Below are 72,089 nucleotides of genomic sequence, written 5' to 3'. Positions count from 1 at the left end.
GACACTGGAGGACAGGGAAGCCCGGCAAGCTGCCATCCATGGGGGTCACAAAAGAGTCAGACATGAGGGAGTGCATGAACAACAGAGACTCTCCCTACCCACTGAGACTTACTGATCTGGAGAAGAGGACCTTGTTCAGTTTCTCTGACATCAGTTTGCAGTGGAGGCTCACCTTACCACGGATCACACTGACACTACCTGGTCACAGCACTTGAGGGAAGCTGCCTGCTTCTGCCGGAAGTGGAATAGAGATCAGTTTTCTGCTCAGCCTCACTGCCAGTGCCCCAGCAAAGGAACGGAAACACCTCCTGCTTCAGCTGGTTGAAGACGGAAGGTCAGCTGCCTCCTGACCTTGTCAGCACTCAGGATGACAATCAGAGCATCACTGGATTCTGTAAGGCAGGTGTGGGTTGAAGGATCAACCTCACCTTCTGCTTCTCTGAAACCATGAGGAAAGGGGCAGTTGTTATGTTGATGTTTGAGTATAGGATATATTACCAAAAACGTTTTCTCTGTCAGGCTACCCTTTTCTTGGAATGTTTTCCAAAAAAATCTGTACCCTTAGATGGCTCCAGGTTAGAGGATTTTGTGGCACCCTCAGCAGGATGTTAGGATGAAGCAATAAAGAAACCTAGGGAACTCACCCCCAAGGATTCTCTCAAGTCCTGAGTTTCCTAAGCAACCTGCCTTTTTCTTTCCTCCTTTGAGAAATTTCCTATGAGTCATTGTTGTAATGCATCCACAGACTTTTAGTAATAAGGGGGAAGACCTGGGAGGAATAGGGCTACTCTATCCTGGCAGAACTATAAGTCCTATTTTCTTTTTTAAAGAATAAAAGCATAACAAAATATCTGAATACTTTGTTATGTGGTAGACTGAATAGTAGTCTTCTTACCGATGATGTCCAATTACTGTGATGTCTAGACCCTGTGAATACGCTACCTTACATCAGCGATAGGAAACTAATACACTTACCATACTTCTTGTAGTACTGTACCCTTGTACTGGTTTCTTTTCTTACTTGAGCACATCTACAGGTGTTTTCCATATATGCCTCTGTATGTAAAACCTTCTGAGATATTGCATTCCAGAGAATACTATATCTTCACATTTGAATTTAATTTTATTATATCCTCAGATTTTAATTTAATAGAAAATTCTAAGTTATTTCCAAAACTTAAAAATATTACCTCTCTGAAATTTTGTACCCAGTGGTGCTACGGAAATGCCTAATGTTAATCTGAAACTCATTCTCTCCTAGGTCTTTTCATTCTCTCTGAAAATATTTTGAATTTTCCCTTTGACTTTGATATTCTTAGAATTCACTATACTAAGTATGAATTTTCCCCTCTGAATACTTGCAATCTCAAGTCTTTCATATATATTCTTTAACCTTGGAAAATTTTAGGTAAATTATTTCTTCAAATTTTTTTTTACTTTTATTTTCTTCTCTTTCTGAAACTTCTGTATGGATTTATATATTTCTATTTCTGGCTTCTCTCTTACCAATTCTCATATCTTTTCTATAACTTTATATGATCTTGCTGCATTTGGAGAGAGTTCCTTTTTTATGGATTTTATTTATTTAAAAATTTTTTGTATTAGTATATAGCCGATTAATGAACACTGTTGTGATAGTTTCAGGTGAACAGTGAAGGAATTCAGTCACACATATACATGTATCAATTCTCTCCCAAACTCTTGGGGCGAGTTTCTTAACTTGATCTCTCAACTCATTCCTTCACCAGCTACATCTATCCTACTACTAGTGTACAGGGATACATTTATCTTCTAGCTACCCTATCTCAGACCATGATCTTTCACCCTTGATACCCATTCCATTATTCCCATTTGCTCTCTTTAACTGTCTTGTCTTCAATGTAACTCACTCACATTAAGGGCATTCTTTTATTTTACGCCTTATTGTTCTATTGCTCTAATTCTTTATGCAACATTTTGTCTTGCTTTAATCCTTTACATGAAACATCCAGCTCTGCCAAGATATCTAAACTTCTCCTTGAACAACTGACACTTATGAAAATGTACCTGTCTATCCTTTCCTGTATAGCGTCTTTCTAGACAAAACTAATTGAAGGGTTATTATTAGCCAGATTTTCATGTCTTATCCATTCATAGATAGTCACTTATTGATACTGTAAGACAGAGAGTAGTTGGTTGTCCTATTCTCACACAAATTTAATTACCTGTGTACATTTTACTTATAGAAGGCTTTTACTTAAAAATGGCAGTAGGACAGGAAGCATGTGGCATTAAGAATCTTAAATATTTTCATCTATATTTTTAATTATTTTCAATAATGTTCTTAAAAACTTACTTGTCTTCCAAAGGCTTAATTACTGGTCCCTGATCCTTACTGCCATCTTTCCAAAAATGAAATCTTTTAGGTTTTATCCATTTCATTATGCTATAAAGTATATGCATCTAGACAATAACAGAAAATAAATATTGTTTCAATATTTATGTTAGTTATGGTAATACTCAGGAATTCATTTATGCTTTACTTAGGTTATTACCCTATAATTAAATATTCATATAATTTAAATTGCCTAAATAATAGCATATAGGCTAAATTTTGGCTCATAAAGTTTAGAACAAAGACTGTGCTTCCTTGTTTATTACAGTGGCATGTTTTCCAGGAAGTAACCCTTCATTTTGCTCTTGCAAAAGTTTTTCTAAGTGCAAATAACTTGCAAAAACTCAATACTGTTGACACTTCTATCTAAACATTTTTTCATTGTATTGCTTTGCTTTTAAAATCCTTGGAAGCAACCGTTGTGTGTTCCTGTGTGAATTACACAGGAACGTTTCTTTGATTCATCATTCTAAAATTTTTTTAGGTTTTATTTTTATGGAAACGAATTCTCAAATCCTTTGCCCTTGTTTTTCCCTGAACTTTTCCATTTCTCCTCTTTCACTCTAGCCCAAGTTTTCACATCTATATCTGTTTCTCCTTTCCAGTCAAGTGCTCCAACCAGTGGGCAAGGCTGCCAGTAAGCAAAGATTTACTCAGCGTGTGAAGACGTGGAAGAGTATTTGGCTGGTGTGTGCCCAGGCTAGCTTTCTCTGGCAGTGCTAACTGAAGGCTACTGTCAAACAGAATGTCATATTGACCAAAAGAGCTGGGGAAGAGCCATTAGAACCAGCAGAAATTATCTGTGGGTTGGTCTAATTTTTTTTTCCCCACTGTGGAGGAACATTTCTTCTTTTTTTTGTGGATTGTTATATTTCTTCAATTGCCATAAGAAAAATGTTTAAATGTTTTTTAAAAAATGACTCATATAAAGAAAAGACAGTAAATGCAATAAAGTTGATATTTAATAATACCTGTTGATAAAGAACACATTACAGATTTCCTAATTTATATTCTGATTTTTCAAATGTTTGTCAAGTTTCACACTGATTGTATTACATGTCAAATGCTATAATTTTAACATTTTTTCATCTGTGGTATTGTAAGGGAACAGAGTATGTGCAGATAAAAAGAAAAAATGCATACATAAGATATAAATTTATTGGTCTGGTCTTGCAATCATACATAAATTGTTTTTACTATGCACATACTATGTGTGTGTTCTTGTACAAAAACCAAAAATGTACATGTATTTATAAACTCTATGAATAAAAAATTAATGATTATAATATGTAAGTATTCAATGAATCCCTGATTTATAATGTAACAAGTCTCATTAAGGTTGAAATATGAATCATCAAAGTAGATACTACATAGCAATAAACTAATATCCTCTTAGATGATCTTAGGTGGGTCCACACCGGATCATATATATCACTACTTCTTTTATACACAAAACAATGAGAAAGTCAAGCATTTCGGTTAATACTATTATTTCAACAAGGAAAGGTATAGTGATAAATATTCCTGGAGTAATGTAGACAAGGTACACAGTAACACACTTATCTTTGTTGCACTGATCCTAAATAAGCTTTCAGGGCTGCTGAACCATACATTTTTCTTTGACACCACAGACAAATAAACCTGTCCAGACTATTATCCTTTTCTGCATTATCACTGTTTTTGTAGTTCAATTATGTTTATTTTACTTTATCAACTTTAGCTATTCCAGACACTGGCCTAATTCATCAACCACTTAATTTCCCAACACTTTTGATCTTCCAGATCTTGGGCTCCCCTTATGACCTGAAACAATGAAAGCTCTCCACTGTTAACTTGTCAGCAAAACTTGATAACTCATTACTTTTCAACCTAAGTGTCCACCCTATTTACCTGACTGCAGTAACCCTGTATTTCAATATGGCATCAATCAGATGAATGAAGGATTTTCTCCAAGCACTGATAGATATTTAAAATAGTCTCTAGTATATATCTGATAACTCTGTGAAAAATATATATATATAAATGCATGCAAAATTTCAGAATCACTGCCATAGGTTCTTAATAAATTTTTTAATAAACAAAATTAGTAGCAATTATATTTAAAACAGAAGTGTTTTATTTTACTTTCAAATCATTTTGGAGTTCAGTGAGTAGAGTTTTAATCTAAAATCATCTAAAAAAATCATTTAACATCTCTGTTTCTGCTCTTCTTATTTATAAAATGGAAATATAAACATCTATTTCATGGAGGTTTTGTCAGACTCAAATACTATATGGGAAAAGAGCCTGTAAGTTTTAAGACATTACTGGAACTTGAAGAATTATTATGCGGCATGTTCATAAGACTAACGATCAAATTAAGGTCATTTTCCTCTATAAAATATGTGAAAGAAAAATTAAATATTAAATGACCTTTTTGGTGTTTATCGCTTTCATAAAATATAGGTTGGAATCATAACTTAAAAGATGCGAGCTGCGAAGTTTTAGACTTTGTGCATATCCCAACACAATACGTATGAAGACATAATGAGAGCCTAACACTGGGTGAAAACATTCACTCAACAGTTCTCGATGTTGAAAGATACTTGGCCACCTTACTCTTCTCAGTGTTGATGACAACTTCTTGCCTATTTGTATCATGTACTCCTCTGTAACATGTTTTATACATTCATGTCATCTAAGTCCTACTTGGGGTTTCCCTTGTGGCTAAGCTGGTAAAGAATCCGCCTGCAATGTGGGAGACCTGCATTTGATCTCTGGCTCGGGAAGATCTGCTGGAGAAGGGAAAGGCTCCACTCCAGTATTCTGGCCTGGAGAATTCCATGGACTGTATGGTCCATGAGATCGCAAAGAGCCGGACACAACTGAGCGACTTTCACACTCAAGTCCTATTATAAGGGTCAGAGTTATCGTGTAACAAGGCAGAAAGAGAAAAGGATGATCTCTCCCAAAAGGATTCTGCTGGGCAATGAGGATGTGTACAGGGAGAGAAAGAAAGTCACCACATCATGAAATGCATATGACATATGACCTCCCATCATAGGCTCTGGGGATATTACTGATTCAGTTTAATAAAAAGTAGAAAATATGGCAAGCAGGAACTGTAATTGTAACCAAAAGCATAAAGTATCCAAAATTAAACCTGTTTCTCAAACTGGACTATTTAACTGGCAAAAAAGAAAAAATGATTTTACACTTCCTATGAAAATATTAACACGTGAGACTAGCTGGGAAGTTTTTTAAAAAACATGAGTAGTAAGCCACACCAAACATTAAAATATATTACAAAACAAATTAATAAAACAAGTTAGTACTGGCTGCTAGATAGCTAGATCAATAGATCAGAAGATACAGGCAATAATTATATTAAATATTTATGGAAATTTAGTTCAAATAAGGCAGCATTTTCAAATTTATGTGGGAAAGGTGAATTATTCAAACAACAGTGTTAGGAAAAATGGATAGCCATTTGGAAAAATATAGTTGGATTTCTCCTTCCTCAGTCCTTATACCAAAATAAATTTTAGATTGATCCAATATTTAAACATAATAAACAAAAACCTTAAAATGCTAGAAGAAAACATTGAATTTTTTTTTAAATATATGTTTGAAGTAAGAATTGCTCCTCTAAGCAGAATATCGGAAACCATTAAGGAAAAGATCTAAGAAATTTAACAACACACAAATCCAAGTTTAAAAGCGAAAAGAAAAATGATTGGCAAAAATGTTTCAAATTAATGAGGAAATATTAATTTCTTAGAGTAGCACAGTGGTTAAGAGTTCACATTGAATGTATGCACAAGTCCACAAATACAAACAAAGACATGCAGATCTATGATTGTTAAGCCATATGAGGCCTGGCTGAATTTATAAAGGGAAGTTGAGTGTCAAAGTAATGTACTTTTCATGATATAACTTTAGAAACTCTCATTTTCTTTTATTGTTGTCCTGGGTTACATTGCCTCTTCCAAATAAAATACAGCTTATAAAAAACAAACATTTGTAACTTTTTGGTTCCAGCCAGAGTAGAATAGCCTGTTTTGGACTAACCTTCCAGCACAGAATAACTATAAAAGTGGAAAAAGATCTATAAAACATGGATCTGAAAGTTTTGGAAAGCATCAAACTTAGACAGGGATTGAAGGGCTAAAATCTTTGGGAAAAGGGAAGTATGTAATGAAATAGCAGACCAGGGATACAGCAGAAGCCCAAAGTGCAAGTCTTACTATCCTGAGAGGACTGAGGCCAGATGCTGGTGCTACCATACTGGCTCAGATTTAGTGAACAACCACCGGGGGAGAAGAAAACCTCAGAGACAGGGCTCAAATATTAGTATACAAATCTCCCCTAAATCACTGGCTGACTTCTACCGTGCACTCACAGAGTAAGACTCAAAAAAAATTTTTTTTAACTTAGAAATAGCATCTGGGAGGTTAAAATGCTAAAGCAGAGATGGCAGTAGCCACATGATTTAGAGAGAAGAGTTGGAGTTCAAACCCTGCCAAGGTGGGGTGGCTCTGGTTACTACCCAGTGCTTTAATTTGAGATCCCAGGAAGGCTATGCTCTAATATTAAGGGCCACGGAGGATGAGATGGTTGGATGGCATCACCGACTCAATGGACATGGGTTTGGGTGGACTCTGGGAGTTGGTGATGGACAGTGAGGCCTGGCGTGCTGCAGTTCATGGGGTCGCAAAGAGTCGGACATGACTGAGCGACTGAACTGAACTGAACTGGAATAAAATAAAAAATAAAATAACTAGCCCTAACAAAGATAAACTCCAAGCCTCAATAGGACCAAGGTGATACGAGAGTGCTCTGGTTGTTTTCCAAAAGAAAATTTAGCCCACCTGGAGGAAGAGGACATCACTTAGGATTTTTACTATATTCCTCCAATCCAAATATATGAAGAAAGCAATAAAGAAAAGAAAGAAATGACCCCAGATCAAACAAAAATAGAGAAAGAGAAATCTACAGGTGATTTAGATATTTTAGTTACCAGTTAGTTATTAGTCTGATTGCCAAAAAATAAATATAAAGAGAAAATTTTAAGAGCAGCCACATTTTGCATTCAAAAGAACAAAAATAAAACTTAAAACTTAATGGACATCATCACTATGGAAGGCAGAAGACAATGGAGTATTTTAAAGTGATCAAAAAGAAGACAAGTTACCTAGAGATTTCTCTCTAGCAAAAATTTCCTCCAAAAGTGAAGATGAAGTAAAGACATGTCAGATAAATAAAAGTTGAGCAGATACACAAGCAGTCAGCCTATACTACAGGAAATTATATTTTTCATATTAAATAAATATAACCATATATTTCCACACAGAATTTCTGAAGTGAACACAAACACTGGAAAAAGTAAATACAAATAAATATTTTCTACTTCAGTGAATAACAATGATGTCCTGTAAGACAAATCACAAGTGCAGAAGTAAAATTTACGACAACATGAGCACACAAGGCAGGCCTGCTGTTTAAGGAAGTGAAACTCTTTGAAGGCACCTGCATTTAGAAGTGACAAATGTGCTAATTGAAGGTAGACAGTAATACAATAAAAAAATGCATATTAGAGTCCCTATACATTACCACTATGAAAAAGAGCTAAAAAGGTAATGGAAAAGGAAAAATGGAAAAATTAAATATACTCAGCTAATGCAAAAGAAGACAAGAAAGGAGCAATAAGGAATAAAAAACATGATCAAATGGAAAATATGTATCAAGTGTAGGGCATTTCAGAGCTAATCAAGGAACAATACCACAAGGTGGCAGAAGCACACACAAACCTTACTGGGCAGAGCATGGATAGGTTTGCATGGGGTGGGGGAGATGCTCACAACAAGAAGCTTTGGAGTGGCTGAAATATGGGGAAGAAAAACAGGAAACTTACTTGTCTAGGTGATGTCCCTCACAACCTGGTGAGCAGCTCGTTGGCCGGGTTATTGAAGCTTCCTCTACAGCAGATGACTTTGCAGGGCATCTGCTTATAACAAAAGTTATCTTCACACTTGGTATCCATTCTGAAAAGTGAAAGTGAAAGTGAAGTCACTCAATCCAGTCGTGTTCAACTCTTTGCAACCCAGTGGACTGTACCCTACCAGGCTCCTCTGTCCATGGCATTTTCCAGGAAAGAATACTGGAACGGGTTGCCATTTCCTTCTCTGGAAGATCTTCCTCACCCAGGGATTAAACCCGGGTCTCCCGCATTGCAGGCAGACGCTTTACCATCTGAGCTACCAGGGAAGTCCTCTGAAAAGTATATGTGCACAAAAAGATTAGGCTGTCTATACACCTCTTAAAAGATGCTGACTGAGGGAGAGAAATTAATAAGAGCACAGGATCTAGAGCCATATTTTACGAGTTCAGATCCTGGTTCCAATATTTATTTTCTGAGTGATTTTGAGGAAGTTACTGAACTCTTTATCAATCTATAAAATGACCACGATAATAATGGCCCTTTCCTCACTGGACTGTAATATGGATCCTGTGATTTACATACAAACTGTTTAGGAAAGCACATGGCACAAAATAAGCACTCTATAAAAATGGCTATTACTAGTACTATTCATAAGAGCACTTGCTAAGCCTCTTAGTATTTCACACAGCAGTATCAGTGGTCTGGCAGGTTTTTAATGTCTTAGAGTCTGAGTGTGTATGTTGTAATTTTTTTACTTTCTAAAAAATACATTCTGATGCAACAAATGAATATGCTTCTAAACTGACCCACTAAACTACCTAATTAGGTTTATTCATTATTAGTGTGGTGTTCACCCTTACAGGCAGAGTGCTTGTAATGTTAATATAATCACTGACTTGATACTTTGTCAAGTTTGTAAGGATGTATTCAAAGTATTTAGGCATTGGGACTCTTAATTGGGTCGGATGGCATCACCGACTCAATGGACATGGGTTTGGGTGGACTCTAGGAGTTGGTGATGGACAGGGAGGCCTGGCGTGCTGCAGTTCATGGGGTAGCAAAGAGTCAAGACACGACTGAGTGACTGAATTGATTGATTGAAACTGGGTCTGTGTGCTTATTCCTGGCTTTATCTCAGGGAAATAAAGAAAATGTGATTAGAAATCTTAAGATATTTAAAATCAGTCAAAGTTCTGTAAGACTTGGGCCAAAGCAATGCTATTCAGTTTTTCCACCTGAAAACTGAGAGGATGAATGGTAGTTAGAATACTAAGTTAGAATGGTAGTTAGAATACTAAGACATTCATCTAACACACTATCAATCTAGGAAAAATATAAATTTATACACACAGAAATTCATTCACAACAGACGCGGAGGTTATCCAGCTGTAATTCTCAAAGGAACCTAAGATTTGTTTTGCTTTGCTAATTAAAATGGTATCAAAGTTACAGAACAATTTCCAGCTTATCTGTTCTGGATAATATTATCATAATTACTTCCTTCCATTGAACATCTCAGTTGCACCAGAGTAACGAGCCAAGTAGGAGTAAAAACATCTTACTATTAGGCAGGAACAACAGTCCCCTAATTCTTTTCTTCTCTGATGTTTGATAACTGAAGTCCATTAAAAACTTGTGGTGGATTCTTTAAGTTAAAAGAGGAGCCTGGCAGGCTACAGTTCATGGGGCTCGCAAAGAGTCGGATATGACTTAGTGGCTAAACAACAACAAAGATTATTTGTATTTAATAGCTATAAGGGGACCACACCTCCGAGGTTAAATGCAAATACAGGATGTGGCCTATTTTGATGACCGTGGGGTTCAGCAGGCCAAGATCCAGCTTGCTGCCCAGGCGGATCTGGGCAGTGGCGGGAGAGGCTGGACTATAGGCTGGGGCTTCTGGGAAAAAACGCTGCCAAGATCCAGCCCACCTCAAAATAGAGATGCCTGTTTCCCCGAAATCTTACCTCAGGAGAGCGCCTCAGTCTTGCTGTCCAGGGACACGTGAGGAAGAGTCCTCCGTTGCTGAGAGACGCCTGGGAGCCCTGACTCCCAGAGGCCCTGGTGTACCTTCCCGGCACCAAGAACCTTCTCTTCTCCGTGTCAGGAGTGGAAGAGGGTAACTGCTGGCCCCAGGAAGATGGACTGGGGACTAGGCCGGCCCTCTCTGCACAGTCCTAGAGTTCAGGGATGCCTGAGAGTAGGTGAGGGGTGTGGAAGCTGAGGGCGCGCCTCAGTGTGGACTGAGGGAAGCGCGTGGGCCAGAAATGCCGAACTGCGCATGCGCCTCCTGCTGACTCAGCATCCTGGCCCCTCGGAAAAGAAAGGGGTCGCTCAGTTGCGTCTGACTCTTTGTGACCCTATGGACAGTAGCCCACCAGGCTCCTCTGTCCATGGGATTTTCCAAGCAAGAGTACCGGAGTGGGCTGCCATTTCCTTCTCCAGGGAATTTCTCTAACCCAGGGATCAAAGCCGGGTCTCCTGCATTGCAAGCAGATGCTTTACCCTCTGAACCATCAGGGAAGCCCCTCCATCACAAATCCACACCTCATGGGGATGGTTAGTATGGAGATCCAACCAGTCCATCCTAAAGTAGATCAGTCCTGAGTGTTCTTTGGAAGGACTGATGTTGAATCTGAAACTTCAATACTTGGGCCACCTGATGCAAAGAACTGACTCGTTTGAAGAGACCCTGGTGCTGGGAAAGATTGAAGGCGGGAGGAGAAGGGAACGACAGAGGATGAAATGGTTGGATGGCATCACCGACTCTATGGACATGAGTTTCGGTAAACTCCGGGAGTTGGTGATGGACAGCCTGGCATGCTGCAGTTCATGGGGTCGCAAAGAGTCTGACAAAACTGAGTGACTGAACTGAACTGAACTGAAGCGTGGACAGAGGAGCCTGGCTGGCTACAGTCCATGAGGTTGCAGAGTCGGAGACGACTGAGCACTTGTCAGCAGCAGCAGGTCATAGATAGGGACTTTTAGCCAGGTCTCTGGAGAATTCCTCTGGATCCCAGGCAGCACCAGGAAGTTGACCGATGAAAACTACCTGGGAAGCCTGACTCAAACAGGCTCTATGCGTGCCTTCATAGCTCCGAGTCTTGAGTCCGGCTGCAAAGACGTTCTTCTCTCCTCTTCTAGAGTGCAGTTGAGGGAACTGCTATCTACCTCAGGAAGATAACGGGATGGAAAGAGTTGGCCCAGGTTCACAAATTTTCATGGAACGCTCTGGAGTGTTTGCTTAATACTAGCCTGATTCAAAAAGAGCCATGAGAGAATAAATGAAACCATTTCCAGAGCTCCCCAGGACCCAGGAAACAAGCTCTGATCAACCAGAGGGGCTATTCCTTGCATATCAGTGGGAGCACTTAACAGAGACCCCAGAAAGATTAGACTTTAGTGACTAAACAGTCTCTGCATAGTGATAAACAGAAAAATCTTAAAAGGTACCAAAGGAAAAAGAACTGTTATGCAGAGAAACATAAAAGTAGAAGAAAATATGTTAAGCCAGAAGCAGTCAATGACATGATATCTTTAAAATGATAAAAGCAAGCAATTGTGAATGCAGAATTTTATATCCAGTGAAAATAGTTTTAAAAATTAAAGCAAAATAAGGACTTTTGGAGAACATCTGTAATAAAACACAAAAACCAAGAGTAAGTTGGACTCCCTCAAATTTATATTTTCTGCTTTCCACAAAACACCATTCAAAAAGTAAAATATATATGTATGGGTGTATGTATATATACACATACATATATATAGTTTAAGATATATATCCTTATATGTATATGACAAAAGCCTTGTATCCAGGATATATAAAAATCTTGCTATAATTCAGTCATAAAAAGATAATCAATCTAATTTTAAAATGGCAAAAGTTTTGAATAGACACTTCACTGAGTAGATATATAAATGGCACATGAAAAAAATCTCAATTCATCAGGTAAATGCAAAATAAAACCACAATAAATGAGAGAGAATTACATGTGTGTTGAACAGATAAAATTTGAAAGATTAAATATAATCAAGTTTGCCAAACAAGCAGAGCAACCAAGAGCTCTCCTACATTACTTGTGGGACTGTAAAATGGTACAACCACTCTGAAAAAATTTGGACAGAAATAATTGAAACACATATTTGTTGTATAACCCAGAAATTTTGCTACCTGTGTATCTAAGAGAAATTAAAATACGTATATAGACAAAGTCTTGTACTTGAGTGTTATTTGTTACCTAAAACATGAAACATTCATCTGCAGTAGATGAATTGATGAATGAATTGATGGATATTCATACAATAGAGTACTATTCAATGATTAAAAGTGAAAAACTACTGATAAATGTAACAACATGAATAAATCTTAAAAACATTATGAAGAACAAAAGGAGCCAGACGTGAGTAGTATATGCTACATAGATAATTATATGAAACCCTAGAGAAGTTAAATCTATTCTTGATAGAAAGCACAACAGTGATCACTGAATCTGGGGACATTTGGCAGATTGACTGGGAATAAGCACCACAAAATTGGGGCAGGGGGATATGGAAATGTTTTATATCTACTTATGATGGTAGTAAATGCAAGTGTATACATTTGTCAACACTCTTGTAGTTTAATTGTGTTCTCCAAAATTCACATTTAAATCTTAATCCCCAGTACTAGTAATGTGGTACCTTATTTGGAAATAGAGTCATTGCTGATGTCATCAGTTAAGACGAGGTCATTGTGGATGACTCCTGTACTCATAAAAAGGGAAATTTGGACACATGCACACACAAAGGAGATGTCATATGTGTATTGGGTTTATGCCACATGCCAAGGAAATGCACAAGAATGTCATCAAACCAACAGAAGATAGAAGCGAGACATGGAATAAGTCATTCCCTGGAGCATTCAGAGGGAGCATGGCCCTGCCAGAACCTTGATCTGGGACTTCTAGTCTCCAGAACTGTGACTAAGTTTCAGCAATAAATTTCTGTTGCTTTAACAACTCATTTTGTGGTACTTCATTACAGCAGGACTAGGAAACTAATACAACTCATCAAAGTATATAATAAATGAATGTTAAGTCGCAACAGTAGTGTCCAATTTTTTGTGGCCTCATGGACTGTAGCCCTCCAGGCTCCTGTCTCCGTGGCATTCTCTAGGCAAGAATACTGGAGTGGTTTTATTCCTAGTTTTTTAAGGAATCTGCATACCGTCTTCCATAGTGGCTGCATCAATTTACATTCCCACCAACAGTGCAAGAGTGTTCCCTTTTCTCCACACCCTCTCCAGCATTTATTGTTTGTAGGATTTTGATGATGGCCATTCTGACTGGTGTGAAGTGATATCTCATTGTGGTTTTGATTTGCATTTCTCTAATAATGAGCGATGTTGAGCATCTTTTCATGTGTTTGTTGGCCATCTGTATACCTTCTTTGGAGAAATGTCTGTTCAGTTCTTTTCCCCATTTTTTGATTGGGTTGTTTTCCTGGTATTGAGTTGTATGAACTGCTTGTATATTTTGGAAATTAATCCTTTGTCAGTTACATTTGCTATTATTTTCTCCCATCCTGAGGGTTGTCTTTTCACCTTGCTTATAGTTTACTTTGCTGTGCAAAAGCTTTTAAGTTTAATCAGGTCCCACATGTTTACTTTTGTTTTTATTTCCATTACTCTAGGAGGTGGGTCATAGAGGATCTTGCTTTGATTTACGTCATCAAGTGTTCTACCTATGTTTTCCTCTAAGAGTTTTACAGTTTCTGGTCTTACATTTAGGTCTTTGACCCATTTTTAATTTATCTTTGTGTATGGTGTTCGGAAGTGTTCTAATTTCATTATTTTACAAGTAGCTGTCCAGTTTTCCCAGCACCATTTATTGAAGAGGCTGTCTTTGCCTCATTGTATATTCTTGCCTCTTTTGTCAAAAATAAGGCACCCATAAGTGCATGGGTTTTTTCTGGGCTTTCTATCTTGTTCTGTGGGTCTATATTTCTGTCTTTGTGCCAGTACCATACTGTCTTGATGACTGCAGCTTTGTAGTATAATCTGAAGTCAGGAAGCTTGATCCCTCTGGCTCCATTCTTCTTTCTCAAGACTGCTTTGGCTATTTAGGACCTTTTGTGTTTCCACATGAATTGTGAAATTTTTTGTTCTAGTTCTGTGAAAAATTCTAGGAATAAAATCACCATTTGACCCAGAAACCCCACTCCTAGGTATATACCCTGAGGAAACCAGGGTTGAAAAAGACACATGTATCCCATTGTTCATTGCAGCACTATTTACAATAGCTAAAAGGTGGAAGCAACCTAGATGCCCATCAACAGATGAATGGATAAAGAAGTTGCAGTATATATACATGATGGAATATTACTCAGTCATAAAAAAGAAATACATTTGAGTCAGTTCTGATGAGGTGGATGAACCTAGAACTTATTATACAGAGTGAAGTGAGTCAGGAAGAGAAAGATAAATATTGTATTCTAACACACATATACAGAATCTAGAAAAATGGCACTGAAGAATTTACTTACAGGGTGGCAAGGTAGAAACAGACATAGAGAATAAAGTTATGGACATGTGGAGAGGGGAAGAGAGGGTGGGATATATGGAAAGAGTAACATGGAAACTTATATTACCATATGTAAAATAGAAAGCCAACGGGAATTTGCTGTATGGCTCAGGAAACCCAAACAGGGGCTCTGTATCAACCTAGAGGGGTGGGATTGGGAGGGAGATGGGAAGGAGGTTCAAAAGGGAGGGGATATATGTGTACCTATGGCTGACTCATATTGAGGTATGACAGAAAACAATAAAATTCCATAAAGCAATTTATCCTTCAATAAAAAAGATAAAAAGAAAATAAAAAGAAAAAAGAATACTGGAGTGTTTTGCTATTTCCTCCTCCTGGGGGATCTTCTTGACCCATGGATTGAGCCCGTGTCTCTTACATCTCTGCATTGGGAGGCAGGTTCTTTACCACTAGCACCACCTGGGAAGCTGTCAATAAGTGCAAACATTTTCTTAAATGTAAATTACACCTCAATAAATTTGATTTTAAAATGATTGACTCTAGTTCATTAGTATCTGAAATAAAGTCCTTATAACTTTGGAGAGTTCACATGGAGATAAGTTATATAATCTTTTAGAATCTGCATTCTAATACATAAATGTGGGAAAGTAATATTGCCTCGCAAGTTTGTTGTGAGAATCAAATAATATATATGAAATGTAAAGCAGTGTTTCTAACATACTATTGGAGCTCAATACATTTTATTCCTTCCTCTGGAATGAATGAAAGCTTCCCAGGGGCTGGGGGGGAGGGGTGCTATTTTTTGTTCTGTTTATTTATTTCTGTTTTTCATTGTATTGTTACTAACAAAGTTGTTCTCATATGACTTAAAAAAATATTAATTTGTTTTAGCATGTTACTGTAGCCATGAAATTATAAGATGTTTGCTACTTGGAAGAAAAGCTATGACAAACCTAGACAGCATATTAAAAAGCAGAGACATCACTTTGCTGGCAAAGGCCCATATTGTCAAAGCTATGATTTTTCCAGTAGTCATGTATGGATGTGAGAGTTGGACCATAAAGAAGGTTGAACGCTGAACAATTGATGCTTTCGAACTGTGGTGCTGGAGAAGACTCTTGACAGTCCCTTGGACAGCAAGATCAAACCAATCAATCCTAAAGGAAATTAACCCTGAATGGAAGGACTGATGCTGAAGCTGAATCTCCAATACTTTAGCCACCTGATGCGAAGAATTGACTCATTGGAAAAGACCCTGATGCTGGGAAAGATTGAAGGCTGGAGAAGGGGGTGGCAGAGGGTGTGATGATTAGATAGCATCACCAACTCAGTGGACATGAATTTGAGCAAGCTCTGGGAGATAGTGGAGGTCAGAGGAACCTGGCATGCTGCAGTCCATGGAGTTGCAACTCAACAACTGAACAACCACAAAAGACTTCAGTCAGGCTGGGACTTAACATTTTTAAAGTTATTTTACATCAACCCATACAACTTCAAATATTTATTCTTGATTTCTATTTTATCTTACATGCATTTATCTTTCTAAAAGTGAGCTTATCAGATGCAGTCTTGGAAAGGCCCTCTGTTTTCATCTTCATGGGTGTAGTCATAAATATAGTTGACAATTAGAGTTTCAATTAGAATATATTTTCAGCAATTGTTGAAAAATATTTTTCACAATTTAATGATCTAGTACAAAGATATTTGCTTATCAGCATTGTTTTACACTCTGATTATTTTGCAGACTATGGCAGGGGATGGAGAATAATAAGAAAAGAGAATATCTAACTGCTAAGCATAATAGTAGATTTCTAAAAAGTTTGTCTTTTAAAAATCTCAAGCATATAATTTAGCCTTTAATTCCAACGAATTAGTGGAGGTTCAGATAATTTCACTAAACTATTTCTTCAGCTCCTAAATATTATGGTGCAAGGGATGAAACACCACATCAGATAAGGGTTTTAAATCAACTTAAACAGTGTAATTCTGTGCACAATAAATTAGCTGAAACCCCAAATCAGAAGTTAGTATATTTGTAAAAATTATAGATGTGTTTCTTTGCTTAGTTCACCATGTTCTTCAAAAAACAAGTTTATACTTCTTCTAAGAACATTATAGAAATGCTAAAGTCAAGACTTCAAATTACAACAGTGAAACAGAAAAACATAAAAGATATAATTTATCAACATATTTAGGAGAGAAAAAAATTTTTGACTACTTTATTCCACTTGAAATGCATAAATGTTTTGTATTAGATGAAGATATTAAAGTAATAGTTAACATGTGGCCTGGTAAACTTTGAAAGCTAAAATAAAGATGTTAATACTACTGTCCAAGCATTATCTCTGTTTTAAGTCCACATTTAGAATATTTTATCAATAAGCTATTTTAATTAGCTTTAATATTTTATCTGCTGCTCAGCTAACATGCACAATGTCTACTTACATCATCAAGAATTAAATTTGGGATTGTTGGAATATTCATTCAATAATACTGACTGTTTATAGAGGATACATACTGTTTCTGGAGTAGAGAGACAGGTTAAGCATATCACCATTTTAAAGATTATCCTAAAATTTAAAGAATATAAGGCAAAATTTTAAAATTAATATGGTTAAATTAAAAAGGCCTATTAGAGAATATTATTTTATTCTTACCAAGACAGTTGCAGAAAAATTCCTGGATTTCACATTTAGTTAAGTGCTGAAGGATCAGTACTGTATTATGATAGATGCATAGTTTCCCCAAGCTAAATAACAACAAGTATTATTATAAAAATACTAGTGATAAAAACTAATGTATTGTTAACATGTTAGTCAAATAACATATTGACCACATATTGTTTAATGTTCTTTTAAGTAGGTTATACATGATATCTCAATTAATTCTTAGAGCAATCCCAATGAGGTATTATTTGCCCCATTTCTCAAGTGAGGTAATTGAGGCATGAAAGTGAAGTGAAAGTCAGGCAGTCATGTGTGATTCTTTGCGACCCCATGGACTATACAGTCCACGGAATTCTCTAGGCAAGAATACTGGAGTGGGTAGCCTATCCCTTCTCCAGCAGATCTTCCCGACCCAGGAATTGAACCAGGATCTCCTGCATTGCAGGTGGATTCTTCACCAACTGAGCTATCAGGGAAGCTGATATTGAAGCATAAAAAGGGGTATAACTTACTCCAGGCCACACTCTGAAGAAGAGCACAGATAGGGAGCAAGACTTGAGGGGGATTAAATGCTTTTATAGATGATTTGGTTTTCTTAAATAATGGAGTCTATGGAAGAGAAATTACAGTAAAAAATTAATGATGTACTGAAACAGAATGGAGAGGAACCAAATGAAAAGGGTCCTCGTGGAAACACTGCAGTGGTACAGAAAGCTGATGATGAGTAGCTAAGTAGCTAAACAGAGTCAAATACAACAACGGACAGAATTGATGGAGTGCCCCTGCCTGGGGGGAGAAGTGAGGAACAGAAGCTGAATCTGACTAAAGCTTACATTTTAATCACAGTATTTAAGAAGTCTTTCAGATAAAAGATGATCTTATAAAATTTGCTTTAAAATTCTTAATAAATGGATACTTTTTGATTACCTATATTTTGAACCAATTCGCAGCCAATATTTGATAACTGATCATGATGTTAGTTTCTTCATCATTCGCTCTTCAGCAGCTATTTATATGAGCCCTTCTTTTCTTTCCATTTTTGGTATTATTCAGCTATCTTGCTTTCTCTGATCCCTGCATGTAATTTATCTCTCTTCTGTTACTAAAAGCCTACTCATTTCCTTTCTAAAAATATTTGAAGTACTTGTTGTCAATTTTTTGTAAATACTTTGTATCTTTCAGATTCTTTCCTTCTGACTTATAACCCTTTTTTTCCCAAAATTTTCCTGTGATATAATGCTTCTAAATATATGAAATATGATCATCTGTCTTCTCTTTCACAAATACCTAAATAATCACAGTGACTTTGACGACAGCTGGTATGAGGGGTGTTGTTTAGATTAATGTTGATAACCCAAATTTAAAAGACTCATAATTTTGCTAACTGAAAATAATTTCTAAATCAAAATAAGGATACAAAATGGACTAAAGAAAATACTTTGAGACATGATTAATTTTAATATGTTTACAGGGAAGGAGTAAATTCACCAGCAGAAAAACAATTACCAAAATTAACATTTTACAGTTTTTTAGTCTTAAAGCACAATACATTTTCCATACAAACAAATATATCACCATTACAGATATAATAATATGGCAACATTTATACACAAGGCCATTTGCCAGTAAGAAAATCAGTGGCAATGGTGATACAATACATTAGTTCATCTTTGTTAAATTTTTTGCTATTATACTTCCTGGCCTGCAGGAGTATTTGCCAGGATAACACTATAAATGTGTGACCTCAGTTTGAACAATACATAGAAGGCTCTGGTTGCCCATGCTTAATCCTAATCTATTATAGGATCACTAGAAATGATTTCGTACCACTACTCTGACATAATTCCATTTATTATTACGGTCATTCCCAAGGAATCAAACATTTTAACAGATTCACTTGGATATTAAGAAATTATTTTATACAAAATAAGTGCAATATCAGGATTTAATATTCTATATACCTAAACTTAATAGAAGAGAAAAACTATACAGGTATTTCATTGAAAATTATTTGATATTATATGAAGTAGGTAATCATAGCACTGAACCTGGGAAAATAAAATCTTTTTCATCCTTAGAATTACTATTTTTATTATTGTTTTTAAATGCACCAGGTGATCTTCTGAGGACCATTCACATTCAATGTTTAGTTTCATCTTACTAGTGGCATATACAAAGCACCATATAACATAATATATGAAATGTAGAATAATTATGACTATGTAATACTGTAGAAATAACTGCTAAGAAAATATAGCAATATTTAACACAGGATTTCTAAAACCATTACATATTCATTATTTTTCCCCAAGCTAATAATGTCCCATGTTTTATTTTACAGATGTAATCTATCAAGATTTATATGCATGTGGCCCTTTTGGGGGACTGAAAATAGTTGATATCTTCTGTACAGTAATGTTACAGTTTTATACAAACTTCAGAAATGTGGTATTTGGAATAGTCTTTACAATCCTCTTCCAACTGTTCCATTTCACACAACAGCAAATACTCTGAATGCCTTTCCTCCTGGAGGATTCTGTAAGCTGCAAAAAAAAATACACAAGTACACTGATGTCATCTCCATGCATAATCCTTCAAACAAATCATGCTTTCTTATGACAGTCAATAAAACAGCTCTGTGAATCCAGATGGTCATCTTTCTCAAGACTACTATAATTTATAGTTCTTGGAAAGCTTGAGTGGGGATGACATAATTCTTTAAATTATACGCTGGCTACAAGTTTACTAAAGAAATTTAAGGTGCACAGAAGTAATATTGGTACTTTACATTAAACTTCAAAGATTCCAGGTCACATTTTCATACATTACCACCTTTAGTTCCAATAAAGTAGAGTTAAGCAGTTCTTATGCCATTCTACTAGGGAAATACTAAGATCCAGGTTTACAACTGACTGGCACGGTTAAAAGCTTGTGGTGTTGGTGTTCATCCACTCAGTTGTGTTTGACTCTTTGGGACCCCATGGACTACAGCCCGCCAGGCTCCTCTGTCATGGGATTTCCCAGGCAAGAATACTGGAGTGGATTACCATTCCTGTCTCCAGGGATTCTTCCTGACCCAGGGATTGAACACACATTCCCTGTCTCTCTTGTATTGGGTAGGCAGATTCTTTACCACTGAGCCACCTGGGAAGGACTATATAGCTGGCATACTTATTAATATTTTTAACATATGTGGTTTAAAAAAAATCTTAGGGAATTTGGTGGTCAAGTCTGGAAGGTTCTAAGTATTTCTTCACTGAAATGGAAACACGAATACAAACACAAATCACTCAATCTCTTTTCAGAAATATTTTAAAACAGAACTTCAAAGCAATGCAGAATCATTCCTTTCACTCTTTAATAAATTATTTATATGCTCTTTCACAATATTAATCAGGGTATGTTTTGCTTAAATGCCTCAAGTTAAAGCCAGCTAATAATGCCACTAATCATCATTTATTCTAATCAAATGTAAACTTTTGAAGTCTATACTTTTGAATAAAAGTTTACTTTCTAAACAATACCAAAAAGCTTTTAGAGATAAATACAATAAATGCTATGGGGATACAAAGTGCAATTTCTTTTATATATTTATTCATGTACTACAAAAGGGGAGAATTTTAAAATGAAGAAAAGATTGTTAGAAGTGTGCACACACCACATTACACAATAACACACACACACAACAGGTTTTGCATACAAGCAGATGGCTAATTGAAAGGCATTTTTATTTGTAGGAAACAAATTGACAAAATGCCCAAAAAGTGTCTGTACACACTGATACACTGGAAAAATGTGTTATTTCTGAACTTACAGAACTAGTGCTGAATCTGATCTCTGAGACTGACAGGTTATATGACCTCGGGCATATCATTTAACCTCTCTGAGCCTCAATTAACATACCTGTAAATCAGAGTTTATAAAACCAACTTTATAAGGGTACTGATGGAGCCAAGTTGACATACTTAAAGGGCCAACAGCATTTGGAAAATTCATGATAGGTGTACAAAAACACACAGTCTTAGTTTTCTTAGGATATCATCTACCTTATTCTTTTTAAATGAATTTTTAAAATATGATAGGTAAATGAGACCACATTACTCAATTTAATATATAAAACTGCATTATCATTCTCCTTGACTCAATCTCCTTTCAAGTGAAGTGAAAGTCACTCAGTCATGTCCAACTCTTTGTGACCTCAAGGACTATATAGCTCACTAGGCTCCTCTGTCCATGAGATTCTCCAGGCAAGAATACTGGAGTGGGTAGCCATTCCCTTCTCCAGGGGATCTTCCCAACCCAGGGATTGAACCCGGGTCACCCTCATTGCAGGCGTATGCTTTACCATTTGAGCCACCAGGGAAGCTCTGATGTACTTTACATAACATGTACATATGCTACATCTGTTATATGTTATATATATGATGTGATATATAAAGTAGAGAGAGAGGGTGACAAATGGGGGAAGGGTATAGGGAATGAGCCTGTTTACATTTCATTGAATAAATTCTTAGGATCTTCCATGTTTGACCATTAAATTTTCTCACCAAATTTTTTCTTAAAACCATTAATGTTAAAAATATTAGTTAAGTATCATGGCAATACAATTTAAATTTTGTCAGATTTAAGAAATGGTAAGTTAGTACTCTAGGGCGAGCCAGATAAGTCAAGTTATTGAGAAGTCAACTTTTTAACAATAGCCTCTTGATGATACAGTCTCATTGGAAACTAGATGCTAAATATAAAGCTGTCATTTGATGAAGAATGGCACCCAGGTGCTTATGTGAAGGCAATCCAGATAACCTGCATCGCACATCCTTTGGTGTTCTTTAGAAAAACTTTACCACATGTGCAAACAAACCCTTAAAGAACTCAGTAAATGTTTAAAAGTTAGGAATTTTCCTATATCTATAAAAAATGCACAGACTTAATTCTACTTCCACAAGTACCAATGATTTGAAAAATCACTACAGGGATTTTGTGTTTTTCTCTTAACTTTTATTATTACTTGATAAAGTAAGTTACGTGCATTTTTCTCAAACCACTAAAATATGTAACACTAATGAGCCAAACATAAGATAACCTGAAAGGGTTCATTTATACCATACTAGGCATCCAACTTCCAATCAAACAGAGAATTTGGTTCCAGGGAAAATTGGACTCATTGTTTTTGTCAAATACTTTGTCAGATAACTGGATTAGAGAAATATTCAGTGCCTTGCTTACCTAGAAAGAATTACATGTAAAAACTAATCTAGAAAATCCGAAAGAGGATGAAAGAAATTTCCTTATTATAAGATCAGTTAACAAAAGAATGGTTCTGACTTGTAATCCGATTTTCAAGTTGATTTTTATAAGCCTGCAGGAGACAGGCACCTCTGGTACTATGGCTCCTCCCATCCCTGGAAGACCAACTATTCTACAGCCTGCAAAGGAAGCACACTGGCTTAGTTACGAAACCTCAAAGCCATGCAGGTTGGCTGTAAAGCCAGCATAAAGGGAGAGATATATATAAATATATATAAATATATATATATGTTTACAAATATATATGTACACATATGTTAACTTACCTTTCTGAGAAGATTCCATTCTGAAAAGAAGCAGTGTAAGTCTTTCTTTTGTCCACAGGCATCACATCGACATAACCCCCATGGTTCTGAACCACGCCAGCATGTACGGCGGCTCTGCAGATACTGGAGAGCTGAGGAAGCGAGGAAAAACCCATCATTAGGAAACACCTGCTGAATTTGTCCAGTCTTCTCTTCGATTGGACACAAGGTCACTGACATCCATCTCTACGGATTCCCAGTGAGCAACTACAGGATGTTTTGTGCATAAAGGAATCTTTCAAAAGTCACAAAGTATTAGTCAATGAGCTGTGTCTGACTGTTTGTGACCCCATGAACTGTACCCCACCAGGCTCCTCTGTCCTACCCATGGGGTGGGTAGCCATTCTCTTCTCCAGGGGATCTTCCTGACCCAGGAATTGAACCCAAATCTTCACGCACAGCAGGCAGATCTGAGCCACCAGGGAAGCTCATTCAAATTCACAAAGTTAAAACCAATTTTGACCTAAGACTTGGTTTGTGTATTTTTGTAAATGGTGTGATTTATTTCTTGACCCATACATAAATATTTAGAGTCTCATTTCTTTAAAACTTATTTGAAGCTAAGTTGTGGGTTTGGGGTTTTGTTTGTTTGTTTTGGTTGGGGGTGGGGGGAGGGAAGGTATTTCGTACTCTGATAATCCACGTAGATTTGGAAATCAACCCTGAAGATTCATTGGAAGGACTGATGCTGAAGCTGAAGCTCCAACACTTCACCCACCTGAATTTGAAAAGCCCATTCACTGGAAAAGACCCTGATGCTGGGAAAGAATGAAGGCAAGAGAAGGGGGTGACAGAGGATGAGCTTGTTGGATGGCATCACCAACTCAATGGACATGAATCTAAGCAAACTCCAGGAGGTAATGAAGGACAGGGGAGCCTGGCATGCTGCAGTCCATGGGGTCGCAAAGAGTCGGACACAACTTAGTGACTGAACAACAACAAATCCAGTTGGAGATATCTTGTGGTTTAAAGCAAATGTCCTATTGAAAGCAATTCAAATATCAACAAAATTATTTCAGGTTAAAACAGAAAATAAATAAAAGCCAATGTTGAGCAAGTGGAGACCTGAAGGCCAATCTTTAGGGTGGCTGCATGGATAAGATCCCTTCACCAGCTAACCGTCCAAACAGCAAACTTTTACTATTGTCCAAGCAATAAAGTGCAAATTAGCTCCTTTTATCTCTTCAAGGGCCTATTTATAATCCTTAAATTTCAGCCTCTGGGACTTCTCTGGTGGTCCAGTGGTTAAGAATCCACCTGGCAGGGTTGGGGGACACATATTCTATCCCTAGTCTGGGAGCTGAGATCCTACATGTCACAGGGCAACTAAACCTATGCTCCACAACTACTGAGCCCGCATCACAACTAGAGAATCTGTGTACTGCAGAAGGGGTCCCACGGGCCACAACTAGGAACCGACGCAGCCAAATGAATAAATAAATAAATATTTTTTAAAAAATTGAGCCTTTGCTAGTCCCCACTCCAGTAACTGACCAAATGTTCCCAGGCTGGATTATCTGCACCCCATTTATATTCAGTTTTGACTAAACAACTCACACATAGTTATGGATATCTCTATAGTCCCTTTTCCAACATATAAGCATATATTAAAAATGGGGTGGCTTTTCCTATTAGATAATAAAATCTATGCAGAGAAAACCTGCCCAAAAGAATAACCCCAAGAAGAAAAACATGAAGTAACATCATAGCTTCTACCTAGATGTGGAAGGTCTATCACTCTGTTTTGAACATTCTGACAAGAAGTACCAGGAAAGTTCTATGTTTGCATTCTACCAGTTATATAATCAGAATTGAATGAAATTTCTATAAAGGAGAGAATTTTTTCAGGCCCAACAAACACTGCCATTTTTTTACACGACTTAATTCTAGAAGTCAACGCTTTTCTTTTGACCAATTAAAGTCTTCTGTAGATTTTAATATCTGCTTTCATCCAAATGTTCTACCAAAATTTGTCAATAGCTGAGAAGAGTCTGAGGAAATCCCACAAAAATGAAACACTTAAAACTGTTTTAGTATAAAGCAATCTATGCCATAGCCCCAAGGGTCTTTTCTGAACCCACTAATTTGCTCTTTTCTTATCTCTATGCACATATGAGTGACTTAATGTGCTTTTTTAAGTTCACATAGGCATGTGCATCTTACATGACCTTGCTTTATTACTGTGCTCTGAACTCTGCGGCATCAGTCAGTATTTATTAGATCAGAGAGACCGAATGCCAAGCTGTTTAATCCTTTTCGTGTTTTCGCTATATCACAAAATACCATACATCTAAAACCTTGAATCCTTACTCTGAGGAATCATTTTATTCACCATTTAAAGTCCCTCACTGAATTAATATTTATGTCCAATAGGGTTCATAACAGATGGAATTAAAATTAACTCTGTACACATTTCAGTACTTATCCTGTTCTGTTAAAAGGGTATTATCAGCATTTTTCCCAAGGCAATAAAAGTGCTTAGATATAACATTCACTAAATCCAAGCACTTAATATGGTTTGAAACTATTGTTTTGCCCATAACTCTGCAGTCAGCAGGCATTCCAATTTGAGTTCAAAGGTCAGAGGAGATTTTCTTTTCCTGGCCACACTTTATAAGAACTAATATATCACAAAAAGAAAAAGAAAATGTCTCTGTGAAATCAGTGGAACATTTTTAATGAATGCAGAAATTCACTTCATCTCTAACAAATGAGAAATAAAAGCTCAAAGAAAGAGGGTGTACAAGTTGTAACTCTATAAATGGAAAAGAGAGAGACAGAAAGATGGGGAAGGGAGAAAGGTTGGGAGATCCTCTCTCATTTGTTCATATCTTGTATATTTAAAGAGATAATGTATTTTGCAGGAGGAGTGTGAAGATTATTTCATTAATGGTTGATTCTGTACTTAGCACATAAAAATATTTATATTTCTAACTTACTCTGCATAGTAATACATAACATTTTATCCCATTTCACTGAAATAAGGTAAACATAATCTCAAGTTAATAAACCCTTAACTCTATCAAAGAGATGGCTTATAGGTATAAAACTTTATAGGGTATTTTGAAAGATTTTCACTAGACATGAATAAAACTAAGGGGACAATTCAGGAAGAATGATTTCTTTAGAAATGTCTGATGATTTCATATTTGCCCATTCATATGTATCTATTAACTTATTTTTTTAACAAACTTTTCTGTGCAAGGTGTTTGCTGAATCACTGAATGTTCTAAGTTCTGTTAAAGCAAGAAGTAGGAGCCACAGATTCGACCACTGGGTTGGGAAGATCCCTGGAGAAGGAAATGACAACCCACTTTATAATACCTATGAGAACCTGTTAATTGCTAAATAAAAGGAAAAAAAAAAACTAATAGAGTTAAAGAAAAGCAACATCATACTTAGCTTCTTTACAGAGAAAGTGGCAGTAATTTAGGATGTAAAGGACCATGACCATGATTTTGACAGAAAAATCAGAGAAAGGATGTTTACAAACAGAAACAAGAAGCTAAGTACAAACAGTGAGGACCACCAAATTAAGACACCAGCAGGATTTAAGTTGCAGATAAGAAGACTGCAATTCTTCCCTGCTGGCTCAGACGGTAAAGAATCTGCCCACAATGCAGGAGACCAAAATTGGATCCCTGGGTCAGGAAGATCCCCTGGAGAAGGGAATGGCAACCCACTCCAGTATTCTTGCCTGGAGAACCCCATGGACAGAGTTGCCTAGTGGGCTACTCCATGGGATTGCAAAGAGTGGGAAATGACTGAGCGACTTTCACTGCTAAGATGACTGCAAATTTGGAGCTGGAGAGAGACTTAGATGTGGAGAATAATTTCAGGGATAAAGGTGAACTAGGAAAAAACAAACAAACAAACCTGAACATAAATAAATTCACCAAGAGAAGTACAGGGATAATACATACATTTCAGGCCTCTTTTTCCCGATCATATTCCCATAGTATTCTATTGAATAAGTGTATCAAGAATATACTTCTTAAATTTGTTTTTTTAACTCTGAATGAGATATTGGTGAAAGTGAAAGTCACTCAGTCGTGTCCAACTCTTTGCGACCCTATGGACTGTCATCCATGGAATTCTCCAGGCCAGAATACTGAAGTGGGTAGCCTTTCCCTTCTCCAGGGGATCTTCCCAACCTATCTGCCACTTAAAATCTAAACTTAGCCTGGATTGATATTTAGATGCTCCAATTACATGTTTCAAAAGCTGGATCTCTCCCTTTATCCCTCACACTAAACTGGCTGCAGTCACTTTTAGCTCTAATTCTCACCAGCTCAAATATAAGGAAACCTGCTATGACTATTTGAGATTTTGCCATGCCCACACAATTGGATGTGTGCCAAGCTGTAAATAAGACAGGCTTTGTTGCTGTTGTTCAGTTGCTAATCTGTGTCCAACTCTTTTGTGACCCCATGGACTGCAGCCCACCAGGTTCTTCTGTCCATGGGGTTTCCCAGGCAAATGTGCCATGCCCACTTTCAGCTCACTTGCTGTCACCTCCACATCTCTGGAGAAGCCTTTCGCCCCACCCAGAATGTGCACTACTGCTCTTTACCAACTCACTTGAAACCTGGATTGGAAAGCACCATTTATCCACACTGAAGCCATGACAGCTACACTTGCTGGTCCACCCCAGTGCTGGCATCCATTACAATACACCGTCAACTGGTTTGCTTTTGTGTGTCTTTTAACAATTACCTGTTTTTGATACTATGCTACTTTTTAAATACTCATTTGGCAGTGGAGAAACTGTTTATAAATTTGACAAATTCTTAACTATCCAGTTTATACTTCAAAAGCCGAAGAGCCAAAAGGAAGATGAAAGAAAGGCAAAATGCTTTATCCTTCTCAAGGATGCATCCAAGCTATTTTAGTGTCTGATATTGAATACAGTATGCAAAAAATTTTAGTCAACATAAATTATGCATGCATATATGCATATGGATATTTATTTTCACTGCTATTCATAACTGACTTTTGAGAATATGTATATCAACACAAGAGTCTGTCCCTTTTTTGTATACAAATTATATACATTTGAAAATGTGTACATTTAAATATCTATGTGAGTATATTTGGATGGACAGATAAATAAGCGCTTGCAGGCTTAGTCTGTCTGACTCTTTGCAATCGCATGGACTGTAGCTCGCCAGGCTCCTCTGTCCATGGAACTTTCCAGGCAAGAATAGTATTCTTGCCATTTCCTACTCTAGGGGATCTTCCCGACCCAGGGATCAAACCTGTGTCTCCTGCATTGACAGGTGGATTCTTTACCACTGTGCCACCTGGGAAGCCCAGATATACAAATACCAAGACGTATATAATTTAGGATACTTACATCAGAATAAATGCGAGTTCCAATTACACGAGCATAATGTGGATTTGCCTGCATACAGTTACGAGGACAGTATACTCTGAAAAATAAATACATATTTTCAAATACTAAGCAGCTTGTTATTTTAGTCTTTCTTATTAGTAAAACCATAGACATGTATACACAAGAGTAAACTCAGAATTCTAAACCCTACTCATTTTTTTATTGAAGTATCGATGGTGTATAAAATATGTCATAGGTATAAAATAGGGTGATACACAATTCTTATAGGTTATATCCATTTATAGTTATTATAAAATATTGGTTATATTCACTGTGTTATACAATACACCCTTGCAGCTTATTTCATACATAATAGTTTGTGCCTTTTAATGCCCTACCTCTGTATTACTCACCCACTTCCCTCTCCCCACTGGTAGCCACTAGTTTCTTCTCTGTATCTATGAGTCTTTTTCTTTTTTTTTGGCTATATTCACTAGTTCACTGAATTTTTTAGATTTCATTTCTCTGTATGACTTATTAAACTTAGCATAATGCCCTCAGGGTCCATCCATGTAATTGCAAATGGCAAATTTTTATTCTTTTTTATAGCTGAATAGTTTCTTTCCTTCCAAAATAGGTCAATTGTAGAAGCCAGGCAACAGATACAACTGCTTCTATTTATTTATCCACTTCCAGCTTTTGGCACAAATGTGTTTCTTTTGTCTCGCTCTCTTTTTTTGTTGTTGTTGTTCTCTTTCTTTCAAAAGAAATTTAGCCAGAAAGCTTTCTAATTTGTGAATTCAAAGCAGAAAGATATATCAGGAAGTACTGTTCTCTCAGTATCTAGGAATTTAGTAACTCATGTGGGTGCAGAAGTTAACAAATATATAACTTGGAAAAACTGAACCACTGTCTGCCACATATATCTCATAGTTTCTTTTCTCTATGATCATATCTTTGCTATCTCATCCAATTTCATGGTTTTAACTGTCATCTATAAACTGCTGATTTCCAAATTTACATCTCTAAATCTTGGGATGTAGAGATTTAGAGTTGGGATCTTGTCTCTTAATTCTCAATCAGTATTAATATATCCTGTTGTTTATTCAATATCTCCACTTGTTTTTGTTGTTGTTCAGTCGCTAAGTCATCTCCGACTCTTTGCGACCCCATGAACTGCAACATGCCAGGCTTCTCTGTCCATCACTATCTCTCTGAGTTTCCTCAAACTCATGTCCATTGAGTCAGTGATGCCATCCAACCATCTCATTCTTTGTTGCCCCCTTTTCCTCCTGCCTTCAATTTTTCCCAGCACCAGGGTCTTTTCCATGAGTCAGCTCTTCACATCAGGTGACCAAAATATGGGGCTTCAGCTTCAGCATCAGTCCTTCCAAAGAGTATTCAGGGTTGATTTCCTTTTAGGATTGACTGGTTTAATCTCCTTGCTGTCCAAGGGACTCTCAAGAGTCTTCTGCAGCACCCCAGTTTGAAAGCATCAATTCTTTGGTGCTCACCCTTCCTTATGGTCCAACTCTCACATCCATACATGACTACTGGAAAAATCATAGCTTTGACAATATGGGCCTTTGCTGGCAAAGTGATGCCTCTGCTTTTTAAAACACTGTCTAGGCTTAATAGAGCTATTCTTCCAAGGAGCAAGCATCTTTTAATTTAGTGGCTGCAGTCACCATTCGTGTTGATTTTATCTCCACTTAGGCCTAATAAACATCTCAAATTCAGCATGTTTGAAACCAAATTCCTAATCTCCTCCTCCCGTCCTCAAAATCTTCCTTCTTAAATGTCAACTCCATTATTTGGTAGCACAAGCCAAAACCTTTATTCTAGCCTTAATCTCCTTCCCTACCTCAACCTTATATTCAACCCACCAGCAATTTCTATTGGGTGTACATTGAAATAAACTCAGAGCATCCTGAAGTACCATGATCACTGTGACTCTGGACTCTATCATCTGACTCACTGCAATAAGCTCTCCTATGCTCTCTCTGCTTTCAATCTTGGCCCCTCCAATCTACTTTCCCCACACTCTTATACCGAAGAATATAAGTCCAGTCATATCATTTCTCTGCTCCAAATATTCTAGTGGCTTTCCATCTGATTCAGAATAAATGACAAGATCCTTACAATGACCAACAAGCCTTGAATATTGTCTTCCCATTTCCTCTTTGACATTACATCCTACCCCTCTTCCACTTTCTCAGCCAGCTCCAGTCACACTGGTCTAATGGTTATTCTTCAAACATATGGAATAATCTTATCTTCTGGGTCATTGTGCTTATCTTTCCTTCTGTATGGAATGTTCTTTCTCCAGATATCCTACTCACTTACTGATACCTTAGGTCATTCTTTCAAAGTTTCCAAAAGGTTTTTGATTTAAACATAGAGTTCAATCATCAGTGTTCAGTCAGTCACATGGCATTAAAAAAAATTCACTTCCAAAATTAAGAAACTGTTAAGTGGCACTTTTTAAAACTGATTGGCTCTTCAAAATCCATTCACACACACACACACTCAGAAACTAAAAGAAAATCAGAGCTAAGACTGGAAAAAAAACCATAATTCATTCTACATAGTAAATCAGACTCTCAACAAAATGCATGCATGTGTGCTCAGTCATGTCTCTTTGCGACCCCATGGACTGAGGCCTGTTAGGCTCCTCTGTCCATGGGATTCTCCAGGCAAGAACACTATAGTGGATTGCCATGCACTCCTCCAGGGCTCAGCAAAATGACCCTATGAAAATCAGTATTTGATGAAAGTATCAATTATTTTCCTAAAAGCATTATAAAAAAATATTTCAATTGCAACTATCTTTACCAATTGAAGCAGGTCTTCTACAAGGCAGTTTTTAAGAAATGGCTACAATTCTTATTTCAATTTCATGTTCCTAAAGTCTGTATGACTCCAGAGTGCATAAACCTCCTGGAGCATCTAAACCAGAGCCATTTAAATATAAGTAATATGTGAATCTGAGTTTTTATAACTTTGAATTAAAGGGTTGATTTTAATAAAAGGTGCCTTCTGTTGGAGGAAGGGTATCCCACTGACAACAAAACTGTTTTTGTATCTAAGAACTGTTGGGTATTCCATGCCCACCCTACAGTGGCAAAACCACCTGCTCTCCCTTAGGACCAGGCTGTGCAGGCTCCGCCTTGACCATACTTAGCACTTGGTTTGTGGAAGACCAAGTCAAACACAGTTCAAACTGAGTTAGTTTCTACTTAGGTAAGTTCAGTTCAAAGGAAGAATATAGGAGCTTTTTGCTTGTTTGTGTTTCAATCTCTGGTTTTAACACTTGGTTATTATATACACTTCCGAGAATGTAGACAGTGATCTAGTATTTCTTTCCTTTGACTACAACTTGCATTAAGCTTGAATAAAAATGCTGACCCATTTCAACAGTACCTCTTTTTACATCTAATCTTAAGGAAAGATGTTTGGCCCTGATGTGATCTGGATCTGTGAAAGAGTCATGCAATGACCTGACAAGTGACTGATGTGTGTAACATGTCACTCACTGGGTGGCCAAGCCTCCGTAAAGCTGTTGGAATGAATATACGGGTCTTTTTTTTTCCAAAGTGAAAATAAATATTTTTCATAGAAACAAAACCAAAAAATTTTAAAAACCTACGTTTTTTGGAGAAAGGACACTAAGAATGCCTGGAGTGCATGCAGTGTGTGGTGTCCATTGCTCCTACTGCTGGCAGTTCAAGAAAAAACTCCCTTGAGTCCTAGAGACACGAGGATCTCAGGCAAAAGCAGTTATCTCAGGTAAAACTCCCCCATTCACTGGTTAAAAATGAAGAAAATTTAAAACACAGTACCTCGGGCAATGCGAAGCAGGCTTATGGAAAGGACAGAGCTGTTCCACAGTTGTTTCACAAGTGACAGCCTGAACTGAAGTATTCAAACACAAAATAAGTGAATCCTTTAGAAATGATAACATGCAACAGAGTGATAAGAAATAAGATGAAAAAACAGTGCTAACCTGTTACTTTAGAGACTGTGAAGGAATTGGCAGACTGATATTTGCTGAAGATAAAAATATAAAAATTTCAATCATCAACATCTTACATGCATTGACATCAACATAAGTTCTTACATTTTTAAGTCTGTAGAATTTGATTTCATCTTAAACATTTTTATTTAAATATCTAGACATGGAGTAGTATAAGAATTAATCATCTATTTTATGCCAAACCCATATGACCTTCAAGTATGAACCAAGTTGATATGATTCTTGATATCAGAGAATGACCTCTTTTCATTATCAATCTCAAAAACTAGCATGAAATAATACACATTTGTATCTATATATTTGTTTCTTATTAAAATTAAAATTCTCAATATACTCATGCTTTGTCATCACAGAACCAATTTATTCTTTCAAAACAGTCAGTACAAGGCACTGTAAAAAGACTGCTAAAAATAAGTAGCTTAAAGGAATGTGCATTATTCATTTTTTGTTCCCTCTAGTACTCCTTATATGCATTATAAAAGCAGGAATTAAAAAAAAAGGCATACCACTATATATGAAATTTTTAATTGGTTTATCTATACCAGATTTTCAGAAAAACATCTATTGCAAAAGGTAAGGCTTATTTATGATAGTACTTTAATTTGACACACTCTGCAAGTTTCAAGAGTTTCTAAAATAAATAATAAAAACTAACTTAAGAGAAAAAAGTAAATAATAGGATAAATGTTCTGTTTTGTTATTTTTTGTATCTTTTAGTAATAGGATAAATGTTCTTTAATGCAACACCCAGTGTTTGCCTTCCTAAAGTGAATACTTAACTTTGATTACTTCTTGAAAGTAATTAATAAATATCTGCTGGGTGAATAAGTTAATAAATGTTTCTATAAAACTTTTACTTGAGCATAATTGCTAATGCCTGAAAAACACACATCATGCCTTTGAACAAAACTGTATATATATACCATATCATTCCACCAGTGTTTAAGGATCTTTAATATAAAAAAATTCTTTCTAATCATTGTGAATTCCCTACTGTGGAGTTTTTTGCAATTGTATAGTTACAAAGGAAGGGCAACTACGTCATATTTCCTAAGAAAAGGCATCCCAATATGAGATTCAGTAATGTTTATTATTTTATACAGGAGAAGGAGCAACTACAAAGCCTACATTTCAAAAGCCTACATTTTTCCATTTTCTACAGAGACTATATGAAAATATTTTGTTTTAGAATTATTTATTTACTATGTTTAATGTGACAAACATTTCAAAAGTTAATCAATGCTTTTGTTGTTGTTTAGTCATTCAATCGTGTCCAACTCTCTGTGATCCCATGGCCTATAGTGCCCGCCAGGTTCCTCTGTCCCTGGGATTTCCTAGGCAAGAATACTGGAGTGGGTTGCCTCCAGGGGACCTTCCTGACCCAAGGATCAAACCCATGTCTCTACTGGGAGGCAGATTCTTTATCACTGAGCCACCAGGGAAGTCACCAGGGAATTAATTCTTTTATGTTGGGTCAAATTACATTTTAAGGAGGAGAAGAAAGGTGACATGATACATTACATATTTAGAGACTTTTCAAAATGCTCTTTTATCTAGTACTTAATTTATCTTATTGACAAAGTTAGTGTTGTATAAAATAAATAATTGTCTTTAAACAAGAAAGGAAGAATATGCAAATCAATTAGCCTTCTTGGGCATTTTCTATCACAGGTGAAAAATGTACTATCTCACAATGGGTAAAACTATAAATCTACATTCTTAATGACACGAAACTTAAAATTTAGAGTTTTAGCATTATCTGTATAAGGTGGCTCAATGGTAAAGAATCCACTTACAATGCAGGAGACACAGGTTCAATCCCTGGGTCAGGAAGAGCCCCTCAAAAAGGCAAGGGCAACCCACTCCAGTACTGCCTGGAGGATTCCATGGACAGAGGAGTCTGGTGGGTTACAGTCCATAGAGTCTGCAAAGAGTCAGACACGACTGAAGCAACTTACTTGGCATGTATAAGCAAAAGGGTTCAACTGAATTTAGAGACTTTTCCTTCTTGTTCCCCATGGATATTATGTAGCTGAAATAAGCCTTTCTATCTTCTCTCTTTATAAATTAAATTCTTCTGTGCTTTGTTCTAAAAGAATGCAACTCATTGTTGCAACTTAAAATCTCTGGTTCAAAAAGATTATTCAGGTACTTACCCAATTGTTTGAACACCATTTCTATTGGATTTGATAAAATAATGTTTCCTTCCTTGTCTAGTGATATCCACCCAACCACCATCATTGTCTATTATCCCATAATGAATTGCAGCCCTACAGATACTGGATTGCTGGGAGAAAAGAGAGAAAAGAATGTGAAAATAAGAATTCTGCATGGGATACCACTCATTACTATTTATGGCTTTAAACATTGCTGAGCAAAATATCTATAAATATATAAACTTTTTCCCATTAAAAACCAAATATTATTTGAAAGGAGTCTATCCTCAAATTTATAATACTTACCATTTCATAATGCACACTGCCAATAACTTTAGCTTTACTATCCAAACAGCCAGCAGGGCATTCATATCTAAATGAAAGAAATGGGAAACAAAATTTAGCTTCTCTGAACGTCTGTATAAAATGAAAGTAGTTTTGTAACATGTCAATTAATTTTGAGTGCAATCATAAATATTACCTATTGCAGGTTGTTCCTTTGCACTGATCTCTTAATCTTACTTCACACGAAACAATTTGAGCTAAAATTTAAAAGATAATAATTTAGTTGATGTACAGCTGCTCTAATTCATCCATACAGTCTAATGCCAAGTTTTTGCCACTCTAAAAATGTTCAAGATTAATAAAATACAGTTGAATATGTCAGCAATGTAAACTTTAAAATTTCTGTAAATAATGCAGAGGTCTTACACATTTGCTGTGTGCTTATGACTTCATTTCTGTTACTATCATCTGCTACTGTCCGGATGTGGGTGTCATGGACTTGTGACTGCTGCCGTTCAATTTCATTTGTTTCTTCTTCTCGAGGAGGATAATAACTATCTGATCCTTCTGTTAGAGAAAATGGATTTAAGAAATATGAGTTCATCTTAAATGTGCACAAATTATCAATAACAATACACCTTTATATGCCTGTTTAACACTTAATACTACTAGAAAAATCCATACTACATATTGGCACAAGTTTTGGCTTACAGTAGTGACCTTACATACTGCATTGGTGTAAATAAAGCAGGTGCATAAACTTTTGAGCCCTTGATTCATTTATGCTACCATTTGGCTAATATCAAATGGAATCATTTCTAAGCTTTCTTTATATTTTAAAGTGATTTGCTTTCATAATGACACCATGAAATCTATACAGTGATCTAAATGAAGTTGAGGCTTAGTGACTTTTCATTTCTTTTCTCAAATGAAACCATATTTTCAGGAGGACAGCACTTAAAATTTTGAAAAGAATCATATTTAAAATTCTCCTGAAAGGAAATTCAGCCTAAGAAGAATCGACATTTGCTTGTCATTTACCACAATATCAGTTTCCATGGAAAGGTTTCTATTGTAGAAGGAAATTCAATGTGCAGAAATTTAAATGTAACAATGGAAAATATGCAAACATTGAATTTAATATGTTTTTCCAGGCTGGCTTATATCAAGGGCTTGATGGGCACATTTTGAAAATGTGGTTATTTTCATGTATGTCCAAGAATTCAGAACCTGAACAAAGGAAGCATGAATTCAGAGGAAAGTCAGCTTTAAAAACTCTGTGGTTACTGACAATAGAGCAAGCAGGTTGGAGGTTTGGGGACAGAATGGATGGAAAACAGACTTGTGCACAAAGAAAAATGTTTTCAGGAATTAAAAATGGCTCACGTAACACAGCGAAATATATGGTTACTTCTTATCTAGTCATTATACCTAATGAGCTCTCAATCATTAAGGGAAAAAGCTCTCTCTCTGAGTACTGAAAAGTGGCTTCACTTACACATATTTTCTAATATTGTTGGTCTGCATTAAATCTTCATTTAGTCATCATTAAGAATAAAGTAGTACAAGAGAGTAAAAATGTTCACTTGGATGCCCAATAAGAGGATGACCTTCACAAAGCTTTGTCAGCTAAGTTTTATCTTCATGTGCTACAAATAAGACACTGGGCATTTACTTTATATTTACTTCTGAGGATATCCAATGTATGTGAGACAGCACTTTTTGCAACAGTTTTATAATACTATTTTATGTGTGTGTATATATATATATATATATGCACATATATTGTTATTTTGGCATGAGAAATTATATACTCTGCAATAACAAGCAGAGAATTAGTATAATTCATTGAGTATGGTTCAATATGAGTCATGGATAGGTATTTAGGCAAAAATTTTTAAAGCACTTAAAATAAATTGTGTTAAATTGCTAAATTCTTCAAAAAAAAATGACATTCATGGAAATAATTCTAGCCAACACTATATCAAGATGGTTTCTAAGACTATAAATATACTCATCACTCTGGGATAATTTCAAAGTAGAAGTGGTTATCTGAAGCAATCATGCAACTTTCCTTTAAATACAAATTAGTGTAAAAGACTTATTAATGTTATAAATATTCTTAAAATATTTTAAATGATTTCTTCAGAATACTTGAAATAGAGTTCTGAAAACTTTTCATGTGATAATCAAATGTGCTTTTTTGGCTTTTTAAACACAAATTAATGTGGAAGTTGGATTAAAATATAAATCAAATTGAATGTTACAATAGCACATACCTTTGTAGCACAGATTTTCTCTGCAGCCTCCTCCAAAACTCGGTGGGCAAGCAGAACAGGGACGGCCATGTTTGTAGGGGGCGTGGCCCCACCAGTTTCCCCTTAAAAAGATAATTCACTCCATTAAGTGGTAGTTTATATTTCCCATTTTTGAGATATCTTTATACTGTTTTCCACAGTGGCTGCACTAATTTACATTCCCAGCACCAGTGTACAAGGGTCCTCTTTTCTCTACATCCTCACCAACATTTGTTATTTGTATTCTTTTTAATAATAGTATTTCTGACAAATGTGAAGTGACATCTCATTGTTACTAACTTTAAACATACATTGCTATCCCATTCTTTTGAAAATATTCTAAATAATGTGCTATATATATTGTGAAGAATTACAAAACCAAACTTCTGCAAAACACTAACCTCCGCTATGGGATATTCATCTATATTCCATTTGTCCTAATAAAAAGAGATTTTTGACTTACATTTGACTGAAGTTTAGTTGTGTAATATTTTCAATGTAATTATCTGAAGGGTCTTTACATAGGTGAAAATACATTTCTTAGTCTATTGTTTCCCATCTCTAATAAACCCAAATTATTAAATTTTTAAACAATAGTGCAATAAATAAAACTGAAGACCCAAAAATATGATTCTTATCTTTACAAAGATCATATGTTTAATTTTCACATTCCTTTTAAGCACCAATTTTATGCATCAGGCAACCATAATTGTTGCCATATTAAGTAAAGTGAGCTAAAACAGTGCACTTTACTTCATAACACACATTGAAAATGGTAAAAAAAAGCCAAAAACATAAAGTCATATCCACATTGTTAAGAAATATTTACATATAAGACCAGTGTTTCGTCTACTCACTTTGGGGAATAATTGCACACCAGATAAACAGCTTTGGGCCATATTTGCCCCCAGATGTTCATGTTATGGCACAAATTAATGGCACAGCCTATTCTGCTGCTTGTGGCCCACACCACCTACAGTAGAGGGGAAAAAAAGGCTCAGAGAAAGCAGGTTGAGATGAAATAAGACAACGACATATCTGAGAGAAAATGTACAGAAGTGAACTCGAGAACCAGCTGTTACCATTCAAAATGAAACGAGGCAATGTCCAAAAGGATATTTTTCTAGAGATTTTTGGGAAGTCCTTAATTTAACTTAAAGAGAGAGAGAGATACATAATAACTCGGAAAGGGAAAGTGTTAGGTGCTCAGTCGTGTCTGACTCTGCGACCCCATGGACTGTAGCCTACCAGGCTCCTCTGTCCATGGGGATTCTCCTCAAGAATATTGGAGTGGGTAGCCATTCCCTTCTCCAATTTTCATATATAAAACATAAAAATCTTATTTATTACTAAATAATTCAAATGTTACACACCTTCACAAGCCTAAATGGCATATTAATTTTTTTTATGAAGAAACCTATCTAACAAAGGAATAGAGATTCTCATCTTAAAACAGAAAGTACTAGAGCAAAAGTTTAGGTGTTCAAATTTCTCACATGTTAATGTGTCACTGCCTATTAGGGAACATCCTGCTGATCTTAATCTTGGACATGCTAAGGTATACAGAAGCATTTGTCTGCTTTATATTCAGTAATAATCGTTCATTGAAAGTCTAGAAACTCAGATCTGTGGTGAGTTTTATCTAGTCAAATCTGCCATTAATTGGTTGATTTAGTAGTTTAGGACATATCCAATGGGAACACTGATAAGTTTTGTAAAAGATAAATGCTGCATGCATCAAATATACTGAATGTCATGGTAAATAAAACCACATTTTTATTTTTAAAAAATAAAAAATAATGACATCTGAATATAAAGATGGTAAATTTCCTCCCATCTGCATTTATTGGGGCCATATTAAAATATTTTAAATGTAAAATTACTGAAATAATATTTTTAAGGAAATGTCTATACATTTCTCTGACTATTATTGCTTATAAAAATTTACAAGCCTATTCTACATGCATCTATATATTTGTAACAGCCATACTAAATGATATAAGGAAGACAAATGTTCGGTACTCTATAAGTTCTCCTACAAAAAACAAACAAACAAAACTTTGTTAGCTTACACAAATTCAGAGGAATAAAGTATAATATACCCCAGACATACCTGTGTATAATGAGTACATACAGGACCAGAACATCTGAATGGACAATACGGGTTACATTCATGTTCATATGGGTAGCTAAAGTCTCTTACTTCATCATACCATGCTTGCACATGAAATGTTGGGGGCCTGTATCTTTTTCAAAGAAAATAACCACAAAGATCAAGTAAGGTTGGAGAAAATATAAAACTAAATATTGCTAAAAGCACTGGTAAAGTTTGGTAGAGAGGCAGTTCTGTGGAATTTATTAATATTAAACACTTGCACATTACGTCACTAATATATCAATTACTTGAAACAAAAACATGTCTAGGATACTGCTGATCATTCTGCTATAATATTTATTTTTTCTTATTTGTCTTGGTGTGACTGCTTGTTTTCCTTTTAGGCACTAAGCCTTTGAAAACTTACAATGATGAATTAGTAAGTATTTCATTTCAAACTCCTCTGTTTTCAGAAACAAAAAGTTATATTTTAAGCTACCTTCCCCAATGGGCTCCCAAATTCTGTCCAATTGACGGAAGCAAGCTTGCAGGTCCATGTTCCCACAAACAAGTCTCAGCCCAGGATTCTGCAGACCTTTCCAGTTCTACATCCCATGTCTACGATTCAAAACAAAAACAAAATACAGACATGAAAAGATAATGTATATATAGAGTTCGGACATTTCTTTAGAATATACAGTTAGTTACATTTTCTTCTTTCTGACTTCTTTGCAAAGTCAGCATCTTAATCTGGGTTCTCTCCATCTCTCACATAGGTTTTTGCACTAGCCTCCTAATGAATCTCCTTTCATCCATCCCACATCTTTCCAATCTGCTCTGTTAAGTGTTAAGAATTGCCTAAGTGGACACAAATACACTTAAGTGATTCCTCTGTCTAATCACATTGAACAAATCCCTGTATACATAAAGTCCAAATCCTCGCTCGCAATATTCCCTGTCATAAAACCTGTTATTCCTTGCTTTTGCTAGCACTGTTTCCTCTGCAGAACACATCCTTGTCACAATTATTTGTCAGACAGATCCTTACTCTTATCACGATCCAACTTTATATAATACATTCTTGACACATTTTCATTTCTCTTAAATGTAAGCCATTTCCTCCTTTGGACTCTAAAGCTTTGTTACGCTCTTCGCCATATGGCACTAGTGGTAAATAACCCGCCCGCCAACATAGGAGACTTAAGAGACATGGGTTCAATCCCAGGGTCAGGAAGATTCCCCTGGAGAAGGGAATGGCAACCTACTCCAGTATTCCTGCCTGGAGAATCCCATGGACAGTAGAACCTGTGGGCTACAGTCCATGGGATCGCAGAGTCAGACACAACCGAAGAGACTTAGCGCCACACTGAGATGCTAGCATCCATCTGTATATCTCTGTCCCGGGACTGTGAGTTGCTTGGGGACAGTTATTTAACTCATATTTGTAACTTCAGCTTATTATCTATGTCTGTCATATGGACAAGGTGGTCAGTAACTGTTTGCTGAATAAATGAATGGTTAATGAATCTGAAGTCCATAAAATAGAAATGTATTTTTGCACGCAAAAAAATTCAACAAGTGACTAATTCACACTTTAAAAACACTTGATAAAGAAACATTTACAATTACAAAATCATTACCAAAATAATTTCATCTGTCCTGAGTTTAATATTCTGTTTGTTAATTTGAAAATCAGGCAGTTTAGTGAATGGGGTGGTAAAAACAAAGAATTTTCCAATACTGGGTTCAATACTGGCACAATTACAGGATTCTGGGCATGTTAGGAGGATAGAAAAATAGGCCTGGAACTAGAAAATGAGGACACAACCTAAGGTGAAAGCAGTGAAACTGGAGAAAAGCAGACAGACTGAAATAATGTTTAGGAATTTAAATTCCTAGAAGTTGATGGATGACTAAAGGCAGGCAGTGAGGGAAAGAAAAAAAAAAAAAAAAAAGGTGAAGACTGATGAGATTACCAAACTGTGAGAAAGAAAAACAGAAAGAGAAATAGATTGTTATAATAGAAGTGTATGTCTTTGCACTTCAATGCATATTTCAAGGCTGATGGGTGAGGTGTCTGTGATACACACAGTATATACATGTCAAGTGGAGAGTGGAGATAGATGACTGGGGTTCTGGGAAAAGAAATATACTCCAAAGACATGAATCTTCAAGTTATTCACTCAGAGATGAATTACTTCAGGAAGATGAGACAGAATGAGAAAAAAATGTAATGAAAACTCGGGTTATCAAAATTGAAGAGGAGGAAAAAAATGTTTAAGCAAAATGAACAAGGAAAAGTGGAATCAGAAAGGCTAAGGGAAAACTGAAAGAGGATTAAATTATAAAAGGCACAAGACAAAGGATTCCAGGAGTAGAGAGTAGGCAATTAAGCTTAAATGTTACAGAAAAGTCAAAGAAGGTGAGGTCCGCTCGGTACTAATTCATCATTAAGAGAAATCCGAGGGACTTCCCTGCTGGTTCGGTGTTTAAGAATCCACCTTGCAATGCAGAGGAGATGGGTCTCACCCTTGGCCAGGGAGCTGAGAACTCACATGAAAGTGTTAATCGTTCAGTCGTGTCCCACTCCTTGCAACTCCATGGACTGTAGCCCACCAGGCTCCTCCGTCCTTGGAATTCTCCTGGCAAGAATACTGGAGTGGATTGCTATTCCCTTTTCCAGGCAATCTTCCCCACCCAGTGATTGAACTCGCGTCTCCTTCATTGCAGGGAGATTATTTACATTCTGAGCCACCAGGGAAGTCCTTTTAAAGGATGGAAGAAACCTAACCATGATTATAGGTCAAAAGGACAAGATACTAGAAAACAGAACAAAAGAAAAAAAAGTATGTGTGAAGAAGGGAAGTTTCTTCATTCTATGTATAGTCTCCATATAATCTTACAACAAACATTCTTGCTAATTCAACTGCGGATCTGAAATACATAAAACCATGCTTTTGAAGCCAGAAAAAAAAGTATACAAAATGAGGACAATACTACATCTTTATTATCTACCAAAAACACACAAAAAAAGTATATCTACATGCCACTAAAAAATTAACAGCACAAAAATATCTGGATTTCATAAAAACTTGAACTTCACTTTGAATTAATATCTAAGGTTCAAGACGACTGGTTTTGTGGTATAGACATCAGAAATGTATGCTATCAATAAGTATCAGGTAAACAATTTGCCAAATGTGAACATACTATTAATGAAATTCATTACTTAAATTAGACCTAATTTTATAATTACATATTATGTAAGATGCAAAGGCATAATTCAAATTTCTGTCATTATTTACCCAAACAAATTAGGTAAGAAACAAAGAATTTGGCTGAAGTCCCCAAAAATGAGCAAGGTGCTGATTCCTTTTGTATCCAGATGGTCAGAGCGACAGTCATCTCTCAAAAGCAAGCTTACTTCTATGTAGAATTCCCTGGTAAGTAGGTTGTCCTTAAGAGACAAACAAATTTTTGCCTTCAATCTTGAAAATCAGGTTCTTGCATAATATTTGAGTCATACTCATGGCTCAGCGGTAAAGAATCCAGCTGCCAAGGCAGGGACTCCAGGTCTCTGGGTCAGGAAGACCCCCCTGGAGGAGGAGATGGCAACCACTCAGGTATTCTTGCCTGGAAAATCCCTTGGACAGAGAAGCCTGGTGGACTACAGTCCCCATGGGTGCAAAAGAAGCCAACACGACTTAGCACCTAAACACCACCACAGTGAAAACATATTTATCCATAGGTTTCTAATCGAGCAAAAAAGCAACCTCACAAAGAGCAGCCAGGCACCAGAAGGAAAACACAAACATTCCTAGATGGGGAAGAGAAAAAAAAAAGGGCTTGAAACCACTGAAATGGTTTTAAAACACTCTTCCAATGAAGGGTGGAGTTGAATTCCCTCCCCTTTCCTTCAAGTTGAGTTAGATGGTGGCTCCCTTCTAACAAACAGAATAGGACTGTGAGATTTCCCCAGCTAGGTTAGGAAATAAAGCCTCTATCTGATTCTTTCTCTTTTGAGACACACATCTTAAAAGATCTGAGTCAACAAATTCGGATTTCAGCTACCCAGAAGAGGTAGCTAAAAAAATAAGATGCAGAGACCACACAGAAACAGAGAGATGCAAGAGGAGTCCCTAGCGTTTGTGATTTCCTAGCCCAGACATGAGACTTGTAAGTTTGCCTGTCCAGGTCACTACAAACAAGTAAGAGACCCAGAAGAACCACCCAGCTAAGGGAGTTCTTAAGGCTCTTATTCAAGGTCCATTTACTCTTGTGTTACACACAATTCTACAACCTTAGACGTCAGTTTTTCCTACAAAATTGATGGATTCTTTCCACGGAAGATACACAACTATTTCCAAGTTCACAAATATGTTGTATATCCAAACTTTGTTTATGTATCTGTTGTGTAGAAACTGGAATAAAATCTACAACATATCATTCAAATGCTTCAGGCTATGTTTTCTTATCTGTAAAATATGTCAGTTGAGATAGAAGATAATTCAGGTTCCTTTAAGGACTAAAATTCAATAGTTGATTATATATTATGGACAAGTTGTTTTTACAGCATGATTTCTCTTCTATTTAATCCATTAAAAATGGGGGTGGGGGACATCCTTGGTGGTCCAGTAGTAAGATACCACCTTCCAATGCAGGGGGTGTGGGTTTGATTCCTGGTTGGGAAACTAAGACCCCACATGATGCAGGGTGTGGCCAAAATTAAAAATGAATAAAACTATTTAAAAAATAATAAAACGGGGAGTGGAGCATATCAAATTAACTATGATAAAGCTAAAACAGGGACTTACATTATTTTAATGCAAGAACTGAGGCAAAGAGCATGCAGCTAAAATTTACTATCAATATTTAATAAATATTAGTGACAATTTTGAAAGTAATCAATTGAAGAATCTAATCAAGCACTGCTATTTAGGATAAGTTCAATAATATGAATCAAGAACATTCTTTAAAAAAAAAATCACTGAAAATATAGCTGTCCTGGAAGAAATACTATCATATAACACGACAACGCACGGAATATATATTTTTATGCTACAACATAATATTTCAGGTTTGAAGACAGGCAATAATTCATACCCATCCCATTTAAATGCAGGTTACTCTCTATACATTTCTATTTAAATTCAGGATTGTAAATTAAATCAAGATGGCCTAACCAGCTTCATTTTTTCTCTCTGAACTATTCACCCAGGACTAATTTAAAGCCAAGCCACACTTAAAATTACCATTTCTTTATAAAACGGGTACTTGAGGTGTGCAGAAATAAAAACCACTCTATTTTCCAACTACATGAATAAGCTGTTCCTTCTGAGAACATAGTAAAGTCTTCAATTTAAGTTTTATTACTAAAAGAAACATTTAGAATATTACTAACATACTTTGTCTCCGGGGTCATTTTTCAACCAGTTGAACATAGTGGCTCTATCATTTCCCCGGTGTATGTATACGAGAAACCTTAAACCTTGACAAAGGACTTTTAAAAGTAAACCTTGAAATTTATAGTAGTTTTAGCACTAAAAGGGCTTCCTTGGTGGCTCAGATGGCAAAGAATTCGCCGGCAATGTGGGAGACCTGAGTTCAATCCCTGGGTTAGGAAGATCCCCTGAAGAAGGGAACTACCCACTCCATGATTCTTGCCTGGAGAATTCCATGGACAGAGCTGGCAGGCTCCAGTCCGTGGGGCTGCAAAGAGTCGGATACAACTGAGCGACTTGCACTTCACTTCACTTTAGCACTAAAACAATGTGTTGTAAAATCTGAAAATTATGTAGCTATCTAGACATATACAGAAAATTCCACTGACTGCTCTTTGTGAAATGTGGTGAGCGCACACAATTCATACTCCTACCAGAACACCTGTTATGCTGTTATAACAACAGTCAATGACAGCTGCAAATCATTGAGTGTAGTTTTTAATAGAGTTAATATTGCTAGCTTACCAGAGATTATATCCCTATACATGAGGCAAAGACAGTCATTAGTAATATAACTCTTTCTCTTTGATACTGAGAATAGCTCCTCTCTTAAAAATGATTCAGTTCAGTTCAGTTGCTCAGTTGCGTTGGACTCTTTGCGACCCCATGGACTGCAGCACACCAGGCTTCCCTGTCCATCACTAACTCCCAGAGTTTGCTCAAATTCATGTTCATTGAGTCGGTGATGCCATCCAACCATCTCATCCTCTGTCATCCCCTTCTCCTGCCTTCAATCTTTCCCAGCATTAGGGTCTTTTCCAATGAGTCAATTCTTCGCATCAAGTGGCCAAACTACTGGAGTTTCAGCTTCAGCATCAGTTCTTCCAATGAACACCAAGGACTAATCTCCTTTAGGATTGACTGGTTTGATCTCTTTGCAGTCCATGGGACTCTCAAGAGTCTTCTCCAACACTACAGTTCAAAAGCATCAAATCTTCGTTGCTCAGCTTTATATAGTCCAACTCTCACATCCATACGCGACTACTGGAAAAATCACAGCTTTGACTAGAAGGACCTTTGTCGGCAAAGTAATGTCTCTGCTTTTTAATATGCTATTTAGGTTGGTCACAGTTTTTCTCCCAAGAAAGATTTTCAAATATATTTTCTTTACTATTGTACATTTATAGCTCTTTCCAGATTTCTTGCTGTTTAGTTGCTAAGTTGTGTCCAACTTTTAGAAGCCCATGAACTGTAGACCACCAGGCTCCTCTGTCCATGGGATTCTCCAGCCAAGAATACTGGAGTGGGTAGCCATTTCCTCTTTCAGTGATGTTCACAACCCAGGGACCAAACCAGCATCTCCATAATTGACATATAGATTCTCTACCACTTAGCCACTTGGGAAGCCCATTTACATAACCTTAAAATTCTTGTCCTGGAAATCACTGTCTCTCTGCAGTGTCAAAATTATTGCTGCAGTACATTAAACCAGAGTTGAAAGCAATGTTAATTAGTCACTAGGAATCTGCCTGAAGACAATTTTCTTGTAATTGAGGCTTCAAAATTATTAGTACAAAAACTAAACAGAATAGTAGGCTATTTTTCAAATAAAAGTCAAACATTAATTTTAACTTTTTAGTTAATTATTAGTACTAAAGATTGTATTAAAGCACATGGAGTAAAGTTTTGTAATATTATCTGCTTGATTTCTGTACTTAAACTCTTCATACATAAATCCTCAAAGATGAGTGGGAGGCCAAGGAAACCAGAATCGAAAGAGACACATGAACCCTAACGTTCATCGCAGCACTGTTACAATAGCTAAGACATGGAAGCTACCTAGATGTCCATTGGCAGACGAATGGATAAGAAAGTTGTGGTACATATACACAATGGAATATTACTTAGCTATTAAAAAGAACACATTTGAATCAGTTCTAATGAGGTGGATGAAACTGGAGCCTATTATACAGAGTGAAGTAAGTCACAAAGAAAAACACCAATACAGGATATTAAGTTATATATATATGGAATTTAGAAAGATGGTAATGATGACCCTATATGCAAGACAGCAAAAGAGATACAGATGTAAAGAACAGACTTTTGGACTCTGTGGGAGAAGATGAGGGGGGGATGATTTGAGAGAAGAGCATTGAAACATATATTACCATATGTGAAATAGATCACCAGTCCAAGGTTGATGTGTGAAACAGGGCATTAAAAGTGGGTGCACCAGGATAACCCTGAGGGATGGGATGGGGAGGGAGGTGGGAGGGGGGTTCAGGATGGGGGACACATGTACACCTGTGACTGATTCATGTCAGTGTATGGCAAAAACTACCACAATATTGTGAAGTAATTAGCCTCCAATTAAAATAAATAAATTAATTTTTAAAAAAAGGATGAGTGGTAGGGATGGAGATGACAGACGTCTCTTTATCCACAAAGATACTGATGAGCACTTCCTGGTGAAGATATCATGATAATTAGTCTACCAAAGGAAATATTCTAAATGACACTGAAGCTGTAAATAGTTTATTTCATATATTGGGTTGGCCAAAAAGTTTCTTCAGGTTTTTCTATAAGATGTTACAGAAAAATCTGAACAAACGTTTTGGCTAACTCAATAGTTTAGATTCACCAGTGAAAAAAACATTATGAGTAAACAAAGAAATTTTAATAGGAAATTGACCAGGATGATCTGACACCTTTAAATACACACAGAAATAATCTACTGACTGGAAACTCTCACATAATTTAGTAACTGTTTAATGTCATTCTAAGCAGGGAGAAATACGACTGCAAGATTTTCTACCATTCTAGAAAACCCCATCTAAGTGGCTGGAGCTATGATAAGTCTTTTCAAAGATATGCTGAGACATGAAAAGACATAAGTCTTTCTGAACACATTCTTGCCTGGAAAATCCATGGACAGAGGAGCCTGGTGGGCTATAGTCCATTGGGTCACAAAGAGTCGGACACAACTGAGCACACACGCTGGGAAAAATAGCTTTAAATAGTTAAGATAAACATTTACTCAAAAAGATTTTTAAATAGCAAGCAATGTTGTAATTTTCTATTCAAAAGAGTATCTAAATAATCTAGAAATAATGTTTTAGTTCATTATAACTTTTGGCAAAATTGATAAAGTTTTACTGGGTTTTCAAGCTAAATGCAAAAAAAAAAAAAAAATGGTCCTTGACTATCTTACTGTCAGGTGTCTTAATTAAATGGCAACTAACACCAGTCCATGGCACAACACAGTTTGAAAGTATCGACTTTTAAAATATGCACTGTTGTCTGGCAAAGTAACATTATCAAAGCACAACAGTGTTTGAAAATGCAGTTATGCTGGACATCTAGATCTTGACTGAAAGCTCTGGTCTTACCTTCCTACTGAAAACTATAAATTACAGTAAGACTATTTAAAAATATATATAAGCACGTGCAATAAAATTTGAAAATGAATTCCACAAACATCTGTCTTTTTTAGATGTATATATCTGCATACAGAAAACTACCCTCTTACCTCTTACCCTACCTCAGTTCTGGATTAGGAAATGGCACCCCACTCCAGTATTATTGCCTGAAACATCCATGGACAGAGCAGCCTGGCAGGCTATAGTTCACAGGGTCTTAAAGAGTTGGACAAACGACTGAGCACACATGCATGCACACACACACCTCAGTTCTGAGCAGTTACTGGCTGTCAGAAGTAATGATACCATTCTAGCTTCCAACATATTGAAAATAACTGTGAGTATGGAAAACCTTCTTTCCCTAGTGCTACGTCTTCTAGTCACATGCAAGTGAGGTCATTAGTGATGAGTTCCTGTCCATTTCTTATACAGACAGAGATAAAACTAAGCTTGCAATTGTTCCGATTACTCAAACTAAGGTTAAAATTAAAATACATGATACACCCTGGAAGAGTCTTGTCCCATTTAAATTATCTATTTTCAAATGTATCTGATTATGTCAAGTTTGGCTTCTGTTTCCTTGTCTACGACATTAGTCAGCTGCAGTTTAAAAGTTAGTTAAGTCGCTCATTCATGTCCGACTCTGTGCAACCCCGTGGACTGTAGCCCACCAGGCTCCTCTGTCCATGGGATTCTCCAGGCAAGAATACTGGAGTGGGGTGCCATTTCCTTCTCCAGGGGATTTTCCCGACCCAGGGATCGAACCCAGGTCTCCCGCATTGTAGGCAGACACTTTAACCAGCTGCAGTAAGGCTCGTCAATTTCTTTCAGCTTTAAAATTCTATTATTTTGTATTTACAGTCTCTTCTAGAGTGTCCCATATGGTTTGTAGAATCCCATAAAATCTTTCAAATACAAAATAGTATTTCTGATGATAATAGAAGCTATTTCTTAACTAAGAAGCAAAAGTTGATTTGTGACTTTCAAGACTGCAAAGCCAAAGTGTTAGTTGCTGTCAGGGCTGACTCTTTGTGACCCCATAGACTGTAGCCCACCAGGCTCCTCTGTCCCTGGGACTCTACAAGCAAGAATACTATAGTCGGTTGCCATGCCCTTCTCCAGGGAATCTTCCCAACCCAGGGATCAAACACGGGTCTCCTGCATTGTAGGCAGATTCTCTACCATGTGAGCCTCCAGGGAAGCCTAATTATGATTTTAGAGAACTGTTTCTGAATCATAGCTATTGGATAAAAGTTTTAATACTGTGCCAAACAGAGAAATACAACTGAAAACCTTCAATAAAATCTCCCAGTAAAACGTCAACATAATTGAGTAAGACAAGAAGTTATTCTCATAAACAGTTAACACCAGGTATCTCTTCTTCAGCTTCGTCCTGAACACCCAGTGATAAATCTTCAAAGTAAGGCACAGACTTTCACGTGTAATTTTTCTACACAGCTAAAAGGATGTTCAGGAATTTCTAGCCAGCTCATGAATGTACAAGCTGTGGAAGAAAATAAAAAACATATAGAGTTATCTCTTTCTAAACACTACCTTTAAAAGATAATTTTTATCCTGGCCTTTCTGGAAAAACAGGTTTATAAATATCCATCATATGTCAAAACATAGATCCCTCTCAAACCACTGTTGTGTTGTCTATTTACATCGGAAAGTGCAATCCCCAAATCTGATGGAATACGCTGTCAATGTGATCTGCTCAATAGCAATTAACTGGAGCTCATCGAAAGAACTTGTTTTTCGATGGAAGTAACACATTTGACAGTTCACAATGCTTCAGTTTCAAATTCCAAAAATAATGCCTCATTATAAAATCTTAGCCACCTCCCTCTCTCCCTGATGGTGGTATTATCAGAACTACAACGAAGAGCCAGACATCAAGGAGATTAATCAATCATTCAATCTATGCTAAAAGAGCCTATGAGGTTTTTGTGACAAAGTCCTCTGGTACAAAAAGCACTGGAAAACAGTACATTCCTTACAACTCGGAAATTACCTCAGGTGTTTTAACTCCTGTGCTTCACCTGCTTTGAAAAGACTTTGTAGTCACAGGGAAAATGAATGAGGTTCAGATTTCAAAAGGAACACCTGTGTTTCTGGACAGAGAGGCTTTGCCAGGTACTGAGAAAATAGCAGCATCACCCCAGGGCAAGGCACATATGAGGGTCTCCTGGAAATGACAGAGATGTGAGGCAGATGGAGCAGTGTTTTACCTAAAATCTACTTCAAAACAAAGCCTTGGAAGTCTTAGCAAAGGAGTGACTTAATGATTGAAGAAACTGCCTCTTCAGTTTACTAAAATTAAAATAATTTTTGGAATGAAAATTTCATGTGTGGATGAACTCACAAGATCATTTTAGTTACACCCACTGTTTTGATATTATAGACAGACTGAACGCATGATGTAAGGCAGATTGTCCTTGTGACGCTGCAGAGCTGTGAAATCAACAAAATCCTTACTTTTCTGAGAATGTCTGCTCATTTGCATCTCATCTCCCTGCCTAGGCCCTCCCAAATCTGGCTATAACTTACTCACCTACCTCACTTACAACCCACCCCTTCTCAACCTGAGCTGACTCTACTGCTGACTCAACTGGAACATTAAAATGCCTGTACATCATCTGGAGATCTTGTTAAAATTCAGATTCTGACTCAGTAGGTCAGAAGAGAAATTCAAATTATGACATTTCTAACAGAAGCATACACTGAATAACCATACTCCAAGCAGCAAGATTCTACTACCTGTCCATTCATATTTCTCGGCCACTGAATCCATCAGAAATTTTTCCCTACGAGACTATTCTTTCTTTCCTCCCCTCCTTGTTACTTAAACTTAATCCTTTCACCAAAGTCCTGTTAACAGTCTCTCTCCTCTTGGAAGTCATTTCAACCGCAATACGTATTCTATTTATCTCACCCTTCTCTGAATCGTCTTGTTAAAGACAACAATCACTATGTATTCTCCAACATGTGCTTCTACTTTGGGTTTTAATTCTCAAAGCATAATTTTAAATCAAAAACTGTCTCATACTTTTTCTGTGTTTTCCATGTCACCTAATATAAAACTTGGCATACAATATATTGCCAATATGTACTCATCGATTTTCTCTAGCCTCAGCTGGCCTAGCCTCAGCAATAACTTGGATCACAAACACAGGAACCTAAATACCCTGCATCAAACATACTAGTGTGCTATAAAATCAGGTGAAGGTGTATTCACGATGCTGCTGCTGTTTATTAGCTAAGTCGTGTCTTAGCTATTAGCTAAGTCTTTTTGCAATCCCTTCTACGGTAGCCCTCTAGTCTCCTCTGTCATGGGATTTCCCAGGCAAGAAATGGAGTGGACTGCCATTTCCTTCTCCAGGGGATCTTCCCACTCAGCGGTCAAACTCGTCCCTTCTGCATTGGCAGGCGGATTCTTTATCGCTGAACCACCAGGGAAGCCCAACTCATGACGTACCTAGGCTAGGCTAAAGATAAATTTTTGAATAGTTGAACATGAATTATTTTTGTAAAGGCCATATCTTTTTACTGACTTTGTGATAAATTCAAGGCTATAATGTTTTCATTGTTTTTGTTGCCATTTAGGAGAGAAGTTGTTAATCTTTAAGACTATTTAAGAGACCTCAGTATTTAAGGAAATCCTTTAGTAATTGAGAAAGTACAATACCATCTATCAGTTCTCTAAGTCTTGATCTATTAATATTCCAAAATCATTGCAATGACTGTAGCCATGAAATTAAAAGACACTTGCTCCTTGCAAGAAAAGTTATGACCAACCTAGACAACATATTAAAACTAACAGCATTTCCTTATTGAAACAGAATTAATCAAATCCTTTTTCATTCCACCCATTTTAGAATCACTGCTGAAAATCTTGTCATCTTTTTACTTTTTTATTCATTCCATTTTTCCCCTTCCAATTAACATAAATGGAGCTTAGAGTATGTGTCAGCCTCTCAGCTGAGGAAATGCAAAAACTACGAAAGCACAGTTCCTTCCGAGACAAGGATGTAGATAAGAGAGGCAGAAACAGGTATGAAATGCTGTAGAAGCCAAGGAACTGGGGTTAGAGTGTACCTAACTTTGGACACAGGGGTTTAGACAAAAAACCAGATTAGTCTTTGGGTAAGTCTTGAAGGAAGAGAAGAAATTCACTGGAGAGAAAACAAGATGCACATAAGTCATTCCAGCACCTGCAAAAGCAACAGCTTGGCAAGATGCCTACAGCCTAAAAAGCCCAAGGTATATGGAATAACGATGCAGATGCTTTTATGAAAGGGCACTGCTTTTCATTTGTTTAGATGTATTCACTGCATTCACCGAACTCAAGTAACAAAACTCTTCTCTCAGCCTTTTCTTTCTAGACAGGAGTTCTGAGGTTCTTCATCTTCATTCAAAAGCCTCCCCTGCCCCACCTCTTTCTTTTTTGGCTTTAGTTTCCTGTCTCTGGACAACATCTGATCTCACTATAGGTTTTTGTAAGCCCATCAGTCAATCATTCAATATTTCAGATTTGTATTTGCCATGTCTTGAACAAACACAAGATAGTTTTATATTTTATTCCTAGCACCTTTATTGGATTGTCTCCTGTTTAGATAAGGTTTACCTGAACTGTTTGAATTGCAAAAGCAACACAAAGTGGAGAGTTATAAAAAATAACTCCTATGCTCATTCTTGGGTCTTATCAAATAGCTCATTATCTGATCTAGCTGACCTTTTCTCCACCCCCACCCCTACCCCCACCCCTCACCTCTGTTCTTGCTCACTTCTGAATTCTACTTCCTTCCTTCTCATTCATGAGGCTTTTTGAGTTTATCCTGTCACTGACCGCACTTCTGTTTTCACTATGCTTTTTGAGTTTATCCTGTCACTGACTGCACTTCTGTTTTCACTATGCTTTTTGAGTTTATCCTGTCACTGACTGCACTTCTGTTTTCACTATCGTACAGAACTGTGCCATTAACTAATTTTGAGATTCCATTTTCCACTACTCCTCCAAGTAGATGGATTTAAACAGTGAGTCTTGGGAAATCTTACTGTTTAAGCTTCTCTATCGTTTTGGTTTCTAAGCACTTCGTTAAAGGGAGTGATTTCTATTTTCCTGCACTAATAATTAAGAGTTGCTACCTTAGAAGAAGGAGAAAGTGAATGTGAGAGTGAGATGGAAAAGGATCTGGATCCTAGAGTCAATTTTTAATGTCTTTTTTTAGACCTCAAACTTCCTCTGGACAGTCTCAAGCTCTCTACTCAGAGTTCCATTCCCAGTGGCTGTGGGACTGCCACAGTGGCTGCCACATCACCTGGGAGCTTGTTAGCAATGCAGAATATTGGGGGCCACCCAGACCTCCTGAATCATAATCTGCATGCTAACAAGATTCCCAGGGAATTCGTATGCACAATGAAGCTTGAGTGACACTGGACTAAAGCACCCTGATTTCTATTCCCCAAATTACACCTAGCTGCTTTTTCATGAAAAACATTTTTGCTACCCTTAATTTTCTGGTGATTGACTTCAAAATTTTCTTTGATTAAATACTTAAAACATAAAACCTGTCTAGCCTATTAAATAATGTCCATGTTCATATTTTGCCTTTGTGGTTGATGAGCTTCTAATAAAGAAAATCTGTTGCCTTTTTCGTAATAAGCTATTAAGAAAAAGTGGACTTAGTTAACTTAATTGCATTTTATTGATTCTGTTAATCAGTTAAAAGAAAAAAAAGAAAAAGTAAGATTTATTGGCTTATAGTTTTTAGTTCTTAAACTCACCAGTTTAATAATCCACTAATCCAAGTCACATATCTGGGTCATTCCAATAATTTATATTTTGGAGTTCCCATACAATTAGTTGTATTTAACCTCCAGTCTGCAATTTGAACCTCAAATGCATTATGTGGTCTGTATCTGCACTTGATTTGTATTACAGAATATCTGAACACTTTAAAAATCAATCCCCTTCTCCCACCCTGGCTAACATGACTTTAACCTCATTCACATCTCCAGGAGCTGCCCAGTCAAATGTCCTCAGAGGTCAAGCAGGTGTCACCACGTGAAATGGCTGTAAAGAGTGGTGTGACCTATGGCAAACCAGAGAAATTGTTACTTTAAATCTTCCTGCTTTTTGGAAATACTTGACTACTACATATGATAGGAATACATACTGTACTAAACTTCCCTATCAGATTTTGTAACTTAAAGCATGGTGAAACAAATGAACACAAAGTACCTCAAAACATCTCATGCATTTGACTCCACAGAGATCTTTATGTAATAACCCCCAAAATACCTTTCATAATATCCCATCCTCACACCGCTCCATTCCTGCCCTCTCAACCTCGGCTGACAATCTTGCTCCATACTTCACTGGGAGAAACAGAATCATTCATATAAAAATTCTTTTTCCACTGAATATGTACCTACAGCCTCAGCCCTTCCTGTCAGTAGAAAAAAACTGATTCTGAAGTTATATTTTCTCCCTCCCATGTCAAGTGCTTTTACAATTTGTGCATTTCCATCAACTTCCAAGCACACTCTTCAAAAAACAAAACCAAAAACATTGCCATATACCCATGTAGTGCTAGCTGATTCCATTTCTCAAAACATTCTCAGCTTTCTTTGCATATTTCTCCTTTCTGCTCAGCCTCTACATATTGCTGGGCCATGGCTCCATTTAAAGCATTCAACCTTCATCCATAAAAATCTTCTTGGATGGTTTTATTCAGTCAGTTAAGATGGTTCTTAACAGCATCTATACATCATTTCCACACTTTTATCTCAAGTCCCACTTCTCTGCTGACCATTAAACTCAGCTGAGAATGACAAGACAATGCAAAATAAGCTTTGCATTGGAAAGGAAACCTTCTCTTGTTTCTCTTCCTGGCTCAGTAAATGCTTCAGTTATCCATCAATATGCTTAAGTAAGCATATTGGGCTTCCCTGATAGCTCAGTGGGTAAAGAATCCGCCTGCAATGCAGGAGACCCCGGTTCAATTCCTGGGTTGGGAAGATCTGTGGAGAAGGGATAGTCTGCCCACGCTAGCATTCTTGGGCTTCCCCTGTGGCTCAGCTGGTAAAGAATCCACCTGCAATGCAGGAGACCTGGGTTCCATCCCTGGGTTGGGAAGATCCCCTGGAGAAAGGAAAGGCTACCCACTCCAGAATTCTGGCCTAGAGAATTCCATGGACTATACGGCCCATGGGGTCACAAAGAATCGGACACGACTGAGCAACTTTCACTTTCTTTAAAATGTCCTCCTTATCTTTTACCCTTCATATTAAATTTACCAAAAACCCAACAGCAATGCTATCTAAAAACAGACCTGAAACCACCCACCTCTCTCCATCTTTAACACTGTCACCCTGGTCCCAGCCATCATCGTCTCTCATTAGAATATACCAGTGGCTTCCTACCTATCTCTCTGTGCTTTCACTGTGAATCCTCCTGCAACCCATTCCCTAAGGCAAAGAGTAATTGTATAAAACTGGAAATAAGACCAAAGGTCAGTCCCTTGCAAGGATTTTCCAATGGCTTGTAATTTCCCTCGACATAAAATCCAAACTTATCTCCACCAATATGGCCAAAGAGGAATTCTGGCCCCTGCTTATATGTCTACTATATTTTCTAACACTTTCCTCATTATTGAATAAAATTCAGCCATCCAAGCCTTCTTTGTGGTCCCTGAAGACTCCCACCTCATTTCTGACTTAAAGACGTCTTACCTGATATTCCTGCTGCCTAGATTTCTATAGCTTTGTTTAGTTGACTCATTATTCTTATTTGGCTCTCAGCTCAAAAGTCATTAATTTAGAGAGGTCTTCTTCAACTACTCAGTATGTTAACTCCACCTCTATCATGCATGCATGCTAAGTCACTTCAGTCGTGTATGATTCCGTGCAACCTTACAGACTATAGCCTGCCAGGCTCCTCTATCCATGTGATTCTCCAGGCAAGAATACTAGAGTGTGTGGCCATGTCCTCCTCCAGGGGAGCTTCCCGAAGAAGACATAGGAAGAACCTATGTCTTCTTATCTCTCCTGCATTGGCAGGTGGGTTCTTTACCACTAGCGCCACCTCGGAAGCCCCCATGTCTGTCACGCTCCATCATCTCACTTTGCTTATTTTCATTAACTTGTTGAACTTTTTATACATGAATGTATTCCTTAGCATCAAAAACAGTGCCTGGTACAAAAATACTAAATCGGTATTTGTTGAATCAAATTCTTTGTAAATCACAAATTTATCAATTAGAATAAAAAATTGTTTTAATCAATTACAAATGCCTTTTTGTACCTTCTTGAAATTATGAAAGCAACAGATACTCAGGAAAATAAATAAAGGGTTACTTAAACATACTTACTGTTATACCTTCACCAGACAATTCATTACCAATTGAATTTTCAAATTTTCTTCCAATGAACTAAATACTCTATGTAACATATGCATATATTGTGTTCATGGGGTTCTCGAAAAGAGTCAGACACAACTTAGCAACTTAACAACAATAATGTATATATTATATATATATTATACATGACAACATATAAAACTATAAAATGCTAATTTTATAAACTTAAATTCAATTAGTAAAAATCATTAAATTTATGAGAATTTAAGTTTTAAATCCTGTATAATTTCTTGGTTATATAAATTCCCAAGATAAGTATGTGAGAGAGCACAGCTGAACAAAAAGCAAAGAATGTTCTTGAACTAAATGTCATTCTTAATTGTGATTATAAATGATTATAAATGACCATGTTGCTTTTAATGAAGGCACCCAGTAAAGGTAACTAAGAAACAATTAGGCAAAGAAACTGCATTTCCCTAATGACTACAATTATAAATTTGGGATATGTCCCCAAAGTGACTTACCTCTTCTAAAACTAAGTTGAAAACTTTGGATTAGAAAAGAGTTAAGGCTGCAGATATCACCTGGCCCAGAGGAGATAGTTCATGTTTGATGAATGAGTGGGTGAACAAGCTTGATCATTTCTCCCATCCATTCTTTCCTGAACCATCCTTGGACTACTATGATGATACCCAAACTGTTTTATGAGACCTCTGGTATAGCCTCCATATCTCAGAATTCAAGGATCCTCATTTTACTTGATCTTTATAAGGAACATTTCACAGAGTTGATCATCCTTTCCCCTTTCTTCATTTGACCTCAGGACATCTTACTTTCCTGGTTTTTTTCCTAATTCTCAACTTCGTTTGCTGTTCCTCCACTCCTTTCCTAACTCTACACTGTTAAGTATGTTGAGGGCTCACTTTGTGAATATCTCCTCCTTCTACAGTGGCTCAGATGATAAAGAATCCGCCTGCAATGAGGGAGACCCGGGTTCGATCCCTGGGTTGGGAAGATCCCCTGGAGGAGTGCATGGCAACGCACTCCAGTATTCTTGCCTGGAGAATCCCCATGGACAGAGGAGCCTGGCAAGTTACAATTCATGGGGTTGCAAAGAGTCAGACACGACTGAGCAACCAAGCCCAGCTTCCCTCTATACTCATTCCCCTGATGATTTCATCTCTCCTGGGGCTTTAACATCATCTAAATTCTGATGAATCTGTACTTTATGGTCCAGATTAGACCACATATATCGAGTTGCACACATGAAAAATTCACTTGAATATTTAAGAAAAAATCTTAAGTTTAATTTATCCAAAATTGAGCTCCAGCTATCTCTACCAAAAGCTGGTCAAGCCACATTCTTCCATATCTTAAAAAATGGTAACTCCAATATTTCCCAGTTTCTCAGGCAAAATCTTTACAGCTACACCGAGCATCCAAAATATGTCTATGTTACCTCCAAGATGGAATCAAATCCCAGTGACATACCCCACAATGGTGCAACGGGGCTTTAATGAACAGGAGCTACATCACTGTCCCTTTCTGCTACATTTCTCACTTCCTCTTGCTTTTAGTGGGAATGGGAGAGTAGTGTGGAGGTGAAGGCAGACCATGTGGAAAAACAGCAAGCATCAGTACCCTAGGAAGTGAGGAGACAAAGTTTGCTTCTATCTCTTCTCCGCTCTTGGAACTGGGTGGGTGAAATGGCAATGGGTAACCTGCGGATTTCCAGAATCTCTGTAACCATTCCAGAAGTCAGGACAAGTTGAAATTCCCCATTGATTTTTTTTTTTCTTTCCTTTTTTTCCCCACTGATATTCAAACCAGGATGGAAAGTACCACCAGTGTTCAAAAACTGCAGTCAGGGCTTGGGTGGATTTAGACATTGCACTAGATGTGGGAACTTGGCCTGGCTGGCCAAGCCAATTGCCCAAGTCTTGCAGCAAGGCTTCCTTGAATTTATCAAAGCTGATGTCATGACTACAAATGAGATTTAGTATAGATTCACACTATACCACTTCTCATCACCTTCAAGGCTGCCATCCCACTCCTAGCCACCATCAACTGGACTGGTTACTGCAGTAGCCTTGAATCCCTGCCCATACTATGGCCCTACCTCCCACCACGTAAAGTCTATTATCAACGAATTCAAATTGATTCTGAGTTAGTATAAGTATTAATAAGATCACGATATTCCTCTGTTCAAATGACTTCCTGTCACTTGGACTCAGGGGGAGTCCCTACAATGACTACCGTGACTGTATCTGTTCTCCTCAGTGAAAGCTGGACCTCATTTTCTACACGACTTTCACACTCGTGTCAGCCACACGGGCCACTTGCTGAGTTGGGAGAGTTAGGGTTTTTACACCTATTCTAGGCAAGTTAGACTGTTTGTTGTATTCACAGCTGGGCCCTCAATGGTGCCGGGCATTTGGTAAACTAATACTTGTCAAATGAAGGAATAAACAACAATAACAATTTCAAAATTTTGTGACACTTTTCTGGCTCCGGGTAGCCCACTCTCCTGTGAAACTGCTTCTCATGCCTTGCCTTTCTAAGATCCTAGATCTGCTTTCCTTGCCTGGAGAGTCCCAGGGATGGGAGCCTGGTGGGCTACCATCTATGGGGTCACACAGAGTCGGACACAATCGACGTGACTTAGCAGCAGCAGATCTGCTTTCATTTAATGAGGGATCTTTAATCTCCCAGAATCACACGGTAGCTAACAAATTCAAGCAACTGAGCTGTAATGTAACTCTCTTCCTACAGGTATTGCATCTACAAGTGTAACTTTCAAAAAGAAAATTACATTAATATGAAGTGTCAATGCTAAAAAGAAAAAAATACTATGTGTCCAAATTAAGGTTTTAAAAACTTTTCAATTCTGTAGACAAATTAACTTTAAAAAAAAAGCTTTACTGTATCTAAATAATATTAGTGAAATAAAAACTGTCTAACAAAATTAAATGTTTAAGAAAATTAAATAAATCAAGAAGAAAGAAACTTTAAAAACCTTAAATAAGAGTAACAATCTTTCAGTCAAGATATTTCATGAACTTTTAAGTACATATAGATTACACTGCATACCCTTAAAAGATGCAAATATTTAACTTTGAAAACTACCAGGCAAGTGCCAGAACACAGAAAAATAATCATTTTAGGAATCAAGAGTTGAAATAAAACCTTACTTGCAGTGAATTCCGACCACTTTTAGCAAGGTAAGATTTTTCAACATTAAGCTCTGGGTAAATGAGTTATGAGGGCATCAATTTATTAATTGCATTTTTTTCTGGGTATTGTATCAGTTCATTTCAGTCAATCAGTTGTGTCTGACTCTTTGCGACCCCATGGACTGCAGCTTGCTAGGGTTCCCTGTCCATCACCAACTCCCAGAGCTTGCTCAAACTCAAGTCTATCGAGTCGGTGATGTCATCCAGCCATCTCATCCTTTGTTGTCCCCTTCTCCTCCTGCCTTCAATCTTTCCCAGAATCAGGGTATTATATGGATAATACAATATCCATATGTTATTTTATTCAGTGACAATGATATATGCCATTGGTGGCAGATAATGTCAGAAAATGTACATTTATAAGAGTTGCTTTGTCAGAGCAACTCACAAGCTAAAATTAACTTTTTTTAGGCTTGGACTCAGGGCTACAGCTAGTCAGAAATAGGGCAGAGCCCAGACTAACATCACCCTGGGTTGGGGGCTACATCGTCCCTTGAACAGTTTCTGCAGTTATCTGCTGCACAGAAGAAAAAGCACTTCATTTCCAGTGTTAAGCAAGGCCATATAAAGAGTTTAAGTGATAAACTGGTACTAAGCCATTGTTTGTACCAAAACATGCACCATGGACTCCAAGTATGACTGGCTGTTGGCTTGGAGCCTCTGGCTGCCCAGTGGAAGGACAGGTAGCTAGATGTATTTTGTTCTACATTTGGAAAAATGCTGTGCAAAACTTCTGTCCCTAGTCTTATCATATGTGAAGTAACAGCAAGCAGGTACAGCCATCAACCCTCCCAGCAGAGTGTCTGTCAACTGTTCTGTGACTGACATGGAAATAGTTATAATAGTGGGAAATAGCTTGTATAATTGGCATTGTGAGACACAGCTCGATCTTTGGGTCAGGAAGATTTCCTGGAGAAGGAAACAGCAACCCAGTCCAGTATTCTTGCCTGGAGAATCCTCATGAACAGAAGAGCTTGGTGGGTTACAGTCAATGGGGTTGCAGAGTCGGACACGACTGAGCAAGTACAAAGGCAAATGACACATATAAAACTTTTAGGGAATATGTCCAATTGTTGCTAAAGGCCATTCTAGACTTAGGTACATTTTCTATCACAGTGAGCTATTTTGGATTTCAGCCAATCTATAATTTAAGAGACTTATTAAAGAGCTGTTACAAGAGATAAATATGCATTAATTTATTATTTAAATTCCAGAGCATCTGAACATCTTAACCACTGTTCAGCAGCTCTATATTATAGGAAAATTTTTAGTACACCATGAATATTTTTAAAAATAGAAAAAATAATTCTGAATTACTTGACTTATTCTTCATCTCTGATATTTCCAACTTATCTCTGGTGTTGATGATATCCTACTTATAGAATTTTTCTTATTTTAATTCCTCTTTCTTGTCCTTTATATTTATCTCATATAATTTCATCTATTTTCCATCCATGCCTTTATTCAACACATATTTACTGAATATTCAACAGTATTCAATCAACAAATATTAATATTTACTGAGTACATCTATGCATCAGACACACAGTTATAAAGGTAAGTACATCCTTATCCTTCCAGGAAATTCAGTCTTGAAAGGAAAATGGACATGTATATATTTAATTGCAACAAAAACTTCAATACTATAAACAGGCTTAAATAAAATACTTTGGCTTTCCAGGTGGTGCTAGTGGTAAAGAACCCACCTGCTAACGCAGGAGATGTAAGAGATGTGGGTTTGATCCCTGGGTCGGGAAGATCCCCTGGAGGAGGGCATGGCAACCCACTCCAGTATTCTTGCCTGGAGAATCCCATGGACAGAGGAGCCTGGCGGGCTACAGTCCATGGGTTCACAGAGTCGGACACGACTGAGTAATTAAGCACAGCACACGCACAGCAAGAAAGACCCAGCACAGCCAAATGAATTTTAAATAAAAAAGAAAGAACAGTGTATAGTTTAAAGTGAACACAGATTCAATTATATGCCAGGCAGTTGAGCTTTCAAACTGTGGTGCTGGAGAAGACTCTTGAGGGTCCCCTGGACAGCAAGGAGATTAAAATAGTCAATCCTAAAGGAAATCAACCCTGAAAGTTCATTGTAAGGACTGATGCTGAAGCTGAAGCTCCAGTACTTTGGCCACCTGATGCAAAGAGCCAAATCACTGGAAAAGACCCTGATGCCGGGAAAGATTGAGGGCAGGAGGAGAAGGGGATGACAGAGGATGCAATGGTTGGATGGCATCACCGACTCAATGGACATGAATTTGAACAACAACAACAACAACAAAGGGAGTTGAGGGCTATGGGGCTTATTGGACTAGACCTGCCTCCTTCTGTAAGTTCTTCAAGATGAGCTTTAACTTGTGAGCAGCCAGAAGTTAACAGAAAATGTGGACAGTTGAGTAAGTACCAGAGATTTGTTTGAGGGAAAAGACAGACTGTGTAGCAGTGAGGAAGGTAGATTAAAGTAGAAATAAAGTAAGACTAGATGGTATAATCTTCTGCAGGGGCAGCTGTGATGCCCGTCTCAGGGAGACAAAGAACGCAGGCTTTGATGAAATAGATTCAAACATTTCTAAGACAGAATCTAAGACTCTGGCAAGTAACTGTGTATTTATATTTGTGTGTACATATTACATGGAAGTGGACAGAGGGAATGAGAGCAAGGCAAGAGTTGAGGACATTTCTAATGATCTGTTTTCGTTTGGACAGGACTTAGCAGATGTCTCTGACATTCACTGAGAAAGAATCCAGGGAGGGAAGGACGACCATGGGCAAGAGTGGAACAAAAGCAGCTCATTTTCTTTTTAGACGTCTTAAACTTGAAGTAATATTACTTGAAGCAATGTTACGATATTACTTTAAGATTCAAGAGATGACCCAGTGGACAGTAGGAAACATGAAAACAATGCTCAAAGAAGACTATCGGATGGGGTGTCACCACGGAGCCATCAATAGACAGATGGTATTTAAAGTCAAAGGAATAGATATAATTCCCCAGGAAGGGAGAAGACCAAAAGTAAAACCATGCGGGCCAAAAGTACAGTCTGAAGAGATGAGCAAGACCCTTGGAAAAGACCCTGATTCTGGAAAAGATTGAAAGCAAAAGGAGAGGAGGGTGGCAGAGAATGAGATGCTTAGATAGCATCACCGACTTAATGGACATGAACTTCAGCAAACTCCAGAAAGTAGAGGATAGGGAAGCCTCTCGTGCTGCAGTCCATAGGGTCACAAAAAGTCAGACACGACTTAGCAACGGAACAACAACAACAACAACATGATGAAGAAATAACCAAAAGATAAAAATAGAAGAACCAAGTGATGGGGCTGCTGCTGCTGCTAAGTCACTTCAGTCGTGTCCGACTCTGTGCGACCCCACAGACGGCAGCCCACCAGGCTCCCCCGTCCCTGGGATTCTCCAGGCAAGAACACTGGGGTAGGTTGCCATTTCCTTCTCCAATGCGTGAAAGTGAAGTCGCTCAGTCGTGTCCTACTCTTAGCGACCCCATGGACTGCAGCCCACCAGGCTCCTCCATCCATGGGATGTTCTAGGCAAGAGTACTGGAGTGGGGTGCCATTGCCTTCTCCGAGCGATAGGGCTAATACCCACAAAAAGGAAAGGCTTGAAGGAAAATAACAGTATGCTCAACAGGATCAAATCTCTTATCTCACTGCGGCCCATGGGCTATATATTCCTAAACCTATATACATAGGAATATATAGTCGATGGGCTGGTATAGAATTGGTATCCCTATACCAAGTCTACCAATGACAAAAACAATGCCAAAAAAAATCATTGCTGTCAGACTTCACATGCCAGTAAGCAGCAGAGACAACACAGGTCTAAAGGCACTGTTTCTTCCTCAAATATCCACTGTCTCTTCAGTAACAGCTTCATTTGATGACCTAAAAGCTTCAGTTTTTCAATGTATCCTGAATTAAACACTGGTAATCTCTCTGCTCAGGTTACTGGTTTCTATAATTAATAATGCATTTCTCCTCTCCCTGATTCTACCACAGGGCTTTGCTTTCATCAACCTACTCTGCTTCTGGTTTCCTAGAAAAACGGTCAGCCACTCCACTCTGTTGATTCCTTTTTTTTTTAAGCTTCATTAGAATACAGCCAATTAACAGTGTTGTTATAGTTTCAGGGGCCAGCACAGGGACTCAGCCAGACATTTACATGGATCCATTCTCCCCCAAGTTCCCCTCCCATCCAGGCTGCCGCATACACTGAGCACAGTTCCTTCTGCTCTATAGTAGGTCCTTGTGTGTTGTCCATTTTAAATACAGCAGAGGGTACATGCGATCCCAAACTCCCGAGGTATCCCTCCCCACCATCCTTCCCCACTGGCAACCAGTGAGTCCACTCTCTAGGTCTCTGAGTGTGTTTCTGTTTTGTAAATAAGTTACTCTGTATCATAGCTTTTTAGATTCAACAAGTTGGTTCCTCTTCCAGCTGAGACATGCCCTTCACTCTTGGCCACAGTTTGTGGTCCTCCACCATCTGCCAGAAACAACATAAACGTCATCTTCCCCATTGATTAACTCTCCTGTAGGAATATTCCAGTACCCTGTGATATCCGGGCATCAATCATACATATGAACGAAGAATTTTGTGTTCCTGCCTACTTGAAAATTTTCAGATGTGTCTATTCTTTCTTCTCAATCAGCCTATAAGCTCTTCCAGTGAAGATGTGACCTTCTGGAGGTCATTTTTAACCCTATTAATTAATGAACCTTAGAGTGGGGGTAGGGTTGCGATGTTAATGAACACGGATGTGGCTTGGCTGCGGGAGGTTCAAACATAAAAAACAGACTAAAATAAGCACCAAATGTACATAAGGTAATTGGCTATTCAAACTTTAATGCAGTATAACAGAGTATAGGACTTCTGTGGTAGCTCAGATGGTAAAGAATCTGCCTGCCATGCAGGAGACCTGGGTTCCATCCCTGCATCAGGAAAATCTCCTGGAGAAGGGGAGTGTAAGTGGCCAAAAGCAGTGGCACTTATCACACGGTACTGCAGATTCTATAGGAAGTGGCTCTTTAGCTTTTCATTTTATCAAAATACACTTTATGTTTTTTTTTTTAATATTTATTTGGTTGCAGCATGTAGAATCTTTAATTGAGTCATGTAGGATCTAGTTCCTTGATCAGAGATTGAATCCAGGCTCCCTGCATTGGAAGCATGAATTCCTAGACACTGGACCATCAGGGAAGTCCCCTGAAAGAATTTTTTTTAATCTTTTTATTTTTTATTGGGATATCCCTGATAGCTCAGTTGGTAAAGAATCCACCAGCAATGTGGGAGACCTGGGTTCCATTCCTGGGTTGGGAAGATCCCCTGGAGAAGGGAAAGGCTACCCATTCCAATATTCTGGCCTGGAGAATTCGATGGACTGTATAGTCCATGGGGTCGCAAAGAGCTGGACACGACTGAGCGACTGTTACTTCACTTCATAGCCAATTAACAATATTGTGATAGCTTAAAGTGAACAGTGAAGGGACTCAATCATACATGTACATGTATCCATTCTCCCTCAAAAATACACTTCAGTCAACTATTTGAATCAATTTTCTTTCCATGGGTCGATCAACATCTGTACTTACATTATTATTATATAAAATATAAGTCAACAGTGTTTCAAATAAAGCAGTATTGTTCTTTTAGACTTCCCCTTTTATGTGTATTCTAGAAAATGTGTTCCTGCATTACCATCGGGAAATAAACTCCTCGGCAGCCCAGTTATTAGCCAAGACATAGTTCTAGTGTTCATAGTATCTAAGGGCAACGCAACATAAACCTTGGCTGGTTTCTGAATCTACATTTCAAGGACAGAACGAAAGCAATGAAATTGAAAAGAAATGCCTATAAACATTCTAGACCAGACATCATACAATAGGCACTTATTTTCTTTGGAAGTCAGACATAGAAAACGAATCACAGAACTGTTCTTTCATTATTTCCATATTACTTAAAACACACACAAATATTGTCAGATTTCGTTTTGGGGTTTGAACTCCCAAGTTCTTCCTTATTTTGAATAAAATGCAACTGAGTACCTATCAACATGGAATAAGCATAGGGTGGCCTACTTGGAAAAACTCCATAATTAACTGGCTCTTTCTGTTTGAAAGCTCACAGATAAAGAAGTCAGAGAATTCTTTACTTTGAACAAACATTTTAAAATAGAAAATGGGAGACATTACTGATGTCGTATTATGCATGGCACAGAATTTTGAAAAGAGCAAACAAATTTCAGATGAGCTATTTAAATGGTATTAAGGAAACCTGGTGGCTCAGATGGTAAAGCGTCTGCCCTGCAATGCGGGAGACCCAGGTTCGATCCCTGGGTTGAGAAGATCCCCTGGAGGAGGAAATGGCAACCCACTTCAGTATTCTTGCCTGGAGAATCCCATGGACAGAGGAGCCTGATAGGCTACAGTCCATGGGGTCGCAAAGAGTAGGACATGACTGAGCAACTTCACTTCCACGGAAACATAGTATTGGTTTTATGTCTTAGTAATACTTACCAGGACCTTGTAATTGCAATATGATTGATAATAAGCTAAACTTTACACAGGTCATCTCATTTCTTACATAACCCTCACAACACCCCTCTGAGGTGAGCTTGTCTGTTAGACACAAGGAAACTAAAGTAGAGGGCAATTTATGATTTGCCCAAAGTCACACAGTGGGTGCGTGCGTGCATGCATGCTCAGCCGCTTCAGTCATGTCCGACTCTGTGCAACCCTATGGACTGCAGCCCACCGGGCTCTTCTGTCCATGGGATTCTCCAGGCAAGAACACTGGAGTGGGTTGCCATGTCCATCTCCAGGGGATCTTCATGACCCAGGGATCAAACCCATATCTCTTATTTCTTCTACATTTAGGGGAGGGTCCTTTTCTCCTAGAGCCTCTTGGGAAGCCAAAAGTGTATCAGTGCCAGAATTTAAACCCCTACAGCCTGATGGTTGGGACTGATTCCTTATCTCTGATGACTTCTCTTGCATGCTACCCACTTTCTTTAGGGTAAAATATTTTTCTAGTAAAAGTTAAAATAATATAAGGAAATATTTTGTAATATATAATGTGAACTTAGAATTTCCATGTTTCATCACAGTTACCAAAGTAGAGAATACCTATCCAAACTAATGTAAGTGGGGAAAAAAAAAGGGAAAAATTAGAATATATTAAAATTAACAGGACCCTGCAATGTATCCAAAGGAGAAATGTTAGCATCAATGTTCATTAAGTTTGCTGTCATCAATGAAAATTATCGGTCTTTGCTATTATTGTGAAAATCACTTAGTCGTGTCCGACTCTTTGTGACCCCATGGGACTGTATAGTCCATGGGATTCTCCAGGCCAGAATACTGGAGTGGGTAGCCTTTCCCTTCTCCAGGGGATCTTCCCAACCCAGGGATCGAACCCAGGTCTCCCGCATTGCCGGCAGATTCTTTACCTGCTGAGCCACGTGGAAGCTTTGCTAGTGTATTCCTAATTTATGCAAGCAGTAAGATTTTTGAAAATTTTTCTATATATTTAGGGTATGAAGAATCCTAATATTAATGAGCTACAGTCTTGAAAAAGTAATATTTAACAGTCTTTAAAAAGTAATTTCGTTTCTCAAACTTGCTAATTTACTCTCAGAATTCATATAAGGTTATTAAGGATATCACATATTTTTACTGAATCCTTTACCCAAACGTATTTTCACACTTTGAAGTTCACAAGTAAATTCAGAGGGTAAAAAGTTATTGCCAAAGTATTTCTTAACATAAAGCAACCACAGAAAAGTACACTTTACAACATGTCATTTACATACTTCTAAGAAACAATGGCCCATTAGAAACTATATATAGATATAAAAGTATATATATATATATATATATATATATATATGAAAGTATACATATACTTTATAAACATGCGTGCATGCCCAGTCACGTCTGACTCTTTGTGACCCCATGGACTGTAGCTCCACCAGGCTCCTCTGTCCATGGGATTTTCCAGGCAAGAATACTGGGTGGGTTACCATTTCCTCAGCCAGAGGATCTTCCTGACCCAGGGATCAAACCTGCGACTCTGTGTTTCCTACATTAGCAGGTGGATTCTTTACCACTGTGCCACCTGGGAGACCTGATACCTATCTATCTATAATGTATCTACATACACATATGTGTGTGTGTGTGTGTGTGTGTGTGTATATACACACACATCAGTCATCTGGAAATTGTCTTCAAATTATTCATCCTTGATTTTTTCAGGTCCACCATTCATAAGAAGATTCCATCAATTAGGAATTAGGAAACATTTTTTCTACTAAGTCATTTAAAAGCAAATACATCAACTGTACAGCATTTTCAGGACAGGAATCTTTCTCCGAAGAGCAGAATTTAAAGTACTTAGTTGGAACATTAGATCTGAAGGTATTTAATTTTACTCTGAAATTTATAGAGCTCTTAAAACGAAAGGAACACTAATAAAAGAATATGTAGAAGAATATATGGGACGGAGAATTCCCTAACAGTCCAGTGGTTAGAACTCCATGCTTTTCCTGTCCAGGTCCTAGGTTTAATCCCTGGTCAGGGAGCCAAGATCCCACAAGCCTTGTGGCAGTGTCCAAAAAAAAACAACAAAAGAATATACAGGACTATACCACTGCTTGTGTGTAGTAACAAGATTGGAAAATTGCAAAGATGGATTTTAATCAAAGATGGATTAAAAAAAAAGTGGTGCCAGAGAACTTGATTCAATACTCTGTAATGACCTACATGGGAAAGGAATCTAAAAAAGAACAGCTACATATATAATTTATTCACTTTGCTATACAGCAGAAACTAACAACATTGTAAAGCAACGACACTCCAATAAAACTTTAAAAAAATGAAAAAAAAAGTATGCAGAAGAAAATACTCGAAGAAAATCTTTTTTAAAAGCTTCATACAGGACAAATGGTAAAAGACTAAATATCAGCATCATTAAACATTTCTATGTACATACCATTTGAAAAATATTCTTACCATATACTCCATATTAGAAGCTGTAGGATACACCTGACTTCGCAACTTATTATGAAGGTCCAAGATACTCTGCATGTCATTGTCTGTGATGGCCCTTTTCCCTCTTTGCTTGGCTATCCACCACACACCATCCTCATCCATGTACTTTTCCAAAAGTTTTTCCAATAAAGTGGCATTAGGAACCACCATGGCTGGAATGGCTCCGGCCATGAGGAGCACCGTGGTTACCCTGAACCACTCCCGCACGGTACACTTCATAATGAATGCTCTCAGGATTTCCCCGGGAAAATCTCCAACACCGGCTCTTCCACTCCTTTTGGCTATAAGGACATGTAGTGCAATTAGGGTGAAAATCCTGGCACACATTAATTTTCTAACAACAAAAATAATTCAACAGTCACAAAGGGATGGAGCCAGTTTGATTTGTTTACATAATTTCAGCAAACGGAATAAATTTTGAAATAAATTTTCTCCAATCCATTTTAACTCCAGAGGACTTTTCACAGTGCACCTTTCCCACAAAAGAGAAAACTGTATTTTCCAAGATAATATACATGATGCCAAAAACAAATGGCAAAAGCAACCCAGAAGAGTTAAAGCTTGAAAGCGATTTCTGAATTACAAATCTTTAAATGGCTTTTTGTGGCACACAGCCTGCAAAGAGTCCTAGAATGTTTTATCCTAGAATGTTTTATCAGGCAATTCAGAGATCCATGTTTCTCTCTGTGTTTCAAGGTATTTTATCTCAGTGCCCCATCTCTGGTTCAAACATTCATTATGTCAACAAAATTATGAAATCGAGGGTGAATGTTTTAAAGAAGTACAAAATTTTACGCATACATATGTCCATGGAGACTTCTAAAGGGACCAGTGAATTAATGCAAGTGAACAGTTAAGGTCACGGGGGGAAGTACCTTTGCATACAGGCACAGGGCAAGAAGAAAAAAAATCATTATTTCCTAGAAAGCGTGTGCCTAACCTGTGGCCCGCACCCGATGAAGACAACAGTCCACGGGTGGTTTCGGAGCCTCTCCGGCCACACGCCGCAGGCGCACGCCGTTCACCCAAACCAAAGGAGGTGAAATTCACAAACTCACTGAGAAGGAGCGCCCAGAGTTCTCCATCGTGGCCGCTTTCCGAGTACACACCCACCCCTCCGTGATCGACCGTTCTCTGCAAGTGGAGTTTTCTTTTTTTTTTTTTTTTTTAAGTAGAGTTTAAGAAGAAAAAAGTAGATAGAAGAGGGTGGGAGCTTGACGACTTACCTCTCCAGTGTGAAGTTCCCTAAGATGGATCAGCCGAACCAGACGGCCGGCCTCCCCAGCCGCCTGCAGCCTGCACACAGGCTGCCCGATTCGGGCAGGACCCGAGCGCCGCAAGTCCTCCGGCGCTGCCTGCAGGGGGATTGCTATCCTCGGCCTAGGTGGCTCCCCTTGGACCTGGGGGCCGGAGCTGGGAAAAGCGCGGCGAAGCTGGGAGGCCGAGGCTGGGGTGGAACGGCAGCGGCCTGGTTAGCTCTGCAGGGTGGGCGCCCGAGCGTCTCGGAGCAGAAGCTGCAGGAGCGAGAGGGGCGGGGACTCGGGTCAGGCCGGGCGGCGGAGGCTGCAGGCGACCCCGCGCTCCCGCTGGGTGCAGCCGCCGAGCGCAGAGCCAGGCGCAGAGCGCTTCCGCCGCTCCCCTGAGCGCCCGGGCATTTATTGCGGTCCTCGCGCGCGCGCACGTGACGTGAGCGCCCCTGCTCGCCCACCCCCACTTCTGCCCGGGCCTGGACGCGTGCCCGCGGCGGGAGCGAGGAGAGGCCGCCCGGCTTCTCCCCACCCGCTTCACCATCCCCGCTCCCCGCCCCCCGGCCCAGCGCCGCCAGGACGCCTGGCGTTTGTGGCGGTAGCTTGGGCTTCAGGGACCAGAGAGTGGGAGGTCTGGACCCGGTGAGAGGCCGTCTGCAAGGAGGATCAAACTCCCAACGCCCCCTCGCAGTTCCCCAACTTTCCGAGAGCCTTCTAGTTCCTTCCAGATTCGATGCTAAACAAGGAGCTGTCCCAGAGAGCGCGCGTAGCGGGTGGAGTGAGGTTAACACTTTGGAAACTGGGAAAGGTAACTGGGACAGGGGAGCGTAGGCTCGGGGAACAGAAGTCTTGTCCTTTTATTTTCTCCAGGGAATCACTTCCATTACCAAGACCGGTTGTCTAGAATTAGAAACTTGTTCTTTTTTGCTGCGTTAAAACATTGATGATGATGAACAAATGGGACAAGGATTTCATACAGTGATGGATGATCTGTGACTCAGGGTTGCCTGACAGCTGAGAGCCCCACTTCATCCTTAAAACATGTTGCATTCGCTTCGTAAGGTGACCGCAGCACTTTTCTTTTTCTTTCTAATGATGTAAACATTTATGGAGTTGATACAAAGAGTAGCCTCAATTTATCAGAGCTACCTTGACAGGAATTCAATACCCAAACCTAGAAGTGAGAGTGAAATGAGAGTCAGTCTCCTAGATGTTCATGCTAAAATTCGAAGTAGGAAAATTACTAATTTTAAGTTCATAAAGGCTCACCATAATTAATGTGGTGCTACTTCTACAGGTACATTTTTATTAAGCAATTATTTAATTTATTTACCTTTACTTTCCCTCTGTGGTCTTTCCTCGTGGCTCAGATGGTGAAGAATCTTCCTGTAATTCCGGAGACCCAGGTTAAATCCCTGGGTTGGGAAGATACCCTAGAGAATGAAATGGCAACCTACCCCAGTATTCTTGCGTGGAGAATTCCGTGGACAGAGGAGCCTGGTGGGCCTCAGCCTATGGGGTCGCAAAGAGTCGGGCAAGACTGAGCGACTTCACTCCTGCATCGTGGGCAGAGTCTTTACCACCTGAACCACCAGGGAAGCTACTGTCTATCGCATATGATCAAATAAAGTAAAACTCTGAAAGTAATTCCAAAACTCCACCATCCAGTTACTTTATCAAACCAAAAAAAAATTCAAATCTACGCCTCTGGTGAACATGAGACCTGGCTTCCTCTCAAATATAGAAAAGAAACAAAAGGGAAATATGGCCTAGCAGAAGAATCCAGAAGGTGAAAAGTGTTGATGCACATTACCAGTTTCATAGAAGGTGTCATTTTTAGCAACTTGTTACATTTGCACTGTTCAAATATTTATAACTTTTTGCATTGGTTTTCCCTCTTGGAAACTGATGAAAGACCCCAAAGTATGTGATACAAGAATTTTCATTTGTCATATCAGATGAATAACACTTTTATATACTGCAATTTTAATGTACTGGAAATTATGCATGTATGTGTGCC

The 72,089-nt window shown here is 37.8% G+C and overlaps 1 protein-coding gene across 1 annotated transcript; it reads right to left on the bottom strand.

Annotated features, from left to right (window-relative positions):
- Positions 1-18,922: 18,922 nt before the first annotated feature.
- Positions 18,923-70,529, bottom strand: CRISPLD1 (cysteine rich secretory protein LCCL domain containing 1). The gene is made up of 15 exons (XM_070477191.1): positions 70,049-70,529; positions 68,784-69,103; positions 39,797-39,915; positions 39,316-39,448; positions 38,060-38,175; positions 37,185-37,285; positions 35,332-35,472; positions 35,102-35,162; positions 34,927-34,993; positions 34,621-34,751; positions 32,435-32,478; positions 32,271-32,343; positions 28,450-28,525; positions 23,055-23,185; positions 18,923-20,024 (listed from the first exon to the last, which is right to left on the bottom strand). The coding sequence occupies exons 2-15, from the start codon at positions 69,039-69,041 to the stop codon at positions 19,973-19,975; spliced, it is 1,503 nt and encodes a 500-aa protein (XP_070333292.1). The 5' UTR covers positions 69,042-69,103; positions 70,049-70,529; the 3' UTR covers positions 18,923-19,972.
- Between the last annotated feature and the right edge of the window lie 1,560 nt (positions 70,530-72,089).

The sequence above is a fragment of the Odocoileus virginianus genome, chromosome 15 (assembly GCF_023699985.2).
Source record: "Odocoileus virginianus isolate 20LAN1187 ecotype Illinois chromosome 15, Ovbor_1.2, whole genome shotgun sequence".
NCBI classification, from domain to species: domain Eukaryota; kingdom Metazoa; phylum Chordata; class Mammalia; order Artiodactyla; family Cervidae; genus Odocoileus; species Odocoileus virginianus.
The sequence above is the reverse complement of the archived record's forward strand: the minus strand, read 5'-3'. Positions and strand labels throughout refer to the sequence as shown.

What these genes read in the sequence shown, in the direction of transcription:
- CRISPLD1 (XM_070477191.1), bottom strand. Translation starts at nt 69,041, where the DNA reads ATGAAGTGTACCGTGCGGGAGTGGTTCAGGGTAACCACGGTGCTCCTC. An exon ending in AAAGGAACAACCTGCAATAG is followed by an intron (nt 34,994 to 35,101) that starts GTAATATTTATG and finishes TCTTTCATTTAG; the next exon opens with ATATGAATGCCCTGCTGGCT. An exon ending in GAACTCGCATTTATTCTGAT is followed by an intron (nt 23,186 to 28,449) that starts GTAAGTATCCTA and finishes TCGCTTCCTCAG; the next exon opens with CTCTCCAGTATCTGCAGAGC.